This window comes from Molothrus ater, chromosome 3 (assembly GCF_012460135.2).
Source record: "Molothrus ater isolate BHLD 08-10-18 breed brown headed cowbird chromosome 3, BPBGC_Mater_1.1, whole genome shotgun sequence".
In the NCBI taxonomy this organism is placed as follows: domain Eukaryota; kingdom Metazoa; phylum Chordata; class Aves; order Passeriformes; family Icteridae; genus Molothrus; species Molothrus ater.
In genome coordinates this window covers 103,063,616-103,135,704 of record NC_050480.2, presented here as the reverse complement: position 1 = coordinate 103,135,704, position 72,089 = coordinate 103,063,616, and the positions used below count along the sequence as shown (strand labels likewise).

At 39.4% G+C, this 72,089-nt stretch overlaps 2 protein-coding genes across 4 annotated transcripts; both read left to right on the top strand.

Annotated features, from left to right (window-relative positions):
* Positions 1-11,989: 11,989 nt before the first annotated feature.
* NDUFAF4 (NADH:ubiquinone oxidoreductase complex assembly factor 4) lies at positions 11,990-18,225 on the top strand. Of its 2 annotated transcripts, none has more exons than XM_036380174.2 (3): positions 11,990-12,132; positions 12,749-12,846; positions 14,995-18,225. In XM_036380174.2, exons 1-3 carry the CDS (start codon positions 12,006-12,008, stop codon positions 15,307-15,309), a joined length of 540 nt encoding a protein of 179 aa, XP_036236067.1. In that variant the 5' UTR covers positions 11,990-12,005; the 3' UTR covers positions 15,310-18,225. The 2 variants fall into 2 exon arrangements, with proteins under 2 accessions (XP_036236067.1, XP_036236068.2); XM_036380175.2 differs by lacking the exon at positions 11,990-12,132 and adding an exon at positions 12,198-12,285 and having other exon boundaries at positions 12,753-12,846.
* A 22,857-nt stretch (positions 18,226-41,082) lies between these two features.
* GPR63 (G protein-coupled receptor 63) lies at positions 41,083-70,222 on the top strand. 2 transcript variants are annotated; one of them, XM_036380620.1, is made up of 4 exons: positions 41,083-41,370; positions 56,943-57,028; positions 61,596-61,673; positions 64,733-70,222. In XM_036380620.1, exon 4 carries the CDS (start codon positions 64,875-64,877, stop codon positions 66,132-66,134), a length of 1,260 nt encoding a protein of 419 aa, XP_036236513.1. In that variant the 5' UTR covers positions 41,083-41,370; positions 56,943-57,028; positions 61,596-61,673; positions 64,733-64,874; the 3' UTR covers positions 66,135-70,222. The 2 variants fall into 2 exon arrangements, with proteins under 2 accessions (XP_036236513.1, XP_054370320.1); XM_054514345.1 differs by lacking the exon at positions 41,083-41,370 and adding an exon at positions 41,920-41,938.
* The last annotated feature ends 1,867 nt before the right edge of the window (positions 70,223-72,089 follow it).

Genomic DNA, 72,089 nt, shown 5'->3' with positions numbered 1-72,089 from the left:
CAACATATGGCAGTCTTCCCTGCTGCCAAAACATGGCCATGTTTCAGCCTCAGGGTACAGCTGGCTTGAACTTAAAACTGAGACTGCTTTCAAACATAAATACAGAATTTTGTGTTACCCCTTCAGACATTACGAAGAAAAGTAAATATAAAATTTATGTTGCTGGAACCTCTATGAACACTAGAGTGCCTTGGGATTCCAGTCACCCTAGGAAGTATTTTTTCCATCTAGTTTTTGGATAACATCTAAAATGATTAACAGTCACTGTGTCAGCATCATGTATCACTCAGCTATCTGTACTGAAAACTTCTGCAGTTCAGATTCTAGTATAGGTTCACAAGATTCTCATCTTATGGTGATTTATGATGAGTTCCCCACATAGGCAAAAGTTACAGCAATCTCTGATCGTATGCAATCAATGTTTGTGTAAACCTTCTCTTCAGAGGTTTTTTCCAACTCATCTGTACTTAACCCATCATTTCCTCTTACAGTGCTCTTCCTGAGTTGCAAAGCTGAATGGAAACCTGCTGTACAGGTGGTGCATGTTATCTCAACGTTCTGAAAATTAGCCAGATAAACACAGGCATTTCATGGTTACATCTGAAAGTATACCCAGCACCACTATTTTGATTAAAAACACAAAACCATCAAACACTACATCATGTTCTGTGCAGTTATCTCAGCTGAGCATTTTCTAGGTTACATGTCATTACCACAAATAAATGTTTCTAAAAAAATCAAACAGAATAAAAGTCCTTTAAAAAGGAAGGAAACATAGTATCTGCAATCCCACCCTCTACCCTCATTGCAACTGGAGCTAGGTGAAAACCCTTAAGTGCCTCAGGTTTTCTGCTTGTTGATGGAGCTAACAAACACAAACTACATGAGAGCATCTGCACAAAAGAAGCCCAGTAAAAGAAAATTAAAAACAGGTAAGGGCAAAAGAAAATTAAAATAAGTAAGGGAGTAACTATTCCCCTATCAGTAGAAGCTATATAAATAGTAGTGTTAGCTGTAACATTGAAGTTGTCTAGGTTACTGCTTTGACCCGGTTCTTTCATTTGGAACAGATTTAGTCACATGAGGTGACATCCCCTACAGGAGGAAAGAAACTTCCTGACAGGTAGCAGGGTGTGTAAGGTCCTGCTTGAACCTTGCAATGCTTCCTCTGCTACATATACTTTCCTGAATACAGCCCTGGATGCAGCCCTTAACATTTACAGAAAGGGAAAAAGGAAGTGGAGGTTAGACAAGAAACTAAAAAAAACAGTTCTCTAAGCAACTTGTGTAATACTTTTGGTAGGTAAATTGCTGGCCACTGAATGTTAACAATTATTCCTCCATCTCCTTTCCCAGATCCCCCTACGCCCAAAGAACAGTTGAGCATGGCTCAGCCTGAGGCTGCTTTAAACAAAATCATTCTCAACTTCTAAACTGTTGAAATCAAAATAGTCTGGCACATTGGATGTGATACTCCACAGATTTTATTTCTGTGAAGTAGGAGGTATGTTTCTAACATCAAGGAAACATTTTTACTGCCAGTACTCTGAAAATGTAGCTGCTCCATTCAGCATTTGGCTGCTGCAAGAACATCAGGCTGGAGGCTCTGATGTGTGAATACCTCTATGATCAGAGGAAAGGGATCATGACATGGCTGCAAAAGGAAGAGTATGGGTAGAACCTGGGGTCAGGAAGAGGGAGAAGGACCATGCACTCCTGCAGTGCTTTTTACACTGTGATGAGCTTGTATATGTAGCACTTTATGGAGTCTGTTGCAAGCCTTGGCACTGCCACTCTGCTAACAAAAGCGTAGGCCTTTGTCTAGAGCACTCTGCATGTCTTTCTTTTCAAAACCAGTGAGTTTTTCCTTTCTTTTTTTAATGTTTGACTTCTGTTTGTATAACAGTGCCTTTAGATTACTCTTCCTTCAGCCTTTTCTTATATTCAGGTCCTTTCTGCAATGGAAAGTAGCATGGGAATACCAAAGATCTAAAAGAATGACTGAATGTTTACTTCACTTTTAATTTTAGGACAATTAGACAACCAGTCCTCCTCCTCATAAGAGGGAGGATGCAGGTGTTAGAAATCTGCAGGGAGAGGGAGAGCTCATAAAAGTAATTTATTGAGCTTAGTCTGTCTGCAGAACCAAAGGATTTTCTATCATCCCTTCCACAACTACAGCTGGCAGAGCTGACCTCACTATGCTAACTATGCACAGCAGCAACTCCTTCCTCATGAAGTTAAAAAAGTTAACTGTTTCAACATAAAACTCTCCCAGTTTCAAACCTCTGAGGATGAAAAGAATAAGAAGAGCCAGTAGGTACACATTAGAAACACAACATGGGACAGTGAGCATGTGTAATCTTCCTCTGCCTTGGACTATTCACTTTCCAGGCACCATCCCAAGAATAGCTGATTCCGTATCTGATCAAGGATCTGATCCAGTACTTCCCCATGCAAAAGCACCTGCAGAAATCTTAGGCTGTTACTCCCAGCACTTACAGTTTGAAGTTTATTACCTTCTGGGTTGTTTCAGCAAATGCTACCAGCTTTTTATCCTTCTCAGTATGTGTTCTAACAGTTCTCTGTGGTTTTTAGGGCATTATTGAAGGTTCTGTATGGCTTTATGTTGTCAGAGAATGAATTCTATGAATTCATAGACAGTGGCAGGAAGGCTAGGTAGATATCCAAAGTAATGAAATTCTGTAGATACCAGCAATACGAGGTCACAGCTTACTGAGCTCCTCAGTGTCTGAACTAAGACCCCTGCAGCTCTGTCAGGATTTGTGCACTGGAAGCAGAAGATATTCTAGTCAGAACATTCACAGAATAGATGAGTCCACTCACAGTGGTACTTGGGTAATATGAGCACCTTAGTTCTGAAAGCCTGTTATTTTCATGTGCATGACTGGTGCTGTTAAATCAGTGGAGGAAGAACTTCCTTAGTCATACTGGTGGCAGAATAGTGACTATACATATTCAGACCAAAGATTCACCTAACACAGTGTAACTGAACCCTCAAAGGCTGACATTCCAATCCTTAACTCCTTAGTTAAGGAACAGTAGAAATCAGGAATAGTCTCCTGAAAGAAATCTTGAGGAAGATATATGTGCTATGCTTCTTACTCACCTTCTTAAACAAGAGGTATCTGAAAAAAAAAATAGAATGAAAGAAAGTGAGAGGTTTTCTGCACAGTCAGTAGGTTGAGCTGGCTTACCATGAAGGCAGAGGAGCCCTTCTTACCAAGGGGGCTGAGGGGTGAAGATTCTCCTTTAGAGACAATGCACTGTTAGACTGCAGACTTAAATTGCTTCTGGTAAACACGCAAAAAAGATGCTCAAAAGTAATTTCAGGATGATGGATTCCACTCTGGGAAGCAGGCACTTGTCTTCTCAAATAGACAGAAAGTCATAATGGTGCAGGAGACACTAAAAGGCAGATTGCAACTAACTTTCACAAAATGCACCTCTGATTTATGAAAAGCCTAAATCCTATTTAAGGTTACTAGGAATGATAGCCTACTTCCAGCTACAGTCAAATATCTTGTCAAATATTGTTGGGGTTTTTAAAATTTATTTTATCCAAAACAACTGAAGTCACTGCCCAAATCATTCACCAGAATGAGAGGCATGGAGTGGAAGTTGAATAATCTGGTCTGAAATCAGGATGGTTGGGTGTTGTCTGGGGAGTCACTCTGTAGATCTGAGATGAAGATACAAAAAGCAGCATAGATGGAGACAGGTTATGGAGTCATTAAATGAAAAATTAGGGTTGTGACAGCAAGGGCTATAGATGACAACAGCCCCTCCTGTCCACAAAAGCAACAATAGCATACAATTGTGTGTCTGTGTACATGTGTGTGTGAATGTTGCCTGGTAGGCCTGACACTGAACATGGAAACTGTCTCCTGTTTCCTGCTGTGCCCAGACAAAAAAGGGTCTATGTATATAGTCTGGAAGGAGCAGAATTCAAATGAGCAAGATGCCTTCAGAAGAGTCATTGAAGCCATCTTCTGTTTTGCCCAGTGGGAAAAACCTGCAAAATCAGAAACACCAGAAAAAATTTTATCATTAAACCAAATATTGTTTCCATTTAAGCCCCAGTCTACAGGGGCAGTTAAGATAACATATGGATGGTCACCTCTGGCAAACACACTTAAAGCATTAATAAAATGCTAAATTGTGAAAAGTATGAAAATTTAAACCTTTCAGGTTTCCCCTATTATTAGGAAACAGGAACACATTTTAATATTTTTTTATAATTTTTAATATTAGCTCTTATACATTTGCTGACTGTACTTTAGCCTTTTACTCTCTATTTTCAATTTATACACTGCACTACAAAAAAAAAAAAACACCCCACACCTTATTTATGCCTCAGAAAGACAAAACATCTGAAAAAAATGTTTAGTTTTAGCAAAAAGTGTTACTGTTCTTTTAAAAATATTGCAGTGTTACTTTCCACTCCACAATATCCAAAGACTACTGTCTTAGGATATTGTGGAAGAGCCTGAAATACACGTGAACCACTAGAAAGGACAAAAGGCAGTGGTTGAAATAACCCATCCATTAAAAAGAGAAGAATATATCTTGCTTTGTTACTGAGAGCTGCAACAGCTTGTGGAGATCACTGGTATATGCATTTCAGCACTTGAAGAAGAGAGAGAGAACAGATTCTGAAATCAATGCTGTTCTGTCTCCCAAGTGAAGAGTCTCTAGTTCTGCTTCTTGACCCCATATCCAAAAAACAGAGTGTAGTCCATCCACAGGGGTGTCATAAAAAATTGAAATCACCTCATTGTTGTAGCAATTAACCACTACAAGATGACCCACATTTTCCAAGCAGATTAAAGTATTAAACAAGAACAAAGAACTTAGCATGTTTCCTCTGATGTCTGAACAAAAACTGAAAGACTACAGGAGCAGCTTGCAGAAATCTAAAAATCTCAATTGTTCTTGGGGTGAGAGGTGAATTTCCTCATGCTGCAAAGAGAAATGCCCTGCAAGGATCATTTCTACAGTCTGACAGGAGATTTGGCACCAGGATGGAACTGGCCCATGTCACAATCCATTGATGAGAGTCTGGCAGTACTTCTGACAAGAAAAGCTTTGCTGCCATAATTCAGACAGGCCATCAACAGACATTTCTTCTGGAGTAACCCAGTGTACTGAATTATTTAAAGTCTCTGTCATCCACAGGCTGAGACCTGCTACTTGTAGGTATAGCAAGGAACCTCATCTTCCAGCAGCTCTTATATGCTGACACCTAATCCCACAGAAAGTTACAAAAATCTCTCTGAGCACCCAACTTCTACCAATTTTGTGCACGTGAAATTTGTCATGTTATCACTCATCATATATCCTGTAGAGAATTCCTTAATTTATATTTGAAAAACATGAGACATTCTGACAAACTGTTATTAACTGAAGAGAACGTGACCATTTTCAGCATTTTCTAGCCCAAAAAAGTACAATAGTACCTACAGAGTTCCCAAATTAATGCTTGAGAACACTGGTTTTGTATTTTATTATGTATACAGGAAAGTGTGGTAGCTTCATCATGATCACAGAGACATCTTACATAAAGAAAGAACTCTGCCTTCAAGGAGTCTCAGTAAGTCTACATTAAAATGCTGGAGCTTTGAAGCTTAATCCTGTCCTTATTATACAATCTAAAAATGAACTTTTAGTATATAGAGGTAATACTTTAAATATTTGGGGACCTCTTTAATGGTCTATTTTAGTAGCCCCCAGAGCAACCTGACACTTGCATACTTCAACACTGTATCTCTCTATATAATTAGTAAATGTAACTGTTTAAAATACATCTGTGTCCCACATGCTGCCCCTAGATTATTGATGCTGTGGGAAGAAGAGGCACACAAAAGGGCTCTCTAAATTCAGTAATTATTTCCACTTGAACTCTAATACTGGTAGTCATGTGTTGGTATCATTGAAACCTTTTCTTGTCCTTTAATGCATTTTCTACCAGCACAATTTGGATAGGTAATCACTCAGGTAAATGGGGATACACACAAATGAAAATACTCAGAAGAGCTGCAGGAAGAATGTAATTAATTTTCTGTATTATTGTACATAGAGTATTAGGGAATAATGCAAAATTAACTAAAACAATGCAGCATTATTTGTCTTAACTATATCCTTCTCTGTGACATACATTTATGGGTACTGCTGCATTAGGTGTAGACCAAATCTTTGTAGTGGACATTATTCCTGTTACAAAACTGCTACAATAATCCATACTGCTATAATCCTAAATCAAATAAAATGTAATATTTTATGGTAAATAAAGTAGATAATAAAAATAGATAATAAATCTATTTTCCCCAATCATCAATATTGAATACATGTTATCTAAAACTGTGTCTGTAATAAGGGCTTCCACAAGGTATTTCACAGTAAGATGTAAAAGAAACAAAACCCATGTAGTAGACAGAACATAATTATGAAAAATCTTCCCTTGTAGATTTCTTTTCTGACTCACACTGAATTACACTCCAAATTCTAAGAATTTTTGATTCGTTTCAAATTACATTTTGTCTAGAGCTTTGGATTCTTTCCCAATATTTTAATTCTTATTTATCCTGTTCTGTATAAATGTTATTGAAGTCAATAGGAATTTATCTGTTTTATATGTTTTAAGATCAGTTCCTAAACTTAGAGTTTAGAATAAAGTTATCTCAACCAGAAATTTAAGGAAAAATTGTGCTTAAATCAGCCAGACTTTAATATTGAAACTCTACTGGAGACTGCACATCTCAGAATATTCATTTGTTTCTTGGACTAAATGTTAAATGAATTTAATGTATTTCTCCAGTCTTCTGGTAATGCAATTTTGCATGTTCATCTTTACTTCAAGGCCTTTAATTAAAGGTTGTAGGTTGTAATCCTATGGTCACATTTTCTTTGCTCTGCAGTCTGGTATCTTCCCCTGATAGAATCCTCTTCCAGAATTAGTGAAGATATATTTGCTTTTTAGAAATTAGAGCACTTGAAATGGCTTGTGGAAGCTGCCAAGAAAGATATGCAATCTCAGTATGGTATTCCTTGAATATCTGCAAAGAATCCTTTGCATGTGTCAGGCAGATTTTTAGCTACTGCATCTAAAAAAATACAGGTATAGGACATGGACTCAAATGCTACTTACCCAGCATAACACTGATTAAGCCACTGAGCTATTAAACCACACTGTAACTTCTCCAGCTTCTTAAGATCTATATATAAGCCTTCTTTAGGACTGAGATATATATAAAATGGTTTTAGTAGTGTTCACGGAGGTCATTTTGGCTTTCCTGTTCTACAGAAAATTTGGCTCCCCACAGGTAAATAAAAGACTTGACTTTTTCATGTAATTCACACCTGCCAATACCCAATTTGTAAATTGCAGATGGATGCAATTAAAGTGTAAAATGAATAAATAAAACTGGTTCTGCAACTACTTATAAAAGCATGGAAAATCAACTTGATACATCAAGTCACAGACAATACAACTAAATTATAAAGTTATATATACAAGAATGCATCACCCCTGTATAAATATGTATGTATAATCATAAATTAAAACCATATAGAGAGACTAGAAATATCCTTTGGGGATGGAAAAATATTACATTATTGTAGAAGAGAATCTTGCCAGCACACTTAGGTTATACATTTGCTATTTTTTATGTGTTATATTTCATAAAAGAAACTCCAGCAGATAGCAAATATTCTGAATCCATTCACCAACTCTCTTCTGGACTATCAGAGAGGTACTGCAGGGGCAGTGCAGTAAAATCATGGCTACTGTTACAGGCTCGACTCAGTACAAAGGATGTTGTTTGTCTTGGGTGCTGTTGGAGCACCAGCAAAGCCAGCCCAAGATGAGGCAGCCACCACTCCATTCCATCCAGTCTCTTCCTGATTCTCCTCCTCCTCCTCACTGGAGCTGGTAGAGTTGTTTCTGTCACTGCTGCAGGGAAACAATCTGGGAGCAAAGTGCAAACTCACAAACAAACCAACCAACCAGGCAGCAATACCAGTTCACAGTACTCATACTCCTCCTGCTCCTCCTGTCACAGGCTTTTTTCTTTTTTCTTTTTTTTTTTATTCCTCCTGTGTGATTGATACAGCTTAGAAAAATTATTAAATCAGACCATCTGTGTGATGCTGTTTGCTCTGGAGGTGTTCCTACACCCTCATGCTGGCAAGAGGGATGAACTGAAGCCAGGGTTACAAGAAATAATAGGGATGTCAGCTGTCTCAACTACTATTGCAGCTGAGAGGAGAACAGGGGGTACTGAACCCTGTGAGTAAAATGAAGTAAAAAGGCATGTGTAACTGATGAAATTAATTAATTCCAGTACCAGGCTGCCTCATTCTCAAATATACTGGCTCCTACTGTGCATTTCCAAGTCAAAATAACCTGCTAATTGAGAAACAACAATCAAACAGGGAAAATATGGAAGACGATGTCAGGTACATCAAGCCACAGTCCATCAGGAGAATTTAAGTGCAATGTCTTTGAAATTAGTATTATCTGACAAGGAGCTAGTGATCTGTCTGGGCTGTGTGAGTCTGTAACACTGAGCTTGCTGCACTTGCCATAAACTTCATCCACATAAGGACTTGATAAAAACTCCTTTAAATAAAGCACTGCAGCCACCTAGCCTTGAAAATATGCAAGTGTTCAGGAATACTCTGATCACAGACTGGAATTAAGCACAATCCTTCAATGTAGATCTTTCTGTAGATACTTCAGAAGCCAGTAAAAGATGGATCAGTTGAAACCGGTAACAGAGAAATAATCTGAATTAGGTAACAGAACAACCAAAAATCACTGAAAGGTGAATGTGACCCATCAGTAAATCCATCTCTCTTGAGTTCATCTTTACAAAGTGCAGGACAGTCATTTTTACTTGGCTCATAATCAATTCTTGCTAATGCTATGTTCTCTGGTTCTGCCTAACACTGATGAGATAAGGAACAAAAGGATCAATGCTTTCATTGTGTTTGCTGCTAAACCAGTAATCAGGATAGAGGACTCAATTCCCTGAATCCTAATGGTACATGAATTTGCTCAAGTATCCATTTAGACTGACATCAATTATGAACAAACAACAACAGAAAGATGAGAATAGGAAAACAGTTTCAGAGGTAGAAAATGTGGACAGAATCAAACGTAAACCTGTGCTGCTCCTGTATGAGGGCATTCCTCATTTTCCTCTGTGGCCGACTGCTGTGCCATCCCCAGACCTCAAATCACAAAGCAAACCTCACCTGCCTCCTCTCCAAAATTCTCCAGCTGGGCACCTTTTACATAAAAAGACTCTTATTTCACTGAGATTACCTGCCCATCTGGACTCACATTCTCAGAAGATTCCTGATCTTCTGAGTAGTAAAGACAGCAAAGAAACTTTAGTAGTACCACACAGTAACACAAGTTAGCGACAGACATTCCTTTTCTCCCTTCTCTAAAGGGAATTTTCAATAGGTCAATCAGATTTTTCATGCTAGTTAAATACAAAAATTAATTTTTAATTTTCCACTCAGCTACAGAACTAATGAAAAAAAATACACACAACATATAATCAAAACTGAGATGGAAATCAAAAAAGATTCAAAGAATAGTCACAAATGTACTTTTTACTTCCCAGGTATCCAGTAGCTTTAGAAATTTCTCTCTTAAGAGATATGGAAGGATTACAAGGAGATCTAGTGTGGCAGCCTATGGCAGACAAATATCATGAGGGTTTGCAGTATTTTTCTCTGAAACAGGCTGCTATGAGAACCTGTAGAGAACAGGTGTGTATGAATCCAGCTGGATAGTCTCTGTTCTTCTCATGGGCTGTTTTGTTATTTTTGAATTCCCTGGAAAAATTCAGACTCCTCGTTGAAGAAAAATGCATCCCATTTGAAACTCTATCTAAGCTGAGTACACATACATTCATTTTTTAATCATCTCACTTGCAGATGCTCTATATGGAAAAAAAATCCAACCTCTTGCTTACTGATATTTAATATCAACATGGTCAAATTGGTAAAATACCAAATTGATAAAATACCAAATTGTATTAAAAATATTGTTTTCAATTTCAGTTCTTCTGCTTGCTACAGTCTAAGAAAGATTCTTCAGAATAAAAACCTTGGACTTTTGATGCATCTTTATACATGAAAAGAACAGCCTTGTGCCATCCTCAGTCGTAGGAAATGACAGGCAGAGCATGACATCACTTTTAACTGACTCCTTTCTGGTGAATTTATTTTGCTGTCAGTACATATTACAGCAGTATTAATCACATTCAGGCTTTACAAAGACAGAAGCCCTGTGCTGAGTTTGATTCCACAAGCTGGGAGCTCTTAGCTTTTGAAGGAGAAACTTTATTTCAAATTTGCCACAATAGCTGATCTGCAGACGGATCAGTAAGAATACAAATCTAAAGTACCTATGAAGGTCTACAACCACCAAAGGCATCCATGTGGATTTCTCCATTACAGCCACACCACACAGACTCACCACTTACAAAAGTATCAAATCCTGGACTCAAGAACACAGGTATAGGCAGCAAGTAATTGACTATAGATATTGAATTAAACTTATCATCAGTCTGACTTCAGCACATTTTAACAGCTTCCTATTATCACTGTATCACTGGTCTCCTTAACTCACTCACATGCAATGTCTAAAATAAGACAGGGTCAGTAAGCTTATTACCAGAGAGCAAAAACATGTTTCTATTCTCCTACAGACTGTGAGAGTCTGTAAAATAAACAGGTGGAGAAACTGCATCTTCCTGATTCCCAAAGAGAGCAGAAATCCAGCACACACCATGTTTATGCTGCCTTGTTTCTGCTGCCTTTCAAAATCCATTTGGCTTCTCTCTAAGGAAAACACAGCCATTCACTAATCCAGCATTAAAGCACACTGTAGCCTTGACAACTATCATATCATAATTATTATTACTAAACTATGCTACTAGTAGGAGACCAAGTTCTGAAACCCTAGGTTCCCAGCTAAAAAAAAAAAAAAAAAAGCAGCACAAGAAGTCTGGTATTTTCTCTGTCCTTCATTAACACTCCCACTCCAGGTGACTTTATTACTTCATTCAGGCAACTACTACCATGAAGTAGCTAGTGGCCCAGAAGGCACTAAGACTCTGCAAACAGCACACACACAATTTAAAGCCATAAGGGAATTACTTATTGGCTAATTCACACAGCAGCTGGAATGAACGAGTCATTAATCTCTATTGGTAAGACACCTTATCAGTCGTGGCTGAAGAAAGTAGTCAACCATCAGGCTTTATTGCTTTTTTGCATCAGGCCAGTAGCTCTTACTCCTTCTGCCTTCCTTTCTCCGAGGATTCTGTATCTTTTCACACTTGAATCTATGAACTGCTGATTCTATCTCAATTTCGATTCTGTCGACAAATTAATCTTTATTATCATGCACGGCTTAAGGCCTTTTCAATATTTTCTCACAAGTAGTTTTTGCAATTTTTGCAAAGTCAGAAGAAAGGTTATTTGGCTGAGCTGAAAAAAAGAGGGTCTGCGCCCTGAAAGCATTGTGCAGGCTACAAATTCTCAGCAGCACTGGGGAATTGTCCCTCGCCGCTTATTTTTCGACTCGCCGGTAAATAAGCAGCCCCAGCCACGACATGACGTGTCCGGGGGCTCATCACGCCCGGCTGAGAAGGAAACTCTGGGGCAGCCCGTGGCTTCGGGAGCATTCCCGGCGGGACCCGCCCGATCCGGGGCTCCGCTCACGCACGCCTTTAGAAAAGCCTCGGCAGCGCCGAGGGCAAGGAGGGAGCGCCGCCGGGGCTCCGTGAAGTGCCAAGCGAACCGCGCTGTCCGTGTTCTCGTTCACTCGTTTATTTGTTCGTTTATTTGTTTGTTTGTTTGCCTGCCCGCGGTACTCGGTTCATTTCCTTCCGGTGCATCTCCGGCGCGGCACACCGCCCCTGCCCGGCCTGCCCCGTGCGCAGGCGCGGCCCGCGGCGGCGATGGGCGGGCGGGTGACCCGCGTGTTCCGGAATTTCAATGTGGAGAACCGGGCCAGCCGCGAGATCAGCAAGGAGAAGCCCACGCCGGCGCCGCGGCACCGCACCGCCCGGCTGGACGCCATGGCCGGTGAGTGAGCGCCGGCACCGCCCGCCCGCCGGCTCCCGGAGCGGCACCGGTGACATTGAGAGCGGCGCGGGGCGCGCGGGGCATGCCGGGAGCCGCGGCGGCGGTGGCGATGGGGCGGCTGTGGGGGACCGGGGCGATTACAGCGGCAGCAGCGTGAGGGAGGCTGGTGGAGGTGGCCTGGTGGGCTGGGAGATGGGGGCGGTTGCTGGGACGGCTGGGGGGGACGGTCGGTCGGTGGAGGTGGCTGGTGGGGACAGGACCTGGGGACAGTTGATGGCGCGGGTGGTTCTGGGACAGCTGGAGGAGGCGGTGGGATCGGTGGTGGCAGGGATGGTGGCACGGAGCGGTGGCTGAGCAGCACCGAGCGTGTGGGTACTGTGTCCCGCCGTGCTGTGACAGGTGACAGGCCCAGCCCCACCTTGTGAAGCCGTGTCGCTGAGGTCAGGGCTGTGAGAGGAACACCTTCCCCAGAAGGCAGGTGCATTTGCGGGAGCTATGCCTGCCGCTGGGGAAGAACTAACAAAAAGGAAACTATTTGAGTCAGATCAATCTTTATCAATCTTTCCTCCTTTTTTTTTTTTTTTCTCCCTTCCCTTCTTCTTCTCACTGCCTTTAGATAGCCCAGAGATAAAAGAAGAAGTTCTCAGAAAGGACGATAGGTTCCTCACTTTGCTTAAAGACGTTTATGTCGAGTCCAGAGATCCACCGGTGCGGGTGAGTGCATCTCTGTACCAGCCATACCAGTATCAGCTTTGTGGCCTTCAAACTCAGCACAAAGTCTAGGTCAAGAAAAATGCTCTTTGTGCATAAAAGCTACCTTTTTTCAGTAGCTAAAAGTGGTGTTTTTATTACTCTTCTATACATCAATAGCACTGAGTGTGTCTGACCCCAGGTTTTGAATGTGTGACAAATCGTAATTATTATGCAAGTTCTAAATGCTGACAGAGTCTTCCTTTTTAACATTGTGTTGTTCTTATATTGTTTTTCACCTAAATTCCTATTTCTGCTTCCTGTGAGACAGGATACTTCTTAAGCCTTTTGCAAAGATAAAATAGTTTGCCAGAGATCATTTGTGGAGTTGTTAGAAAAGACTGGGACTGTTGAGGGAGCAGGGATGTGGTTGAGGACAAAGATGTTTACTCTTTAATGAAGTCTTTAACTCCATTAAATGTTATACAGTGCAGAGACTCTTTTTATCCAGTTAATGGAAGCGCCTTAGGTTTTTTCTACATAATCTTGTGGGTTGTATGGTCATCATTTCCTTATTGCCACTGGCTGCAATCTTTTACTTGAAAGGCAAAGCACACTCCTTTGTAAAATGCAGACTGGGGTTCAGTATCTTCTTTTCCATCATATTGTGCTGTGGCTTGTGTGTTTTACCTGTTTCATTATAGGACCACTTTATTCCAGCTGCTTTATTCAGCAGTAAATTTTTTTATAGTCATTTAGCAAAATCCCTAAGTCTCTCTAATTTCCCACTTATATGGTATTCAAGTCTAAAAATATTTTAAATGCAAATAGATTTCCTCAGTCTTTACGTGAAATTTTCAAGAAATCTCTATCCTTAATGTCCATCACAGAGGTTAAGACTCTAATCTTGAAGTGCTGAAGGTCTAATTTCAGTATCTTTCAATATTCATGTATAAACCTGTCAGGAGAGATTTGAGAAAAAGCCAAAGTGGAACAGATCTTTGCTTGATTCCATGCCTACTCTGAGTTTGCTGCCACAGACTTGCCCTTGTGCTGTGTCTGCTTGCAGCTCTTAGAGCACAACTGAAGTGTAATCACAGAGACTTGTGGGCAGAGCAATACAAAAGCTTTCTCCCATGCCTGATGTTATCCTGTTGACTTTGTGCATTGTGTACATGATGTGTACACACCTCTGTGTGTGTTTGGGGTGTCTGCCTGTGGTAAGTGGAAAAGCACCAGCTTGGGAGCCCTGAAGTGGCAGAGTCCCAGAGAGAGATGATCTAATTAAGAGTTGAAAAATCATTCATTATCCAAGCACAGTTTTAGCAAAAAGTAGAAGACATGGAGTACAGGCCAGACATTCCTTGTAGCTCAGAAACAGACACAGAGGTGCTATAGTATCCACATCAGTTTTCTCAGCATCTGAGTTAATACAGAGTGCCTGTGTAATAATCAGTGGTTGTGGGCTCTGATTACTATATAAATACTTCTAAATTTAAGATAAGATTAATTGTGTCTTTTTTTTTCAGTGTGATTCACTGATTAAATGTTAATAAAAGGAAATATGAGGAAGTGAGAGCTGTTTTGGAGATTACTTGGAAATATGAAGGGACTTTAGAGAAGACACTGTGTGTCTACACGTTGCAGTAGTCATGGCAATTAAACTCCATATGATGCTGCAAAATAGCAGGAAAGCTTGTTCTCTAGACAGAGCAAAAGAAGGAATTTCTTTTAGTAGGAAAAGTAAAATTTGAAAACAAAAGGAAGGGGAGAGAGACTACATGAAAAAAGTTTTCCAGTGGTATCAGAAGGATACCGATTTGTTGTATGACATTTTTGTCCCTTCCAATGAATCAGTACCAAATATTGGCATATCTGGATTTACATTTGCCTACCAGAATCTGTAGTTTGCCTTGTATGAAGGGCTGCCAAGCCAATACAACACTTAGAGTGCAGTGAATAGGAGCTTTTCAGCATTTGGTTGGGAGCTGACACTCTATGTAGAATGGCTGTGGAAGAAGCTAGGCTGGCTAAGCTTTTTTTAAAAAATGGGGAAAGCTAACAGGAAAAGCTAAACAGAAAAAATATTTAGGAAAGCAGCTTAGCTGCTTACAGTATGCATAGTAAACAGAATTGCTGTTGAGCTCTTTTTGTTTTCCTTCCCTCAATTAGGTAAAAGATGGAGGTGGTGAACATCTTCCAAGTAAACAGGAGGAAAAGAGACTTACAAAATTAGGCCACTTGGAAGGTCTAGATGTTAAGAAAGTTCCCAAAGGCAAAATTTCCCTTGTGGAGGCTCTGACACTTCTTAATAATCATAAACTTCAACCTCAAATATGGACTGCAGAGAAAATAGCAGCAGAATACAGTCTGGAACTGAAGGAGGTCAACTCTCTTCTGGAATTCTTCATTCCTTTCGCTGTGCAGGAATTTCCAAAAGAAAGCAAAAAAGCTATAACAAGCCATAAACCAAAAAAGTTAACATAAAAATATTTGCCAAAACCTTTTGTGATCTCACTCGTGTCTTCATTTTACTGTCAAGTATATTCCATGTCTGAAAATTCAGTCGAAACATGTCATCCAGCAAGGCTACTTCCTCATGCCAGTGAGATGTATTCAAGCAATTCCATTCTGCATTGGATGGCTTCAGTGAAGTGCAGCAACTACAGTTTGTAAACCAGAATATGACTAATTCATGATATGACAGCATGTCACACAGTTCTGACTACCCCATTCAAATGTTATGAACTCAGTTAAAGCATTTTACCTTAAGAGATTGCCTTTCTCAGCAGAGACTTCCTGGCCTGCAGCTCAAGAGGTGCTCTGTGAGCGTTGGCTCTGTAATTTCATGTTGCACTGCTCTTTCAAGGAATTGCTGTCAAGGTGTGTGTATATAACAAACAGCTGTATTTCTTTTGTGTAAGAATGGAATGGTATTTATACTTTGTGAAGAAGGTTAACCACAAGGAAAATTCAGTTGTGTCAAATATAAAATAAAAAGAAAGTGAACAGCAAGAAGGCCTCTTTCTGGTGCTGGAACAGCAATGGTTCATATGTAACTCCTCTTATACTCTATTCTCATTTAGCTTAAATGCCTGCACCTCTCCAGGTGCTGTTAGTCAGGGAATTTGTAGTGATGGTCTTCTGGCATAAGTGTCTTGCAGCAGCCCATGGCATCTGCTGTATGAGGAGCAATGCTTCATATTAATAGGTAGCAAGGACATACAACTGGATGTACTAATTAGACCCACTAGGAAAACTTCTGTGAATGTTTGCCCATCCTGTTACAACAGTCCTTTATCCCTGTGGAAGCCTTGTCTGATCCAAGTGTGGGGTAGATCAGGTCATGTTTACTCACAGCATGCATCTATACAGATGACATGAGGGTAACACAAACTGTGAGGTAGTGGTGGATTTTAACCCTGATACTGTGACTAGTCATGTCTGTAGGTAAGAAGTTTTGCACTGATGGTTAATCCTGTAGCAAAATGTGGTCAGATAAGCTGGGGAGATGGGGCAGCAGATAATCAGAATTGATATTTGAAAATGCATTATGGTTGCCTTCCTTTAAAAAACAAACCCAGAATCTTTAATTTTATGCCTGTCACCAAAGAAGGTGAATTTAAAGGGTATAAGTCTGTGCCAGGCTTACAATGTAACTTTCTTTTCATGAACCTTTCTGCCAAGTCTTTGATTTGGAGTCTGGTAAATGTCTTATCAAGAAAATAATCAGCTTTGTTATTTCACAGCAAGATTCCTTCACCTTCTTTGAGTTGGAACACAGTATCTCCAGTACAGTTTGCCACAGTGTATTTGAAGGTTATGTTTGATTCATTTCTGAAGTACATAACGCTGTACAATAGTGGAAGATGTCACTACGTGCATTGTATAAAAATTCAAAATTGTTAGTTGTAGGATATGTGGCTTATTATTTATCCTCTAATACAATGGGATACAGAGCTGCACTTTGAAACTCATGCATCTGAGGTATGCACCACATTAAGATTGCTTTGCACAAAATACTGTTTTATAAAATGTTATAATGTAATATTGTAGGTAACACAATGTAATATTTAAGGTAACACTCAGAAAACAGCTGTGGAATGCATTTGGTACAGATACTGTTGATATTGAAGATGCTGCAATTTCCTGTAAAATGAATTTTATTATGGATTGAAGTTGATTAAAAACAACTACAACCAGCACCAGACAACAGTTTAACCATGCCCTTTGACCACCTTGATATGTATTTTGTCTGTGTTCATGAAAAGTCTTGTGATGTGGCTGCACCATCACAGTGCTCTGTTTCACTTCATGGTACACTACTGTGTTGCTTACACCCTCCAGGAGCAGGCTTGTACTTTGGGATGTTTGGTGTCATCACATTCAGTGCCCCAGCCATACCTTCAGGACAAAATCCTATCCACAACTGTGATGATTGCAAAGCTGTGCCCTGTTTCTGTGCAGCCAGGATCTCTTCCTCAGAATATATTATCCACAGTGGGAAAGTAGATGTCCCACAGCAGAGTTGGTGTAGGGATCCCAGCTCCCTGCAAGCAGGTGAACTTGTGGCCCAGAAGGCTTCTCTGGAGCAGGGTAGTTCTCTGGCAAAGTGTGTTCACCCCAGGAAAATTGGATGCAATGCAATTTGTCAGCAAGGGTTCTTCTGCTGGTCACCTGCCCCACCTGCTGGGCAGTGTCAAACCACTATTACAAGGGTATTGCCAATGGTACAGGATCATGTAAAAATCTGTACCATTATCTATTCAAATCATCTGAGGTGTGAATGTTTAGCTTTCACTGTGTCTTCCAACATGGGGCATGTCAGTTCCCCAAAGCTCACAAGAGCCAGGAGCATGGATCTTTATTCTGGTGGGAAAGCCTGATGAAGCTCTGCAACACTACAATCTTGTCCCATGTAGGATACTGACCACAGCATGTGTGTGTGCCTACAGTGATCCAGTATGTGTTTGAAGGTAATGCTGTCTTTTAGGGTTGATGTATGGAACAAGACTATTTCCACTGTTGCATCTTTTCTACAACTACTTCTATCCTTTCTTCCAGTTTCAAGGGACATTTTACACATCAGTTATCTTGCCTGGTTACTAGTTTCTAGTTGGAAGAATAATGGTATTTTCTCTACACTTGAAACATGGTTTTGTCTGTGTCCCTTTATGTCTATATCCCTTTCCTGTTTGGCTGTCAGCTTAAGAAATAGGTGTTCTTCAAGCAACTGTTTTTTGAAGAGGTAATTATGGGGATTTTTTGGGAACATGCAGTTCAGTTTTCAGGTACTTCTGTGTGAAGAATTTTTCATGTCTCATTGCCATGCATATTGTGAAACAAATTTAGTTAAGGTGGTTATGGCCACCATGCAGAAACATTACATTTGGTAGAGAACAACCTGTCTCACTCAGACTGCTTTGTTATTATGGAATTAATGCAATGTGTTGCAAGTACTTTGTGATCCTGTAACGGATTTGTTTCATTTCTAGTGTGGCACATGGCTGACAAACTTCTTACATGTGACATTATTCTACCAGTCCTTCAAACATCACTGAATAAACCCCAGACCACTTTGAGCACCAATGCAGAGTGAATACACAGGAGCAGGCTGAGCCTCATTTGATAATGAGGGTTACATTCCTGGTGAGTCATAAAATTGACTGTCTTCAAGGGAGTTCCAGCAGGTATACTGGAATTCCTGGCTTGAATTTTTTTAAAGAAAATTTCTTTAGGGGTAGTCAAATACCTATTTTACCTGGGTTTTCTTGGACATACTCCTCTTTCTGTGCTCTTGTTCTATCTATAAGTCTATTCCCAGCCTTCTGCAGCCAGTCTTTGCTGCTACAAAAACTTCATGCAGTTGCATTCTTTCTCTGTTCTAGATCACATGCAAATGTTGATTGTATTCTGCCCTTTCAGTAACAACTGTTTTATTTCTGCAGAGCTCTCTTGCTTTCTGAGAGTAGCACATCTGCTGAGATAAAGATGAAAAGACTGAGCATATTTTGCACTGCAGAACTTATGAATAGGACAGGTTTTCAAAAGGAATTTAGCTTTGACATCTTCAAAAGCTACTCTGTAGGGATATGTGAACCTAGTAAGTAATCTGTCTCACCATATATGTATTAATTGTAGCTTGGTTCCTGCAGACTGATGGCAAGATAGCAAGGTTGGAGCTGTGAGGCAGGAGTGAGTTTTAACTCTGCTCCCCATGCAGTTTAGTAAGAGGGACCTTCTGTACAAAATGTGAATTTTCTGTAGCCTCCCAGCACAGGGAACTTGTCTTTTAAGCTGCCTTTTTTGCTCAAGGAGAAAAGAAGAGCGTATGTGTGATATGTGTATTAAACTTACAAAATGGAACATCTTATTTCTGTATTGGATAATCAAATCAAAGCTCAAGTAGTCGTACAACAGGATCAAAATGCAAAACTTAAAAAAGGGTGACTGTCTCGCTTTGTTACATGTGAGCATCATGCTTGCATGTTTGAGATTGCATGAAGCTTCACATTTCACAGCTCTTTCTGAAGCCCCTTTATACAGGAGTTTCCTGGCTCTTAATCAGGTGGTGCCACTGTTGAACTGACAGGGCAGGCATGACCAGAGCAGGGGAGCTTCAGGTGCAAACAGATTTTGGTACTTGAGACTGTAGCAAATTGTACACCAACTGATGTGGTACTTGCAAGCAAATCACCCTTTTGGTGCTTGTTATTAAATCTCTTTCCAGCAATCTACAAGTCTGATGAATTCTGTTAACCTTTCACAATTTAGGTACTGCTGTGTTGTTACCAGAGCTAAATTTTTTCTCCTGAAAAAAGCCACAAATCCCATGGATTAAATTCTCTTAGAAACTTAACATTGGTTTTCTTGGTCTGAAACAGAGACTTAGATGTACACAGCAGCAGTGGTAACAGCAGCACATCTCCTGTATCATGCTGGAGGGAGAGCACTGTGGTGCTCTTGTGCCTCTGCAAGGTGGGGTGGGATTTGATGTGTCTGCCACCAGGAAAAGAATTTTTTAAAAAAGTCTGCCAAGATGGTTCTTTTGTGACTGTTGTGCAAAATCTCCTTTCAGTGTGGGTTACTTCAACTGCAGAAGCTGGTTTTAGGTGAGATGTTTTGGCTTCCTGAGAGGAGTAGTACTGCACTGCCCTGGAGGGAAGCATGTGTGGCCAGACAGACCACACAGATATCTCCTATAAGGATTCTTCACACGGGAATTGAAAATGCATGAGTGGCATGAAGCCACTGTTTTTAGTAAGCTGAGGGAAATGATGGTGTGGTTGCATCAATCTCTACTTTTTCAAAAGTCATTCAGTGGCACCCACACCTGGAAGCTGGGATCACAGAGGGACTGAGGAATCCCACTGCTGAGTGGGATGAGCTGCATGTGGTGCTGGTGAAAGCTAGAGTCTGTCCTGCCAGGGCTGCTGGAACTGGAAGCCTGAGTGTAAAGTCACAACTGGAAGCTCTACTTACACAGAGCTAGGGGTCTGAGAAAGGACAACAGATAGCACTGGTAACTTAGGTGCACTGGGAGTGCAGAGCTGGTTTTAATTGCCTGTGTTGGCAGAGGGAAAAGAGATAAAAAGGGAGTCTCTTTGAGACATTTTCTCTGACCTAAAGTATGTCCTTTTGTTAACTGCACAGGGCTTTGCTCCAAAAAAATATCAACACAGTTCATGACTGAACTTCAGCAACGTGTGGAGTGTGAAATAGAGGCAGAGCAACGAAGCAGGGGCAGAGCACAGTAAGCCTGGACAGTTAGATCCTTGTTCAGCTGCCATATGTACAGCAGTTGTGCATTGCATGTCACCCTTCACTGCCCTCTCTCCCAGCCTCTGGGGTTCACAGTACAACACTGTGGCCTAAAGGATGCCACAGGCTTGATAGCTAGGTGTCCCCTTGTAAAGTGGGGTTGTGGATTTCCATCCCTCTTAAGGCCAAGCAGAAATGGAATGTTAATAGAGCCTATCTTAGCAGTTTCCATGCCCCCTAAAAGCTGGAACCTGTGCCTCTCAATTGCATAATTCCTCCACTCCATGAATTTTCTTCATGAGAACCAAACATAGCAGGGCTCAAGTCCCTGTTGGTGGGCTCAGGTGGGGCAGTGGTAGGGGCTACAGCCTGGTGGGAGGGGGAAGGGGCTCACTGCTGCTCAGGGAGGGAAGCCTTCTTCCTTACCACCCCACCCCCTTCCCAGTGCTACAGCCCACCACAGCACACCTCCTCTCTTTTTGCTAGCTCAGGCAATTGTCAGACCACTTGATGGACCACTTTAATTCACTAACATGGCAGAAAACAAAGCAAAAGAGATATTTTTGTAACTGAGAAGAAGAAAGTCTTTACCATTCTCAGCATCAGTGGCTATCCTTTGGCTGGAGCCACCATATATTCAGCTGGTATTATTGGACTTATCTACAGGGAGAAACAAGTTATTAAAATTGGGTATGTTTTTCTTGCACAAAATTTAGGGGCAAAAAGCTGAACATGCAGATGTACCAAAATGCTGCTAAAAATTTTTTGAAATGCATTATCCTACGTTATTTATTTGAAAAGCATACTGTTGAAACCTTTTTTTCTTTTTAAATTTTAAAAGCATATTTAAGTGTGGTGGTATAAGATAACATTTATTTCTAAGAACAGTTCAAACTGAAGACAAAATATTTTGTTCAGACACCTGTTTGGTTTTTTTTACAAAGTAATGAGGCTTTTTTTTTCCTTTGGTCAATCTCCAAAATAAATGCTAAGACTTGTGTTAAACAAAGTTTGTCACATTCTAGTTACTACCATTCCTACCCTTACCTAAATCCAGTCCTCCTCATACCCCTCTACTTTGCTGACTAGCATCATCTGTAGGTTTCTAGTCCTGTTTCATAGATAGGCAATAATTGTGTACATTGAGTGAGGCTGATTTACTGTCTACCTAAAGCTATAGTGAAACTGGAATAAATAGAAAGCAAGTGCATTGAATAGCAATGAATCAGTGTAAAACAGGCTACTGAAGATGTCTTCAGGAAGAAATAATGCCAGACTCTTGGCTTTGCTTCTCTGCAGAGGAGGAAAGTGGAAATAAATTTCATACTGTGTTCTGCCTTTCTCAATTAGGTGTCACCAGTTAAAGATTTCCTTTGTGGGAACAAATTCACAGCTGTCATCACTTAACAAAGATAAATTCTATCAGCTCATTTCAGCACATGCAATTCTTCAATATTAAACCCTTTTTATATTGCAAAGTTGTCATTAATGTAGCAATTTGAGAAATGGAGCCATTTTTCTTGTAACTCTCTTAATAGGTTGACATTTAATCATGGCTTCTTAACCCTTTGAAATAAATGTACTGCTGAGTACATTTTGAATAAAATTATTTGAATTCTACCATGGACACATAGCTATGATTAAAAGCAGAGAAGATGGTACTAAAAGCAAGTCTGTTCCTTCAACAGGTGGCATAAATACCTGCTTGTGATGCATACAGTCCACGACCCTATACATACATACATAATTCTCTGGCCTTCAGAAAGCAGTGAAACTGCAATGTTTGGGAGGCTAAGGAAATAGGCAGTTTTACTGACAGAGAAGTATGAGAGAGAAATCCTTGTTAGACTTCTAGGCTCAAGAATTTGTGCTACCATTGTGCTGCTGCGGAACTTGTTACAGAATTCAGCCCTTGCTACAACATTGCACTCTAGCATAACATGTTTAATGTTGCCAAAACGTGTAATTAGTTCTCAATCAAAAACAAAAGCTGAACTGAGTGTAAGCCACGCTTACTCAAATCCTCTTGAGATTGCTGCAACTTAAAACACACTGTGAAAAATGAACTGTTTCTTCTGTCTTAGCTGCTCAATACTTCTGAAAATGAAAGATGAAAACCTAAATGTAGTTAAAGTCAAAATGCAGGATATACTGATATAAATTACATAGAGCTCTTGATGTGTGCTACTACTCCTTTCTGTCTTGAATTTAACACAGGCTCTGTGACATTTTCTCTTGTTTTTAATTTTTAACAACATGAAATGCCTTTTCTAAAATCATCTTTTGTCTTTGGTGAAATGATAGCATCTCCTTCGCCTTCTCCTGCACAGATTATCTTGGCTTCCTCAAGAGAAGAGAGAGGGAAATGGTAGATAAATATTCAAATGTCAGGTTGAAGAATGTGTCATGAAGGATTTTCAAATGTTATGTCCTTTCTACACCCGGCGCTAGACATGGATACACTGTATTTTTCCAGTCTTCATCAAAGGTTTGTTTCAAATGGAAGACAGCTTGAATCTGAACTACCTTCACATTCTATTGGTGTTCAAGCTATTTTCATGATAAGAAAAAATGGTTACTTAAGAGATAAAAATCCAGTGTGCATTCCAATTGGTCAAACTGTCTCTGGAGTTTCAGGGTGGTTATCTAAAGATGCAGCTGAAAAAATGTGGCTTGAAGATGAGAAAAGAGCTTATCTGTTGTGTCCCTTCAGTAGATACATTAGACAAAAATAGAGTTTCAGGCTGTGGAGGAGATGCAGGCAGATGGTTTTGTTGCTGAATCCTTGCAAATAACCCCTCTCTGCAAATCAAACTTTTCCCCAAAGCCCTGGCAAATCTATATGTGCTGCAGGTGGCCAGAGATTTTTATAAGAACATCATTAAATTTATGCAGGGACATCTCAATGGACCTGTCTGGATCATTTGGGAAGGTAACTTACCAGGATCAGCTACTAAATGTAAACTATGATAACAAGAATAATATTTGTTTTCTCTGTTTTCTGCAAGGACGCTTCACTCCATAGCTCTGGGATAAGTTATCACACAAAACATTACTTGATTTACTGCTATGTTTTTCTCTGGTTTGCTGTTAGGAATAATATTACCTATTTTTTCTGAGGTCTGCTAGCAGCAGAGTAGGAATAAAAAATTACAGGTATGAGAAATCAATATAGACTTTTCCTAGGCATGTTTTTTTACATATGCATCTCTTGCCATGCTACCAAAATATTTCTATTTCACTTTTTAATTTTACTCAGAAAGTTGCAGATCACTAGCAGCATCTATAAGGTCTGTAATACTTTCAAAGCTTGTCCTTGTTCCATCAAGGTTACACAAAGGCAACAGGAATAAGGAGCACTGGGGTCTTACTGACCTGCAGGACCCAGGTGACAATTTTAACCATGGCTGGGCAGCTTCCAAGTCAATTGCAGGACACCATCTAGAGAGGTGGGATCTAATGGCAGGAGAAATGATCTTGGAAGAAGAACTGAGCATTTCATTTGGGAATGAGGCAGACCACTTGCTACCCCAAAACACTAGGCACTGTGTTGTAAACATTTTTTAATTCATAGAATCACAGAGTAATTTAGATTTTAATAACTGGAATAATTTATCTTGTGCAGTCATGTTTTGAATACTTCCAAACCTGTAGATTCTACAACACAGGCAACCCATTCCAGTGCTTAACTGTCTTTGTGGGAAAAGAAATTTCTGTGCAGCGGGGCAAAATTTCCTGCTGCAACTTGTGACTGTTGCCCATTGTTGTTCTGCTAGAAGACTGGAAGATGGAAGAGTTTCTCCATATTGCTTATGCCTGGCCAAATATCTTTCAGCATCACCAGAATATTAACAATTATCAGAAAGAAAGGTGGTTCCATCCGTCTGTGCTTTACTCCTTTGGTGGGAATGTCATCTTTCCAATTCCTGTTTCTACTGGGAGCTAACTCTACCACCTCATCTATAAAACATGAATAGATGGAAAAGGCACTATAATGTAGCTTAAAAGACCAAGAAATCATTCAACAGAATATAAACATACAATTTAAGGATTATTTCTGCAATAGTAACACCATCACTCTTCCTGTCAGTTTGCATGTTTTCTCTACATCTACTTAGTACCAGGCAATGCATTTGTCTCTGGAAAGCAGCAGCCAGGGCTGTGGGTGGGTGAACAAGGAAACGAGCAAAAATCCAGGCAAAACTTATCCCTGTTTTTTCTCTGTGGTTTACCAATGGAAATAATATTGCTTTATTTTATTTAATGAACAGTAATGTAGAAAAATTATACATAAGCTCACAACTGCTCCTCTTCTCTTAGCAACTCCTCTGTAGTAACATTTTCTGGTAATAAGGTTACAGGATCCACATTACAGTCTCAACACTTTCTGGAAATTGTTTCCATTTATTACATGCTTAAAAGATCCATAGTTGTTATTCATTTTCTAAGGCATCAAACTTAATGAGATATTTGGAAACAAATCTGTTACAGACTTAAGATGCCTTGATTCTATGTTTTAATGGTACTGAAAGGCATAAGTGAGGTGACGTTTTACTTTCAAGTTCTCCCACATTTTCTTAATGACACAACACAAAAATTCCACAATTTCTTAATGCCTCAGGTCTACGTCAGGCACATGAAGAAATGTGGCTGCTATTTTTTTGATCAATGCCTTAGGAGCATACACTAAATTGTTGTCATGTCACTTAAATCACTCCAGGAAGACTCTCTGATAGTCCTGTGACATATACACATTTGTCTTTCTGGCAGGTGTTTGAGTGCAAACTAAAGGTAAAAGAAAGCCAAAAAATTCTGACCTGCCACAGAAAGGCTGTAGGAGAAAAGGTGAAGTGCAGGGGTGCACCATTATCCTTGTTAAATGAATGGAATGACCTAGACTCTCAAGTCCTGATTGTGCAGCTTAGATATGAGTCTTTATTTACATAAATGGTCAGGTTTCTACCAAAAGAAATGAAGCATGTGATCAAATGTGTGTACAATTAGGTCTTCAGATTAACACTAAGGTGTCTATAAATTTCTCAGAGATAAGACTAGTTCAGATTTTGTTGTTCAGGGATTTTTCTGGCTGACAGATAAAAACATTGAAATATGCTCTTCTGTGAAGTGCGAAGTGGTACCCTGTGAAGATTTCTGAGCAGTAAAAGGCAAAATAATGTTTAAATCATGTGCTATTGATCTGACCATGTGAAAACACTCTTAAATTACAAATGATGTTAATAAAGTCAGTCTAACACCCTAGAGCCTTCCTTTTAACACATGGTGATATAGCATTATGGTTATGAAATACTGTACATCCTGAGTCAGTAAATGTCAGTGAACTTTAAAAAGAGAAAAAAAGATATGTTGCTTACAGACAAGTATGATTCATTTCTGCACAACAGAGAAAGACATACACAAAAAACCACATGGTTTTATCATTGTTGTATTAGACTTTGAGAGCAGTCAAGCTTACTCAAGTATGCTAAGCCACATTTGGAAAGACATAATAGTCCTGTTTTTTTTACAATCTCCCAAGAGAGAGATTGTAAAATCTCTGGATCATCAATTTGTGCTGTGTCATATGCTGGCACTGGTGTGTGGGTTGGTTAGATCCCAGCTAAGTATAAAGACATTTCACCTGCCTGTACTGAGGAAAATATGTGTATGTGAAATGAAAAAGAAGTGAGGCCAGCAAGTCAAGGGAGGACTCCTCTACTCCAATCTAGTGAGACCCCACATGGAGTACTGCATCCAGCCTGGGGTCCTCAGCAGAGGAAGAACATGGACCTGTTATAATGGGTCCAGAGAAGGACCATGAAGATGATCAGAGGGCTGGAGCTCCTCTCCTAATGAGTAAATACTGAGACAGTTTGGGTTGGAGAAGCCTGGAGGGGGCTCTGGGCAAACCTTATTGGTGCCTTTTGGTACTTAAGGAGGGCCTGTAAAAAAGAAAGGGACAGACTTTTTACACAGGCAGACAGTGATAAAACAAGAGGGAATGGTGTTAAACTAAAAGAGGGTCAGTGTAGACTAAATATAAGGACATGGGCTGTGAAACCCTGGAACTAGGTACTCAGAGAGGTGGTGGCTGCCACACCCCTGGAAACATTGAAGGTCAGGTTGGATGGGGCTCTGAGCAACCAGATCTAATTGAGGATGTTCCTGCTTATTGGAGAGGGTTGGACTAAATGACCTTTAAATGTCCCTTCCAAACCAAACTACTCTGTGATTCTATAAAGGTTAGCCTATTTCACATGTACCATCACCAACAAGAAAGTAGCAATACTTTATCTCTTCACTCATTAGTATAAATAAACTGGATCTCCATCCAGATTTACCACATAGGTAGATATCTAAGATTTGTGTAACAATATTTAGTGTTTATAAAATATTTAAGCATCATTGTAGAATAAAATTTGCATTATTCCAATTTTTCATGCCAACATGACTTGTAAGGCAGCCAGTATATGCTAATTAGAGAATTTTCCTAATTAATTCTGAAAGTATGCTGCCCTAACATGACTTAAAATGTACAGCCTAATGTATTAAATGCATTAGGATTGCTTATACTTCCCATTGTAAATCAGGGAGTAATATGCTATTAACAGCAAGTGTTTACAACAATCTTTAGATGCACATATCTAATTAAAGTGAACATCCAACATGTTGGGCAAGGATGAGTCATACTTCACAACAGCTCTACAGGGAAGAGATCTGAGTTTTGTATTCTTCTAAAGCAATAGCCAAAAAAATTAAATTACTTTCTTTTGTGTGAAATGTATTTTCTGCTGCTTATTGAATGCCTAAAGGCTTAATGAAGATCAAAGTATGAAGCTTGGGATACATACTGCGTAGGACAAGCGTGGCAGCTGTAATGGAAGGCTAGAGGTAGCTATTTGAAAACCCAACCTTTTTGTTGCTAAGCCCAAAACCTACTCTACCTGCATTTTTATCACTCAGGAGCAAGGTACCAGCACTATGCCACCCTAGTTACCATGGTTTCCACTCAGCCACAGCGCCCTCTTGGAAAAGAAACAACTTTAGTTTTATATTCATTACATATAACTCCTAGGTATTTTAAAACCAAAATTACAACTCAAATTATCTTAAAACCAGAATAACAACTTGACCTATCTATGGACAGATCAACATGATTTTGTGTTTGAACACAAGATACTTTCCCAGACCCAAAGCATCTCCTCTCACTACAGCAAGGTTTGAAAATAACCACACTCACAGACACATTTTTTCAAAGAGTGCCAAACCTTCTGAACATCACAGGTTTTGATGAACCCTGACAGCCAATGTGTTTCCCAATCCACCAACACCATGGTACCATCATGTCACTAGTGGGCAGTGACAGACCTAAGAGCTGGAGGAGGCTGCTGGGAACCTCTGGCAGCACCAGCGCTGCTGCTGCTCCTGGCGCCCTGGCAGGAGGGAATGCTCTGCTGCTCTGATGATCTGCAGTGTGAGAGCACAGCCCTCTCAAAGGGAGTAGTTGCTGTTGTCTCATAAAAGAATGAAAGTGCTTTGAACACAGTATTTGTTGTAAAGGTGTCAGGCTAGATCAACAGCTTCTGATCTCTGCACTTTTCAACATCTACAGAAAGTGCAATGTGCACTGACCTGCTCTCTAGCAAGGTGCCTTGCTGTCTCTAGGTATATTTAAATCACACAACTTTAATTGTGATACTTCCCTAGGAGGATCTACAGTAATTTAGTTTGGGTGATACAGCATACATGCAAAAAGCAAATTATAAAAGGGATTAATGCTATCAGAACAATAGTTTATGTTGTCATTTTGTTCTGTTTTCACCTTTTCTATGCAGCTGTGGTATTCTGAGATATGATGAACAAAGATAGCAGAAGCTGGTCTTTAAGTAGCAAACTGCATGCCAGTGACATCTGAAGTATGCTAAGACAGATGGGATAATCTCATTTTTAAATGTGGCTGTAGAAATAACCAAGAATGAAATAATTATTCATACAAAAACTAATTTCAGTAAGCTTCAGAGTCAGATCAAAATCCCTGAAGAAACCTCTTTGTGATTTTCTGACCCATCACCATTTTGACTCCTACAGATCCTAAAATATTTGCATCATGAGGATCCACTTGTTACTAGAAAACTGCAAGGAAAGACACTCCCTACCCCAATTGTCCTTCATTCTCCTGCCTCTGTGGCTGATTAGAGCTGTGGTAAAGCTGTAGTAAATAACCATTGGAAAATGTTGACAAGTTAATTGGGCTCATAACTGTGAAGGCAATGAGACATTTCTGCAACTGTTTAGATCAGCTTTGTCAGATGTAAGTCAGTTACAAAGGCGACACATTTAATTGTAAAAAGAACACATGGAGAATAAATCAACTTTCAGGCTTGAATTACAGTGCAGGAGGGATAATTACCAGAGCAGAACATGTACTTAGAAACAAAAACCTTTTGTAGAACACAAACACCTGGAAGAGAATTACACCGAAAATTAATGTTGAGTATCGGAGAAAAAAAAAAAAAAGGAATAGGAATATTGGATAAAACCATTTTACTATTTTTAACTATGTGAATTCTCAGTGGGGGTGTAGAAGGGCAGCTTTGACCAGACTTCCAGAACTTATTGTGGTGATGCTAATGGTTCACTAGGCATCCATTTTTTCCTCCAAATCAATGCACAGTTGTGGAGCTGCTTGTATCTTATTTGCTCCACAGTCCCCATATGCCTGGTAGGTGGATTTCATGCGGGTGCAGTCTGGAAGGCTTGCTTCAGTTAGAAATGTATATAAATCAGAGCCACTTATAACGGTTAAAAGTGTATAAAAAGCCTATGATGAGCTTCAAGATCTGGGTCAATAGAATTGAGTTCTTTTAAGTAACTTCCCTGTACCAAATTTTGCCAATTTTGTGTTCAGCTAACTACAAACTGGCAATTTATTCTTCCTGCTACATATATTATCAGATATTAAAAACCTGAACCTGGTTTAAAATGTAGCAATAGTATATACTGTGCTAATTAAAATGTGTATGACATTTCTGTCTAGGTAAAATAAACTCAAGCAGGTGATGTGATGAATTACTGAGTTTTTCAAAATTTTATCTGTTACATAAGTTTTTTGTCTTTGTTCAGCATACCACTGAATGTTCCCATTAATTGAGAGCATTTTGGAACAAAGGATATACATTTGAAAATCAGTAACATCTTCACTTTGAAGTCAATCTGTATGAGTTTGTTGGAATGCAAAGGAAGGCTATAAAACCATCTAAGTAATTTCTCATTACAACAAATGGCTACAAAGAGGTAGGAATTACAATATTGTTCAGTTCCAAGCATGGAAAAGGCTTTTGTCCCAGTTGTCAAGAATTGTATTACTGCCCTCAAGCATCAAAGAATTTTAAAAGAAGTATGGGGATCCTAGGGTTTATTTGGTTTACAATTACTGAACCTTTGCAGGTTTATATTTTCTCTACAATCGTAAGGCTTAGAAGCTTCCATGTAAAAAAGAATGGAAATAAAACTTTTCATCCAATAACAGGACTGAAGGATTTAAAACTTCCTGAGTAAAAAAACCCATAATATAGTTTTCATCTTTGAGAAAAAAAAAATCTGTGTTAATGTAAAATCTAGGATATCATAATCAAATATTGAGGATTGATTTGGAGGAATGTTTTTAGCATATAGTGAGGCATTTTCTTCAACATGTGTTTCCTATTATTTTCTGAGGAGGAGAATAGACAGCAGCTCATATATTTTGCCTACAGATGGAATTATCCAGATACCCAGAAATCACACTGCTGATCCAGAATACAGTGTATTACTGTTGATAATTACAATTTTTCTACTCAAGAAGAGATTGCTTTTTAGAGATGTATGAAATAGTCCCATATATCATCTGTATACAACTTTGTACTGCACTAAATTAACATATTATATAAATCTGCAGTGTTGATGTTGTTGTTTGTAAGGAAAAGCTCTCAGTAGGTTACTGAAGGAGTTTTTGTTTAAACTAGCTGATCTTTATTTATTCTGAATTATTCCAGAGGAAATTGTGGTTTTCAATCATTCATGGTAATTCTGAGTTCTTATTTTGTTTTTATTTCATAATTTATATAATCTTAGACATGACCACTGTGATACTCTAATGTGATCTAAAATAAAGTGATGTAATGCTTCCTTAATTTCCCATTTCTTTTGAAATACAGAAGAAGCCTGGGGGAAAAGAAACCCACTATTGATCAAGTAATTTCCAGTGAGAAACAATCCTGCATAATTCTTAGAAAATTGCCATAGTGAGTTACTACCTTCATTGTTTCAAGACTGAGATCTACTTCTAGACTGACTGTGGTAAAATGTCACCAATTTGTTGCCTCTTCTTTAACCAATGTTTATGGTATGGAAAAGTAACTGTATTCTCCATGAAGATACTTACAATCTGTGGTTCATTAATACATTAATGTAATTTCTGTACTACCTATACAAGGAAATGCACACAGTGTTAGTCTAGCAACTGTTGAAGAAGGACAGGAAATATCTTTAGAACTACAGTGGTGAGGAAAATGACAAACCTACTCAAAATATCAATTATTCCAATAGAGATGTTCACAGCAGCTCTAGCCTTGTTGAATGAATCCTGCCCTATTCATTCTGTTGAGGAAAAACACCCTGGAGGCTGTAGAAGTCTTTGTTTTCACACCCTGCAGACTGTTCTGAGACCTGCTGTATCTTTTAAGTACACTGATGTTATCATGTCAAGCTGTGACTGAAACATTTTCTATTAAAGCTGGAGCTAACACTGTGATACAACAGACCTTTTCCATTTCTAGTTTCTCTGTGTGTCCCTGTAGGCTGGAATTTTGCAACAAGGGCACTAAAATGGCAAACAGGCTTTGAGAAATGTGTAGCTACAGTGCATTGCGAGTCCTGCAAACAAGTCCTTCTTTTAATGTGTAATTAAATTGTGGAACTCATTGCCATGAGATGTTACAGAGGTCAAAAGCGTAAGTAGATTTAAAACAAAGTAGAAAAACATCCCAAAAAATTAACACTGAAGTAGAAGTTCATGTGTAGTTAATAAACACAGCAGTTGGGATGTAACTCCTAGGAAGAACAAGTGGTTTAGGAAGTTCATAAGTCACTCACTGCTGGAAAGTAGATGTTATCATTTGGTACATGTTTCTTACTTCTTGCTCCTGTAAAGATCTACTGACTTTCATTGGTCAAGGTGTCAAGCACCCCTTCAGCAGTGTTTCAGCACTTGCAAGGACCAGCAGTGTGGTACAGCACCATCCCAACAGGCCAAGAAGAAATGGGCATCAGGGCAGCAAGGAAGCAAGCAAAAGTCTGTATTGCCCTTTGATTTTTCCTTCCATCTATCAGGCATTTCTCAGTGCACCACAGGAAAGCATCTCAGAATGCATATATCTGGAAGCACAGCGTTTTCAACCTGTCCAGAAATGTTACAAGCCTAATATTTCAATGGCCTCCCTGCAAGGAGACTGTAATTCAGATTGAAGCAGAAATAACTGGTTGCATGGATACAGCTACTGAGCTGTGTCAGTCACCACAGAAATGGCAGAAGCTGTCCTTTCCTTCTGAGTTCACTTGCCTCTGGAGCTCAGCTGTGGAATGGCCTTTGTGGGCACTCCTAATCTACTTCTGCACAAAGTCAGCTGGCATAGTTTAACCTACTGTTTAATGTATTTTGATCTAATCTTGGCTGACCTTTTGCTGAAGAAAAGAAGAAACTCATACTTGTATGAGCCTTTCTGCCAGCTCTACTCTGATGGCAGTGCCCTCCAGCAGAAAAACAATCGTGTCTAAAACTTCCACCAATGCTTTCACAAAAGTTACGTTAAATAATCCACAGCTCAGGAAGAGCTCACAGGCAAGGTGCAGTGGACAAGAATGTGGATTTTTTTTTTCCTTTCAATCCCTAAATTAGAAATGCAGCTATGTCCCACACAGACAGCAGGATGCTTAGGCTGTGGAATTCAGGATTGGGGGTTTTATTTTTTGGTTCTGCACAAGAAAAAAGACTGCAGGCTGTGTTACAGTCTTGCGATTAAGTTGGCAGAGCTAGAAATCACATATGTCATCTCTGTACTGAAAGATCATCCCACCAAGACTTCTGCTGAAAAACTATTCCAGAACCTGATTCTTCTGATTATTAGAAACGTTCTAAATTTATTCATAGCTCTTCTCCCTCTTTGGTGATTGCCATCTCACTGCCTGTGTACTTACAGGCATCAATCATAATACTATAAAGGACTTTATGTAGAGCAATCCAGAGAAATATGCTTCAGTAGACATGATCTGAAATTGAAAAAAGGATGGCTTTATCAAGTTTTTTAGTTAAAACACAACTTTGCTGTAATCATTGCCTCCCTGCATTAAAAAAAAAAAGATCTGGTGTCAGCTGGTCTATTTAAATACAAAAACGGAGAGGGTATGCTGATCATTAGTAAAAGGTTCATTCTTCAAACTTGTTTACTTTTAATAACACAGAGTTGCTTTAAAAGGACACAGGGCTTTCACATTACCAATCCAGTAATCAGCATTCATAAGAATAGAACAGTGTGAAAATATTAATTTTTAAATAGGTATTTTATGTATTCTTTGGATATTTTACAATATGCCCTAAAAACCCCCAAAAGACAGTACTTTCTTTTATTTGTTAAAAAATGGGATTTTAAATGTCTGGATTTTTAAAATACAAAACTAAAACAGCAAAGAACCTTATAAAAGAATAGTCTGCTGTCTGTGCAATTGCCTTTACAGGTGCCCTACATTGCTATTTTATATGAATAGTGAATTGACAAGAGCTAATGTGCCAAGAAAAATGTAATATGCAAAATGTCTCATTTCTAGAAAGCAATTACTTTAAGGAAATTGATTTTTTAAAAAAATTCTTTTACCTCTTTGTTTGAGCTCTACTGCAGGGCCTTCAAGTCAAAGAGTGCATCATATGAGAGATATCTCCACACATACACATACAAACAGCTCAATATCATGAAGTCTCTGATAAAGACCTCTCCCAGTTGTTTACTTTTGGCACTTCTGCATCTAAAAATTGGAAATGAAATTAAGAAAAAACCCCAGAATCTATGAAGACTTCAATGATGCTTAAGGAACACCCGTTCCTCTCCTCTTTCCATACTCAGCATGGAGATAACCAGCCCCAAAATAAGCAGCTGACTTTTCAATCTTAGGTCTCAGGTACTAATCCAAATTTGCTCTCTCTACTGTCTTCCTAGCTGGAACCTACTGTTTTTTCACCTCATCTACCTTATAACAAAGATACGTTTGAGCTTATTTAAATAAGAATTCCTCTTCACTCCAGGTAAAGCTGTTCCTTTGGAAGACTTACAGCACTGGGATCAATAGACATGTTCATGCATTATACAGAAGATGGTAAAAGTTCACAGGACCTAAAAAGAAATTGGTCTCAATATCTGGAATAGGACATGAAAAAGGTAGGGAAGATACACAGAAGAAAACTGAAATTATTAAAGGGATTAAAGGGAGAGGCTGTCTTAGGAGATCAGACTCAAAAATTTTCAGCTGGGAGAAGGCAGTGGTGAAACTTGTTCAAGCTTTATGAAATCATGAAGGTGGCTATAAGGATGAATATTTTTCATCAAATTTCAGAGTTAGGCTCATTCAGTGGAATTAAATTAAAACAGCTAAAAAGAACACATTACTTTACAGTGGCTAGCGTATTTCTGGACTTGCTGCCAAAAGATGTTGTGGAAGCAGATCCCAGCAATAAGTTTGGATAGGAATTAGGTAAGTTCATGTACAACAAGTCCAAGAAAAGGACAGTGAAAGGACTAGGCAAGGATTTACCTTTGTAAGAGCCACAGAAGCTCGGGGAGTACAAAGAAAAGAGTTTGAGGATGGTGTCCAAACTTGTGTGCACTCTGTAAATAGTTTCTCCTACTGCTGCTGTTTCTATTTACTTTTCTGTTTAGAAAAACAGAATTTTGTATAAGCAAAACTTTGAAGACCCCCAAGGGAAGGAGAGGGCTATAGGTAATGAAAACAAGGACAAAAATAGACAACAACAAATGATAGAAAGGGAAGAGTTACAGCACTGAAAATACAGAGCTAGGAACTGGAGGAGGGCATGAAGCAGAGAAACCCAGACATCACTCATCACTTCTTGAAGGTTAACCAAGGAGCAGGTGGATGCTGCCCAGTGCTGCTCTGCCTGGAGATGTGGGAGAATGATGACATGAACATACACAGGTTCCACTGTCACCAGGATCCCTCCATCCAGCTTCCCTCTTCTGGTGACACAAACAACCAACAGGACCTGGAAGCTGTTAATGAAGAGATTCTGCAACTTGAAAGGGTCTTGGTAAGGGAGTGTATAAATAAAAAGTGCAGAGGGAAAAGCACAGCAGGAACTTCAATGAGTAAATCTGGAAGAGAGATGGCATTTGATGTACGCCCAAAATACCTGATGTGTGCTAAGGTCTCTTGCCACTCTTTGAGAAAAAAAGAACCACAGTCAAACTCAATAGGGCATTTTCTCCACTCATGGATGTTTCTTAGGACATTTTTTTCCTCTCTGAGGGGTGTGAATTGTAAAGGCCTCCAAAGGTGAAAATCACTCTTGAGTTACTAGTGCTGCTCAAAAATTGGTATGGCATATTTAAGACAAAGAGAACTTACAGAGAATTTGAAAACTTAAATAATCCCAGGTGCAATTAAAATAGGGTAGCAACTATTTCGAAGAGAGAAGTAAAACTTATGTGCAACATCTCAGTAAAATTCTCATATTTTCATTAAACTGACTGAACAGAAAATTTTGTTTTAAAGTACTATTTCATGTTCATTCTTGGCTGAAGTTACTTACCAGTTCAAAGGGGATTCCAACACAGGTATTTTCCAGTGGTAAATGGGAATAATATATTATTTCATGTATTGATCTCTTTCAATGATAAATTAGTTTTTCACCATTATTTTTATTTAACTGCAGGATCTGTGAAGGATTTGTCATTGACCTTCAGTTCAGAAACCTCTTTTATTATAAAGGTAACTTCATAAGATTAAGTTCATGGGGCATTGATTTTGGTTCTGAATAAAAAGAAAAGAAAATGGTTATTAGAAACATCATCTATGCTGTCCATCTTCACTTCTAGCCTCTTCTAAAAGTCAAATTTGCTGATGAATGTATGGCAACAATTCTAACACACACAGAATTAGATTAACAAATCTGTGCCATCACAAGAGAAAGGTGCTTGTGGCAGAAGTCCTATTTTGTTACTCTTTTCTTAGAGTGTAGTTGAATAAAAAACTGGACACGCTCAGTCACTACACTGTAAATACTCTCCTTCACAAAGACATTGGAAAATCATTCCAGCCAGTTTCACTAGACTGTCTGTAGTGTAAGGATCCCAAAGGATTTGCTGAAAACTAACATTGCTAATTTTAATTCCTATGTTATCAGTAAAAAAAAAAAAACTGTTTTGAAACAGAGATACCAATATGTATGATAGAGATTCTACAGAAAATTATATCAAGTAACTGAAGTAGATATAAATTTAGGCTGAAAGTGACACAATAGCAAATTTCCAAACCCAGGCACAGATGCAATTGGAATGGGAAAAAGACTACACTTCTTTTATTACACCCTAATCATGGAAGCATGGGAAACACTGAACTGGGAGGAGGGGAGGGCAGAGAGAGGGGAAAGAAGTTTATAGTTTCTCTCTAGGAAATCCAGGAAATATTATTTGCCCCTAGTTCCTGTATGACAGAACAAAAGGAAACAAATTAAAAAGAGTTTATCAGTTTCAGCAATACTGGATGTAGCCTCCTTGTCCAGCATATTAACTGCAAGAAGAAGTTTGCTGGTTCTACTATGGGAGAGTTCAAATGAAGAGAAGTGTTGTGAGTCTCTTTCTTAAACCAGGATATGGGATGAATTCCTTTCTTAAAACTAGGATGTGGGATGAATATACATGGTTCTCAGAACTGAGCAAAAAAAATAAGAGCAAAATATCACATTGGAGTCTATTCTGTGCTGTGTCCTCTACTTCCCCAAGCTCCTTAAATTATTATAATTACTGAAGGATTTAAGTTACTTAAGTTACAGCCCAAACATTACAGGGTCTTGTAGACTGAAAATTGAACGCTGAATTTTCTCAAAACATTCCTTTTGTGCTGATGTGGATGGTGCACAGATGCAATAGAGCTTTGGTTTATCTTGCTTCAAAGGCAAACAGTAGCAGCTGAAGCAGCAAATGGGCTTTGAGAGGCAGGTGAATTTGGGAGGTTTGTTGACCATCTTTTCATCTTTGTTATAAGAAATAAAAGAGGAATTACTTCAATAGCAGTCAGACGGCCAAAAGAGGACAAGAGACTCTGAATGTATGGCAATACTTGAAATTGTATACTAAACTATCTCATATTTGCTTGGCAATGAGAAAAAAATTTGTTGGCATCCTTTCTCTTTCTCTCTTCCTCTAGACTGAAAACAGGATAGAAAACAAGTAATGAAGCTGTGAGGAAATGATTAGTTGACATGTGCTCCATTGCAAACACAGCTCTAGAGGATTTAATTTTTCTAGACAAAAGGTGTGAAAGCATTTTCGTGCTACATTTCAAACTGAGCTCCAATTCGCCAGCCTTCTGCACCAATGCTCAGGTCAATGCCATAAATTTCCATTTCAAAATAGCAGCCTGTTTTTCCACTATAATCCTTACTCACCCAGTCTTTCTTCCCTTGCTCCAGTTACTGTGGTAAGCAGAACAAAATACCTGTGTAACTTCAAGCACATGAATAATTCACAAAGGTCAGACCTCAGTACTGTCTCTCCCTTGTTACACTATACCGTGTTTTTTCATGTCTTCAAATTCATTCCATTACAAAGAAAAAAGCAGGCAAAAAGGATGATAAGGTTTTTTTTTTTTATGTTGCACATAGCAGAAACTACATTTTGAAATCTCTACTCTCCTGGGCACAGAGTTCAGAGGCAGTTTTGAAACTCAAGACTCTATTGGGATTGTGTACAACTCTCTGCTTAATCAAATAAATGCAAATATAAATTCGCTTAACATCTGACTTTTGTTCTGTTCATTTGCATGTTTTCTTGCTACTGTTGGAAATAACCCCAAACAACTTCATTGTTTTATCATCCATGTTGAATACTTTGAAAAAGTAGACTTCATTTTGGGGAAATCTTCCCTGTTACCCCTGCCCCAACATTACTCTTGGCTTGTTCTGTAAGAAAACAAAATGAATCTGTGAGGCTGAAGTGGAGTAGATGCTCAAGAGCAGTAATGTCCTGATTTCCCTTCACACAATACTAGTGGTTTCACCAATAGGTCTGGTTATTTGCTCCAAGTTTTTACCTACAATATTGAAAAATATAATCTGAAAGAGTCTAAATAATGCCAAAATGCTTGTGTAGGTTTCTTTTAACTGAGGACTGTTACAAGAATTCTGGCAGTTGCGCACAAAGTGAATTAACATAAACGTTATGTTACTTTCATTGTAATAATAATAAGGATTTAATGTAATCAGTGCAGTGATGGAGTAGTGAGTCATTGCTTTAGGAAAATGACCAAGGAGTCTGGAAAAGGCTAACAAACATTTAGGCAATGAAGATTGCCTGCCTTTAGTATACATCAGGAATTAATGAGACCTGTCTCCACTATTAGAATAGTAAGACATAGACACTCCACCTTCAAGGCCTTGTTTGCACTGAGGCATTAGTTAGATCAGTTCAACCTTACTAGGCAGCTCAGTCTGGAGCAGTAAAGCACACCAGCCTTCAGCAAGTTGTTGTCCAACCCCCTCCCTGGTAAATGATACAGGAAAGGCCAGTGCTTCATTGCTGCTACTGCAAGAAATTGGAGAGTTATGGGGAAGAAAAAAAAGAAAAAGAAAACGAAAAGCATAGTTCATGGCTGCTAATTAAGTTCAGTCTCCTTGTGGAACCTACTTCTGGGGTGAGGTAATTCAGAGGATTCTCATTTGTACAACAGAATTTTCTCCTAAATCCTTCCCATGCAAGACCTGTTTTCCCCTGCTTCTTTGGGTCTGAATGACTAAGCTTTTCTACAGGCTTTTTTCAATAAAACCTTTTTGCTTCCGCCCCAGGAACAGTTAGAATAACTAGCCCTTTGTATTTTAAGTTATTCATTAAAGTTAAATGGCTTTATCTTCAAGCTTGTCCTAGGGCAACTATTATAAGGTTAACCTTCTTCTAGCAGTGAATTCAGATAAGTTTTTCAATTTTCTCTGAATCTGGTCAGACACAGGTATGTATGACTATGCCCCTGCTATGGTTCACAGTTGTTGCCTCAATACCTATTTTGATTTCCCAAAGCAGCACTAGACATCAAGGGGAAGAAGGTCATAAGCCATGAAAGGCAGTTTCAGAAATACATGAGTGAATCTCATCACTTCTTTTTTTTTTTTCTTGGGTAAGACAGTGTTCCTCAAAACAGTGTCCAGATACAACTGGATTATTGTACTTAATACAGGGGTAACAAAAACCCACCAAAACCACACAGACCAAACCCCAAACCCAGTAAGTTCCCTACAGAGTAATCTTGCTTAGCAGAGTCTTCACCCCAGCCACATATTGCAAATGGATCACCACCCTCAAATCTCTCCCAAATCTGGAGTGCTCCTTGGCAGCCTCACCTAGGAAGCAGAGTCTTTTCTTCTTCAGTTCCACTTTTCAAATTAGGCTCTTCGAATGCTTTCCTAAAGCTCCTTTCCAAAACAGAGAATATGTGAAGCTCATATCTAAAATCAAGGGACATTTACAGAAATCCACTGGGTACAATTAGGCAAATTAAGACTTAAGCAACTTCTCATATCCATTGCTATATGTAGCTCTTTGCTTTGGCAGTACGAACCAAACACTGTCAGGTTTAATTACTCAAACCACTACAGAATCATTTAAAAACATGTTGTTTTCTCTTCCACAAGATGGAGTGCAGTGATAATATCTGAGGATTTTCAAATTGAATCAATATATCATGTCTCCCCTATGCCAGAAAAACCCTTTGAAAACTTTATTCAACCACAGCAAGACAAATCAGAAGCCCCTGCGGGGCAGGTTAGTTGTGGCTATTTCAGATGACAGGAGTTCAGAGTGCATCCCAAAAAACAAAGCCCACAGGTTCCTTTAGGTCTTTAGCATTCAAAATGAGCAGCAGAACTTAACAGTGATGAGAACTGAACTTGACTCTGATGGGAAATTGCAACCAAAAAAATAGTGCTCACACCCATTTGTAAAAGAAAATTTAAGAATAAAGAAATAATTTTACTCAGTCAAGAATTTTGTAAAGAAGACAGAAAGAATTGCTTTTTCTCTGCCTTGCAGTTCCCAGCCATAGCCTTGTGGGTGCAGGGCTGTGGAACTCAATCAAGAGTTGAACTCCTCAAAAATCAAAGCAGTATCAGTGCTTTGATTAGATGTAGCTGCTAGCATTCTGCTGACGTCCCATCAGCTGTGTGCTTAACAGATCCATTTTGGAGAACGAGAAGCTTCCTTATTCTCTTCTTTAATGGTCTGAGTCTGCTTTATGCAGTTGCAATCTGATGTAGAGAGAAAGGTGTTTGCTGGCAATCAGGTAAATGCACTTTGAATAGGAATAGGGATAGTGAAAGATTCTTCCTTCAGACACCAGGCTTTGTAAGAAAAGATAGCTTTCGTATGAGTTTGCATCCTTTTATAGCCATTTAGTATGATATAGTGAGTCTTGGCACTACTACAAACTAATATATTAAAACGATTACTTAAAACTACATTAGCTACCCTGAGCCATGTAGACTTTGGCCTGAAATGACCATCTATGACCTTGCCCTTCTCAGAATCAGGAGTCACCCTATCCCAGTTTGGAAGTGATATGGCTACCAATGCCACATACTATACAACCTTAGCATTGCAACTACATCTTATTTGGAAGACCCTCCTTACCAAGTCAGCTGTGTGGACAACGAGGAGACACAACGCCTTGTGTTGGTCCTTAAAAATCAGCTGGAACAACTCTGTGTAGTAAAGCCATGCTCAGAAATTAATTAATTTTCCCTTTATGTACACCAGGACTGCAGTACCACTAAGCGCATACCATATTTATGTACCTGCCCGGCAGGAGGCTCGGCGCTCCTCTACGTTTGCCAATCCTGCTCCTCAGCATCTTTTACCTGGATTTTTAAGGAGACGCCTTCAACTTTACAGGAACAGCCTGCTCGGCGCTGGGCGATGAGAAATGGCACGGGGCGGTTGCGGATCTGCTGAGCCCAGCCCGCGGGGCACGGGGGTGGCGCGGCCGCTCCGCCGGGAAGCGCCCACGGCCCCCGGGGGCGGCGGGAGCCGCTCGGCCGGAGCGTGCGCGCGCCCCCGGGAGGCGGAGCCGCGGCGCGGGCGGGGCTCTGCGGCGGCGGCGGGCGGGACGGGGCGTGCTGCCGGCGGGCGGGCAGGGACGGACGGAGGGAAGCGGGGGAGGCGCTGGCTCGCCCGCCTGCTCCGCGGTCCGCCGGTTCCGCGGCGCTGCCCGGGCAGCAGAGCCGCCGCCGAAGCAAATGGGGAGGCGGCGCTGAGCGGGCTGCCCTCCGCGGGAATCGGTAGCCGAGGGCAGCGACGCGGCGGGCGAGCAATGCCCCTCACTTCTCTGCTTGCGCTGCCTTTCCTCCTTCTCCTCCCTGCTCCCGGCTCTGAAGCTTTTGTTTTCCCCGGCCGCTGTGATGGCAGGAAACTTCCCGGAGGGATGGGCTCAGGCCGGGCTTGTGCTGCGCCGGGCTCCGCAGGGCTCCGGCCACACCGTGAGGTGAGGCGAGGCGAGCGGCGGCGTCGCGCCGCGGCCGTTCCGCGGGACCGGCTGCTGCTCCGCCCGGCCGAGGGCGGCGGGACGGGCGGCGGGAGCGCGGAGAGAGTTGCGCTGGGGAGCGCCCGCGGCTGTGCCGCTTCCCCCGGCCGCGGTCCCACCACCGGGACCGCGTCCTAGCCCCGGGGATCCGTGCCCGTGGGCCAGGACTGCTCGGGGGTCGGCGCCCCGAGGAGGCTGCGTGGGCACCGGGCGTCTCTTCTCCCGGCGGAGCCGCCGGAGCCGTCGGCGGGCAGCGGGGGCAGGAGCGCTGCCGGAGCCGGGTGGGCGCGCTCGGCCGCGTCCGGGGCCCGTGGGGCCGCCTGTGGGGGGCTGCCTCCTCCCCCGGCGGCGGGCGGGGGCCGCGCTTCCGGCCGGGGCTCCGTCCCGGGAGGCGGCCGGGCTCCCACCACCCTGGCTCCCGCGACCTGCTCTCCGGGACACTGCCCAGAGGCACGGGGGAGCTGAATGCTTGCTGTCACCTGCTCATCTGGCTGCTGCTTCTGCTCAACTCTTGAGCCCGCCGGTGTCGGTACGGTGTGTGTGCGTGTCGCTCCTGCAAATAAGAAATAGAAACGCCTCGCTGGGTTTTGATTGTTTTTCATCTACTGAAAAGCGTATGTAGTTTTTGTTTGGGTGTGCCACATGATGTTCCAAACTTGTTTTGTGAAAGTCAAATGATACAGTACTGGTATAGATATATATAGATATGTATATATACATATATATGTATATAACAAAGCGTACAATAAACTTTTTCTTGTAAATTAACAAAAACACTTCTTCTTGTAAATTAACAAAAACACTTTTCGAAGGGAACAGTTGATTTACAGAAAAATACAGATAACGTAGGAATTTTCAATGGTCAGAGCCAGGCACGGCTGGAAAGTTTGATCTGTGCCCAAGAAGCTTGTTAAATAAAATTGTTTATCCTTACTGAAATGGATAATGAATGCTTAAGCAGTGGCAAATGGGTTTTACGTAACGCATTTTCTGTGGGATATATTGCACATTAGAGCAAAGGCGTCAGAGGCATCAGATTATGAAAAGGGCAGTTTTAAATAGACCATTTCAAGTTAACTGAAAATGTAAAGAAATGTCAAAGAAATTGTTTCAAGATTGGTAACATAGAATACCTGCATATTGTCAGGTGTCAAAAATGGGGTTTTTTGTTATCTGTTATAAAAGTGTATTCACCAATGTTGCTGTGGCTCCAGCGTAACAGTATAGACCCACTAGACATTCTTAGTCTACAGAAGCAAATTTGGTAATGACTAATAATTAGAAGTAGAGTAATTTCTAAATAACTTCCCTTTGAAATATCTACTGACAAATGATCAGCACTCTAAAGTACATTCTCTTAGCTGTTCTACCTTACTCCTTTGTTAGAAGAAGCCTTACTCTAAGAACATATTCTAAATGTATAAAACTTTTTTTTTGTTAAGTGAGAAAATAAATGAGACTCTGGAAATTACTAGTTCACATGCAGTGTCTGCCTACTCAGAGGAAACCGGAAGAAGGCAAGATGAGCTCTCCAAGTTTCTAATTTTCTTCTTGTGCGCTACAATGCGTAGGTGACTTTTGTCAGGTGCTGCTGATCAGGCATTGCTTGTGTGCTTCATCATTGCATCTGCCACTTCTAAAATATTCCTCTAGGAATAGTAGCACATAAAGCTTGGAGAGGCTGTGATTGCTTCTCTGCAGTTAATGGAATGCACCCAAGACCATTTTCTGGTTCTGAAGCTAAGTGCTGTAGGTTAGCCCTTGTCAATGCTGTTTAACTCTCTTGCCTTCCAGAACAGGAAATTTGCATGAGAGACCCGTAGCTGCCCTGTGTTAGAAGAATGCTGTGCTGGTGTGTGGCAGCTCAGCAGTCTGTGTGAATTTCATCTCCAGGGAGCGATTCCTGGCATTGCTGGGTTTACTGGTGTGGCCATAGTCTATCTGTAGCATTGTCTATCTGCAGGTAGCCTCCTTTAACTCTGTACTCAATGGTAGAGATTTAATTTCCCTGCATTGAGGATCTCTGGCACTATAAAATGCTGCTTTTCAGAGTCAGCTGCTTAGAAGTGCCAGGACTGCTTTCTTCCTTTTTTCTCTGCTTGTGCATGTGGTTGAAGATGGAGTAGGTGAAGGCTTGGTGGTTTTCCCACTTGTCCATAAGAGGCTTACATGACTTGTTCTGGTTGTCTGGGAATGTACTCCTAGGGCAATGCGTGTCCATAAGCAGTCCTGATGGCTAGATGTGAAGGTCCTTGGCCTGCAGTCACATGGAACTTCCATAATTATTTTGCTACAAGTAGCAAGTTGGGCAGAGCAAGTTGGGTTTGTTCTTTTTTTGGGTTTTTTTTTTAATGCTTCAAAGGATGTCAGACTTAGTTGTTAAAAATGAGGTGAGGCAAGAGGAAGTGTATCTAAGAAATACTGCTTGTAGTATCCAGAATTCAGGTCAAAAATTGTCAGATCATGCTGCCTCTCATAGACATATAAAATACTTTAATAGAATGGTGTACTTTTTATCTCTGTAATGTGTTGTCAACCTTTATCTTGCTAACCTAGATAGTAGCACAGTTTGGACTTGAATAGTGAAATTGCTTAACCATCTCATTTCCAGCTGAGGTTAATACTTAGATACTTATGTAAGCCTGAAGTATGTGATGGGACTGGGTTAATGCTCTAAAGTACTTTCCCAAACAGACAGCTTGGCACAGTCAAATTCCTGTTGATTTCATTATAATTAAACCTCATAAAATACAATTCTTAATATTGAGCTATTTCTGTGTGTAGTTTAGGAGAAAGGTGAACTATCTTTTTTTTCTCCTTGCCTGTATAAAAGCACTGTTTCAGTAAGGTGTAGTACACTTAAATAATGTTGGAGGTATCTGAGGAGTCCCACTGGCTTGAATGGCACTTTGAGAAATCTCTTGCATAACTGTAACCTAATTTACCTCAATCTAGATGTTTATTATACACAAGCTGTGTTTAAAAGAATATTATCAAGACCACATAAGCACAGAAGAGTTTAGAAATTTAAAGCTTTGAAGTAATGCTGATGTGGCCTGTGGGAACTGTGCCTTATACTATCTAGGACCCAGTTTTTTTCAGAATGCTTTGCACCTCGAATAAGGCAACCAAAATTAGTGACTGGTTATGACTTTTGCATCTCTCCTGGATTTTCTCCTCCTTGTAGTTACTAAAGCAAGGCTTGAATCATGTTGATGAAATGTAACATGGTGACATACAATAATTGTGAAGAAAGCAAGGTTTTGAACTCTTGTTTGTCTTGGTGACCTTCCAAAAGAAGATGGATTCTGTGTGGATAAGCAGAATTAAGTCACCTTGTTAAAGCCTATGTCACAGGGTTTAATTGAAGTCACAGGGTTTAACTGCTACTTCTCAAGTCTTCAGAGGTTGACTAATTTTTTAACATAATTTTTGGATGTAGTTTTGGGTGTAATTTTCTCAGTGCTTTTTTTTCCTTATCCCTAAAAGAAATAGAAGCAAAAGATGTATTTTTTTCCTGGGGTATCTTTGATAATTTCTGATATCATTAGCAAAGTGAGAACCTCTAAATGCCAGCTCAGCTGTAACTGTCTAAAATGTAGCGGTAGGTCACGATCCATAGGTGGATTGACAATTAAGAGAGATAGCAGCCTTTAGACATTTGTTATGAAATAACCCTCCTACTTTTTATGTAATGTAATATAACTGACTTGAAGCTTTGATGCCCAGTTCCAATTCTGTTGGCTGCCCATTCTGTGGGTGAGTCTGTCTGGTGACTTTACTGTTGTTTTCCCTGCAATATTCTACTTACCTTTTTCTTCCTGGGCAATCTTATTGCCCTGCTGCTTTCTACATTTTTCTGATACATCCTTTTCTTTGTTGGTTTAATAAATTGTAGTTGCTAGTCACTTCATGTGTCCAGTGTGACTATTTTGTCCTAATCTAGAGTGCAGCCCTGTAGTTGCATGGGTCAGGTGAGCTGGCCAAGCAGATCAGGTCTAGAAAACAAAGTGGAAACTGGCTTTCAGACCCAGTGCTTGGCTTTTGCAGGCTGTAGTGAGGAAATAATCACTCTATAACCTAGGTGAACTGAGGCTGTGGCACAGAACTACAGAATAACTGAGATTGGAAGAGACCTCTGGAGGTCATGTAGGCCACCTCTGCTCAGAGATGAGTCTGGTTGAAAGTTAAATGAGGTTGCTCAGGGTCTTGTCCACTTGAGTGTTGAAAATCACAAAGGATGGAAATTGTACAGTTTGTGTGAGTAACCTGTTCCAGTGTTTGACCACTGTCACTGAAGTTTTTTCCCTAAGGCCTAATTGAAGTTACCATACTGTAGCTTGTGTCAGTTGTCCTGGTCCTTTGCTATGAACCTCCAAAAGAATGAGGTTCTTGTGCTCTTAAAAGCAACAGATGTTTTTCTAATGCTTAATAGCTCACTTTCTGTTAGGAATATGGATAACTTTGGCCAAGTACATAAAAACCAATTCTGTTCCAGCCATGGTTGCACACCTTATTCAGAAACAGGCTGATCAAATCAGTTGGATTACTTTTTTGTTTATGGGGGCAAAATAAGTCTTTTGCTAGCCTTGCTTTTTGAATCAGATGAGATGTTTGGAATTTCTCCTTTCTCTCACATGACCGTGCATTGTATATTCCATCAGGTGACTACCTTATTGTGTGTAGTGAATAGATGCCAGTGGTTTAGGAGGTAAATTTAAATCTTCAAGCTGGACTTCTGAAACACAGCTTTGTCATCCTGTGATTTTTTTTTTCCACCTTATTAGCTGTATGGACCCCCTGCACAGCAAATTTAAACCCACTGACTACTTTTGAGGGCTCTGTTAGAAATGATCTACAGAGTACTACATTGACACTGAAGTAGTCTCAACTAGCCTTTCAGGCACAATCAGTGGGGAGAAAATGAGCCTGTTCAGAAAGTAGTTTATTCTACCTATGGCTCTATTATTTGCTCAGTGTCTCTCTGCTTTGTATCATTAGTCTCAATGGCTCTTAGCCTTTCTATCCAGCTATGTTAAGGCAAGGTTAATCCTTAGTGAGCGCCTTTCCAGTCCTTTATTTTCTTGTCATTGCTCAATATATGATCACATGTCTTACTTGCAGTCAATTCTGAATGCTTAATAATTAACCTCAATGTGTATTTCTTTTGTGGTGATGTTCATCTCTGTATCCTAGTTCTTCAGGAAAAGTTAAATTATCTTCATTACCCTACTGTCTTGTGCCCGTTATCCTGCCTTTCAAAAAGGCAAAAAGTGATGGGACGAGGGCAGAAAATTTCACAAACAAGCGGTTTTGATTGCTTTGAGCACAAGGGGAAAACTGTGCAACAAAGCAGAAGAAAAAACGTGTTTTTCATGCAAATTGTGAAATAATAATCCTATCTTTCTAATGCTATCTTAGAACTTCAAAACCTGCTACTACTTAGAAGTGGTTATTGCTACTCGTTTTCCACATCAGTAGTGTAGTTCATAAAATTATCCCTTTCAAAGGATTGTACAAGTTTCATTTTGTATAATGATAGAAAGAGACTGATATCTTGTGAAAAATAGAGATTACTTTCTTTTTGTCAAAGACTTGAAATGTAATTTGGAAACACATTATATATCTTGATTAAGTTCTTATTTTCAGTAGATGTTCCAACAAGCCTTTTATTACGTGATCATTTTGATTTTGACTCTTTTGTCAGTTGTCACTTCTGAATTTTCTCTAGACCATTTTCTTGAGTCTTACGTGAGACTTGTGTTTAAAAGCACTGTACATCATATACACATATTTTGATATTACTAACTATATGTGCATATGCTTTTGCATATATAGACTTCAAATAATGATTTAAAATTCATACCCAAATTTCCTGCGCTTCATCCTATTACCAAAATGACTTGAAGAACCAAAGAAAATCTCCAAACAAAAATCCAAACTTCCCACATCTAGCCAATGACACGTTATGAAATGTAGAAGAAATGAGTGTGGTGTATTTGTGCTTCCATTCACTCAACAGTGCACACATGCCCACTAGTACCCCAGACCTTCATATGCTTGAGTACTCTGGGAAAATCATGTGGCCTGCAGAGGAACTTCCTCTTTATTTTTGAAGCAAAATCAACTGAATTGCAGTAGGGCCTCCCACCACATGCCTCATTTCTGGTTTGAAGGGTTTGTGAGTTGGTAGAGCTGAGAAAAGCTAATTCTGTCCTTTACACAACTGAATTCATTCAGCATGTCTGCTCAAGCTCCAAGTGTGTCAGTTATGATAAGGAGGTGACATTTAAAAGAAATTTGGCAATATTTAATAATGACTCATAAGGCATGTTGAGAGTATTTATAACAGGGAGAAGTTGTACTATGCATTACTGATATTGGGACATCTGCATCTGCTGTCAGAAATTTCCATTGCATTTATTATGGCAATAGGGATGGGGTTGAGTGCATTTGCTGACTGAAGTTAGGAGTGTTTTCCCATCTCCATTCCATTCATTTTGATAAGAAGGCAATTTCCGACTGCATTCATCTTTTCTGGAGATATCAAATCAAAGCATGAAATCTCAGGTAATAGCACTTATGCTGTTAAACTGTTAGATCCAAATGAACTGGATTAAATGTGTTTTCAAGGCTGCCACAAATGATAGACTTGAAAAAGCATCTTCATGGTACAGTGCCAATATGGTGATATACTTCAAGCTATTTTCAGCAAGGCTGAAAATAAAATAGCCCTGGAATATTCTCTCTGGTTTTTCTGCACTGTTTGCAAAGTCTGTCTCTGTTCTTGGATATGTAGCTATTTGAATAAACAATCAGATTCTTTGTTTCTTGATGCCAGCATAAATGAGTGTGAATTAGGCATTGGTTCAGAGACTCACCTGTCGCTTTGGTGGTCTTCCAAGACTTCACGCTTCTGAAATGTTGGGAAAGATGGGTTATCTTGATTCAGTTACAGTGTTTGTGGGATCCTGGCAAGCTCCAGAGCACACTGAGGATCTCAGCATCTGAACTCCAGGGAGCGGGGCCTGGTGAATCACTCCTTGGGGAGGCTGGTGTCAGCTGTTGACAGGGCAATTTCTGCAGTTTGCTGAAACTACAGAATTGCAGAATGCACCTATTAAGTATTATGCTACTCTTATATGGAATCCTGAGTCAGATTTGCAGGCAGATGTGTGCAGACCATTATAGGTACCCAGAGGTGTTCATATACAGTACTGTTACAAAAGAAGAGTAATAAAATAGGTACATGAAATTATTTAGGTGAATTCACTTTCCAGAAATGCATGTTCTGTCTGACTGCTGAGTAAGCTTATGTGGTTACCTCAAAACTGTGTTGAATTAGGTGGGATCAGTCTCAGGCCTAGTAGGAAGAAAAGGAGGAGGGGGATGGTGTGTGTAAAACCAGCTGCTGGAAGGAAATGATTTAAAGGAAATGGAATTCCCTAAGGTCTGAGGTAGGGGCTTCATATTGATAAGCACTTACCAATTTTGTCACACATTCCCAAAAGGGCTACCCAGTTCAATGCTCAGCCTGCTCAAATCTCTCTTCATTGCTGTCAGCAGGTCAGCAATGAGGACTTGTGTGCCACCACTGTACAGCTGAGTCATGCAAAGTTATGAAGAACTGAAATGGTTCACTGCATGCCAGAGGTATTCTGTGGATTAAAGACTGGCTTGCTGTTGATGAGCCTTTGAGACAGAGGCAGTGGTGGTTCTATTCTACATAACTTTGCAAGGTTGAAGTTGCCAAATTCATGCAAAATGGTGTATGTTTAAGATGCATTCTGTGATTTTAAGTTGTATCCATTCATCTGTGATAGAAAGTCTGATGTTATCCAGTTTCATTGCGAAATTGCTAGTTACCATCCAGTTCTTCACCTGGATATCTTGAATATTTTCACCCTGTAATTTATACACCGTTACTGTTGTGGACTGGATTTTTAGTTTAGTTTGTATAGATGATGTTCATAGTTTTAGATGCAAAAAGTTGAAGAGTAAGTACTTCTAAGACAAGTGGCTTCTACTTTATAATGTGATCAACTTTCATCAGGAGTTTTTTGGCCATCACTAATGGCATTGCATCCTAAGTCTTGCAAATTACTTCTCTTTGAAAAATCTTAAGAGAACTGATTGACCAGGTGCAAGTCTAAAGGCCTCTTCAGCTGGACATGGTGAAACAAAGATGAAGTCTTTTCATTTCTGAAACTCTTGGTGGAAGATATTCTCAGTATGGGAACCAGCTTTTCAAACTAGAGCAGTGAGAACTTGTGTGTGTGTTTTAAGGACATTATTGCCTTTTCAGATTCATTTATATGCTCAGTAATCACGATGACTGTTTAAAATATAAATGGTTTTGAGCCTATTTCCGGTGTACGGGAGGATATGGTTTGAGAATTTAGCTTTCTGCAGCCAGATGGATTATAGTGTTGCTAAGGAAACAGACTATAAATGAAGTGGCAACTGGGTGTCCCTAGAATATCAGACTGCTTGAAGCTGGTATTTTAAATTCTTTTAGGTGGGTTGCTAGATGATGTGATGAGAAGTTAATTTCCTGTATTTTATGGTTCATTAATTTTCATTGCTTTATTAGTATTTACAAAAGGTACCTTAACTTCCCACTCACGCTACCTAGCATGTGGGTCACTGAACAAAAAATTGCTATGGGAATTAGAAAATGGACAGAAGCTGTACAGAGACACAGGTTCTAAAATAATAATTCAAACTACTGACTAGTGGATAGGTAACAGTGTATAAAGACCTGGCAGCAGTATGGTCTGACTGAAAAACTGATATAAGGAAGTGAGCTGAGTTGCTTCAGAGTACTTGGGAAAGAACAGAGCTTCTACAGACCTGGTGAAGTTACAGGTTTTGAACTTCATGTATAAACATATATATTATAGCTATTTGATACACATACATGAGGTTGCTCAGAGCAAGGGAATTGAGTTGTGGTTTTGATACTTGCTGTGCCCAAGAAAATACCTGGCTCTTTTTTTCCTAGTGCTTTTAATGAAAATGTATCAGATTTCCAGACCAGGGTTAATGACTGATACATCAGAGGTGGTGTTTTTGGTTTTTCTTTCCTTATCAGTGAAAAGGGCAAGCATACCTGAGCCATTCTAGCTAAGCATGCAGCTAATAGATAAAGACTTAAGTAAGCTGAGCCTGCAGGACAGACAGCAACCTCTCCTGTTGATAAGGTGGACTGGGAGGAGGACAGGCAATGGTTCAGTCTGTGGAGCTTCAGAAATTTGCCTTAGCTACTTCTGTAATAAAAAGGTCTTGAGAGCTCTTGATAAGACTGAAAATGGTGAGCCTGCAGGACAGACAGCAACCTCTCCTGTTGATAAGGTGGACTGGGAGGAGGACAGGCAATGGTTCAGTCTGTGGAGCTTCAGAAATTTGCCTTAGCTACTTCTGTAATAAAAAGGTCTTGAGAGCTCTTGATAAGACTGAAAATGGTAAGAACTTGCCAAGCAAAGATAGTTTGTAAGCTAAATATGAAGTGGAAGGCTAAGGAAGGTTTTCAAGTATGTACAGGTGGTTGGTAGAATTTCCATTCTATGTGTTGTGAATTGAAATTAAACTGTTTCCAATAAAACACATTCTTGAAAATGTGTCTTTGTTCCAGCACTGTAAAACCTTCTCAACATGCAGCATATGAACTGTTATTTAGAGTACATTTGAGAGAACTGTTTCTGGTCTTTTCTGCCAGGTAGGCAACAGAGGTCTTTGTGGAGATGGCATTAAAGCACTATAACTTTTCCCTCCGTGATTGTCAAATGACTGGATTTATTGGGTTTGTACTGACAACTGAGTGCTGTCAGTTTGCATACAGATCAGGATCTGCCACTGTCTTTTCACTGGAACAGTTGCTAGGCACAGACTAGAATTTCATGGCATGTAAATCATGACCTTTCCTCTAAAATCACGCCTTTGCTGAGGGGCTTTGGAACTGAGCAGGTTTAATTGTCCTGGTGGCTGGTTGCTCCTGATACCTTGAATCTTCCTGTGTCACTCTCTCTGTGCTCATTGTGTGGTGGAAGGAGCAGTAGGACCCATGAGAAAGGTGTCAATAAAGAGGTTTTTTTCTTTTTTTCTCCTGAGCTGGAAATACAGGAGAAGCATCACTTCTGATTTTATGTGAGTTGGTTTTGGATGTCTTAGGCTGAATAATGTTAATTTCAGCAGTATCATTATGGTCTGTAAAGAGGTTTACAGAGAGCATAGAGACAAGGGTTTCGTTTTCTGGTCTCATGGCAGATGTCATTGCACTTGTTTTCCTATAAGTCATGCCTATAACTTTGAGTTATTTCTAACTTTTGTGTGTTTTAAAAGGTTGGTACAACTCCCTTGGTCTGAATTCTTCAGCTGTTACTGAGTAGCTGTAATTAAATTAGAAATTATATGTTACAATTATATGTTACATTTATGCTATTCAGAGCCATTCTGGTTGCAGGATGATAAATTCCATACGGTACTTTCTCAGGTTCAATTTCATGTCTAAAGAGAGACTGAATAAACTTCTCTGTAACAGAAGAAACATTGTTATTATTTGCAAAATTCATTAGTTGAGCATATTTAAACAGCCTTTGGTTGAGTATGGAAATATGATATTTAGCTACCAAAGTGGAAGACAACAGGAATTAATGGATTACACCTTTCTGGTAAGGTAATACTTTGTAGGTTGGAGGGATTTGGGAGGTTTTAATTTTTCAGTGGTTTGTTTTTGTTTTTTGTTGTTGTTGTTTTGTTTGTTTGTTTTGTTTGTTTGGGTTTTTTGGTTTTTTTTGTTGTTGTTGTTGGGGGTTTTTTGTTTTGTTTTGTTTTTTGGTTTTTTTTTTTGTTGGTTTTGTTCTTTTTGGAGGTATGTGTTTTTTCAGATTTTTGGTTTTTTATTTCTCTACTTTTAGTAGAGAAATAAAATAGTGTGAAAATCCCTAACTTACTACTGAAGGAGCTTTTCCATGGAAAAATAGCTTTCTTAAATATGAAGTTTGTGAACTCAGAACTGCTGTAACTATCTATAGAAGGCATTTGATTTGGTCTTCTGTTTGCTTAAAAGGTCCCAAGTAGCACAGAACTAATTAGTAGTACAGAGTCCATTTGATTAACTGTTAATTTATTTGTAACAAGGGATTATAAGGTACTTTAAAAATCATTCCTAGAAAGGATTTGAATTCTTCAGTTGATATTTGTTTATGTTGCATTTTTATGATTAAAAAGCCTGGAAAAAATTGAAGTACTGATCTCTTGTATTGCATGAAAAAAAAAGTGTGCTTTAAAAATCATTAGACTAGCTCATTTAAATGTTTTTGGCTTGCAAATGTAATCAATTTTTTTATCTCTTTGGGATATATATTACAAGCCCTGCTTGTTGGGTCTGAACAGAAATTATTAGTGCCTGCATTGCATAGGGTCTGAATGTCTGCAATAGGTCATCTCACCCTGAGAGGTGTCCAGATGGGAACTCTTAATTTAACTCTCTTTTAATTCCTAGCATGAATAGATTTCTGACTAGGATTGTATCTCCAAAATAGCTGCTGTCTTAAAAGTTTTATTCCAGTTGGCTGACATGACCCAAAAATAATTCTGAAGCTATCAAATGAGATGACACAGATAACTATCAATAATTTGATTGTTTACTTATTCTCCGTTTCTGTATTAGGAAAAATAAGTTACTATTGTAACATGCAGCTGATTTTTAATAGACTAATTTAGTCTAAAAGCAAAGTATAGGGTAAATCTGGGGAAAGAATCAGAGGAACCTTATGACTTACATGATTTTTTGTATTAAACATTTTATGTTTGTCTTTGGTTGAATAGAGGCGATAATAACTATTGGAAATATATGCACATGTGTGTATATGTATGAGAAGAAAGGTTATAATATAAATAGGCATATAAAGTAAATCTTTGCTTAGTTCTCAGCTGAATCTTGCCATTGCAGCCTTTGAGCACTCCCAGAGCAGAATGCTGTGAGTGGGAGTCGCCTCATTTAACTTGCTACCAGCATCTCTTCCATGGGAGCCAAGAAGTGAGATCCATAACACCTGTATTGCAGCAGCAGGATCCTGGGCAGGCACAGAACTTGGCTCTAGCATGGCCTGCATCCCTGAGGGAAAAGCAGAAGCAGGGCTGATGGCTTTGCTCTGGGAGCTAAATCAAATCCCAGGAATTTGTGAGCAGCACACTGTGTGAAGATTGCACACATCTGGCCATTCTAATCACTTTTTCATTAGCATCCCTGCATCTTTTCATAAAGAGATGAATTTTTGTTAAAATAAATTTTGTTTCACAAGCAGGTATGTTTCTGTGGGAGATACAGCTTAAATTCCACCAGTGTATAGTTCTGCTGCTGGCATTACCATTTTTATAGGCTGAGTTTTGTAAGCCCTTGCTTACAAAAGAAGAGAGTGTGCTAACAGCTGTTGTCCAAACTACTGACAGAAAAATTCATCTTCCCCTGATTTTAGCAGAAGGCAATGCAATAGTGTATGCTGGGTATACTGGGGCACTACAGAGGAAGTAAGAATGATGTAATGCAAAGAGCCTTTAGATCTTTACCTTAAGGTATATGAAGGTGAAACATTTTCACAGAGCTCAGAGAATATAGTGGAGAAGTTTCTGTAGTTGAAAAGCCAAAATAGCCTTAGGACAACTCTCTTAAAGCTTTTTGACTTGAAGCAGACTTTTTTACTTGCTTATTATCTTCTCATGGACTGACTCTTTTGTGAAGGAAGTAAGCTTTCAGAATTTCATTTCATTGTTGCCTGTGGTTTGACTTAGTATCCCAAGAAAATGTTAGAAAAATTTGATAAAATATGGCTATAGACTAGGCATGAAGAGACATAGAGAATTGTCAGTAAAGTATGTAACAAAATTACAACTCACTTGAAAAGCAATTTCATAATATTTCTGATCTTCTCTAGGCTCTTGCTAAGTCTTTATTGTAATCTGGGTATTTGTGGGGAACACCTTAAAGTTTAATTATGTGTAAGATCTTTGTGATTTTAGTTCCACTATTTCAGTTTTTTGTAAATGACAGCTCCTGATTTGGGGAATCAAAGGTGCAGATTTTTCTATGATCATCTGTAAGTACAGGTTTTGCACCATTCTTGCTTGTGGCACGGGACTGACTGTTAAATTAAAATATCTCTTAGTATGTAGAATCTAAATCTACATCTTAAGCTTTGGTCTGTGTTCCCCAGCATCTCAGAGCTTCAGGCCAGAAATGTGAAGCTTTTAAATTTGCTTGCCAGGGTCAGTTTTAGTTCAGTTTATTCCTTCTGCTTTGGGACTGGGGAGCTGGGTTCAGGAATGAGTGAATGAAGAAGGAAAAGGTCAGGACTACCCTTTCAGCAGCTCTGCCAGGTCTAAATGCTGATATCATCAAGGTTGTAATTCCACAGGTGGAGCTCTTGGCAGGGTCAGGTATCCTTGCACTCAAATTTCATGAAGGGTTACAAAGCTTTTCCCCTCTGTTCTTAGAAAAAAGCCTGATTAGTAATTTGTAATGGAGTGGAAAAAAGAGAATTTCATTACGAAACAGTTTTAACCCCTAACTGTCAACAGAAAACTACCCAAAGCAGTCTTGCCCAGCAAGTTCTGCAATGTACTCTAATTTAATAAAATTTTCCAGATTTACTTTGGAAAAGTACTTCTGTTTTTTTCTTCTTGGAGGTTAGAAGTGAAAGAATTTCATCACAGTGTTTCAGATACTAGTCTAAATTGATTTTAAAGATACTTTTATTTTAGTGAGAGTTAGGAATATTTTCTGTGATCATATAAGTAGAGATTGGAAATGACTCTTGTGTCAGAGGATATGCTTGTCTGGTGGGAAGATCTTACAGGTTATTGAGGTATTTAATCTTGTCCAGGCTCCCAGTAGTTTTCTGCCTCCTTGTAGACCTATTCACTTCTTTGACACTTCAAAAAGCAGAAGAGGGAAAATTACCAGTTTATATTACTTACCTCACTAAAGAGGGAACAAACCAAATGGAGAAAGTCTATAATAATCCAATGGCTGCATTTTATCTCTTTTATACAGAGGTATATCTGGGAATTGTTTTCCTTCCCTCTTTGTTCTGTGGAATAAATGCAAAGACCAAATTTTTGTGCTCATGGAAAACAACTTGTATTTGTAGATTATCAGAAAAATCTTTTTGACACCAGCTTCCCTTGTGGCTAGATAATGTGTTCTGCAGAAGGCAGATGTCTCAGCAGACTCCAGTCTGGCAAATCAAGCCTTATGTTTTGGGTGTTGGAAGTCCATGTTGAGTTGGCTGCAGATACAGAAACTCAGCACTGAGTAATTGCAGGGGTCAATACATTATGGAAGGTCTTGGAGTGCAGCTTGTTACTGCTTCCCTTGCTGAAGGCCATTGTAAACTCATTGGCTGGTTTGTCCTTCAGCCCCTGTGTGCATCATTTATTTAGAAATCTGTTCCTGAAGGATCCTGGTATCTTTTGTTCCAGTGTGGAGGTGACTTGGAGATGTTCCTAGCTTATTCTTGCAGAAATTAAAAGTTGTGTAGCCTTTTAAAAGCAAGCATATAAAGTGTCTCATATATTTTTTATTTATACATATATATATCTATATATATATAAAGATGTAGATAGATACAGATTTCAATATCTAGATATAGATATATAGATATTTATAAATTAATTAGGTCACTTAAAACTATTAGTGTGACATAAACTCAGTTTTCAAGGCTCACTGAAAATTTATGGCTTTCGTCTAAGAGTTTAAGGAAAAGCTACCTCGAAAATTGACATTCTCAGATAAGAACTGATGATATCTGATGATAACTGATTCTGTCATGAACTCGTGATAAAATATGCAGCTTTTTAGCTATGTTAGGTCCAGTTTGCAGAAATAATTTAGCTATCTGAGGTATATTAGCAGTGTGATGATGATTGATTGGTAAAATCATGCATAAAGGAAGTGCTGAGATCCTGCATTGAAACTTTAATGATTTATTCTTCTCTTTAGACCTGTTTTCTTGTCTTTTGTCCAATGCTGTTATCTTTGCTGTTTGGGGAAAATTTATTTGTCTTCTTTATGATGCTCAGTAGTAGATTTAAATGTTATTGTTTTGAGCTCCTTTAGGGATTTAAAGATCAGGATCCTGATGGTTAAGGGTAAGAATTTATTTTGATAGATGCAGTAAGACTTACAGCAGCTGGCTGCTGTGTGCTTGTCTACAAGTGAAATAAACATAGCTGAATGAGTCCTGAAACAACATGTTACTCCAGCCCTGACAGATCCTAGTATGAAATGGTGAGATTGTTACCATCCATAGATGACATAGCTGAGGATTTCTTTGGTTTGATGAAACTTTGATGCCTTAGTACCTTCTGCCAGAAAGGGGGCATGCAGTCTGCCTTCTGTCAAGAGACACAAAATATTCTACTTCTCCCAATAAAAATAAAGTTTTGTTAAAGGAAAAATTTTGCTATTTTGCTCTTGTCCTGCCTTGAATGTGAATGTCACTTTTGTATTCTTTTTTTTTTTTTTTTTTTAGGTTATTCGGGAAGAGAATAATTAGCTGAACAAAACAGCACAAGATGACTTATGATTCCTGTTCTTCATGGGAGCCTGTCTGGATTGGTATGCTTTGAGTTTTTTGTGTGGAGTTGTTTTGGGGTTGTTTTTTTTTTTTTGCTACGCTGACACACAGTGATTACATGTATAATTCAAAGATTCACTTGGAATTTAGGAAGCTTTCAACCAACTTGTTAGTTGCATGTTAATAACTGGGTGGAGACTATGAATGTTTTTAGTATGTTTTCAAAAATGTTCAGTGTTTACTCAAGGTACTACAGTACTCGCTCAGCTCTTCATCATGATGATGGTTAATGTGACCATTGAACTGGTGGAAAAGTTAGAAATCAGGGGAAATATGACAGAACTAGAAATGAACCTAGAACTGCCCAAGTCCTTTCACATGATCTGCAAACTGAGAACATGATTTTTCCTGAGAGCTAAGAAAACAGAATTATTTTTTACGTTTTGAATATTTGTGGTTTACAGTAGTGATAATGATTACCATGACTAACGTTTCTTGACAGTTAATGGCTCTCTGAATGAAGGTCATAAGGAAATATCATCGAGAGACCAATTAGTTGTACTAAATGACCCAAGGCAGAGGTGACTGTTTCCCACAGTACTTTCCCATGAAAATTGCCACAGCAGTGTTTATAGAGTGGAAAAAAGAACAATTTCCTAAATTAAAGTAATGCCTCTTGTGAATAGTTTTATGGGTCATCTGCTCATGCAGTGTAGTTGATTAGTTTCAATTTAGGTTATATGTAAATAGGTATTAAAACTGAAAACTGCTGGTTTCTTTTAGGTGAGTAAGAACATCGTCCCTGCTGCTTTGTGCTCTGACTCATTCTTTTCACTGGTGTTAGCAGAAAGGATTCCATTGTGACATGTTCCTGCCTCTGCTTAATTGCAAGGGAAGCAATGCTTGATTCGTATTTAGAGGGCTGTGTCCTGGGCTTATTTGTACAATAATGTGGTGTCAGAGAGCACATACTTGAGTATTTTTCTCATGGCACATAAATTCTCTTGAAAATAAAATAAGCCCATGTCCTTCATGCTTATTTTTACTGTTTTTCCCCTAAGAATATTTTGTTTTTTAAATGTTTTTTATGTTGTAAAAAATATTTCTTTGCCGAAGTTTGCCTGTAAAATAAAACCATTAATAGTAGCTATAAAGCATGCAGAAGCTTCTGGGACCACTTAAAATATCCCAAAGAAATAGGATCACTGTACCAGGCTGTGCTGATTTCAGGTTTCTGAATTATTTTTGTGTGCTGGATGAAATCGTGGTGGTGGTCAGTATTGCCAAAATATGCTTGATTTTAGCAGACAAATTTATGAAGTCACTGAACATTTTGGCAGCTGTTCATAGTGTGTTCTGATCTGCGTTAAACTTCACCTGTTATTACAACACTGTTATGTTCCCTCTTTTATCTTTCTTGGAGTTCCTGGCTTTGACTGATGTCAGTTTTGCATATAACATATAATCTTTTATTTCCAGTTGAGCATGCTATCCAGATTTTGAACAGGAACCTTTTAGCTTCTAAAGCTGTTATAAACAGACCCAGTTCTAGCAATAATTATATTTGATGAATGGAATTTGTGTGTTATTTAGCTTTAAGTATGTACTTCATTGAAATAATTGTGTCTATTATGTTCCATAAAAAGAAAGTTGTATATGAGTGAGAACCTTGCTTGAGAGAAAATGTGCATACACAGTGAATTTCAGCACTGAAATTGAAAAAAGTGATTGTATGAAGCATTTTTGCATCTGAAAAGAATCTGTGAGAGTACATGTTCCAAAAGTGAGAATGCTGGGACAAAAAGGTGCCTATCTGCCTCTTGCTTGAGTACCTGGCCATCAGTAGACTTACCCATTTAAACTATCAAAGCATGGTTGTCTTTTACAAGCTGTGTGATTACCATTCAGCAAGGACTGGGGCTTTGAAATTACAAGATCTGCCTTTCTCAAAGAGTGAGTGAGGACTGAAGTGCTGTCGCTTGAAATTGTCTTATTGGTTTCTTTCATCTTATATTTCTATCTTTACATAATTTTGGAAAAGTTGGAAGGGTAGGAAGAAGGGTAGTTATTATATAGTATATATTATATAGTTATTATATATTATAGGGTGTTTAATAATCATGTACATGCTCATGGAAGAAGGCCTTTAAGTAGGGAGAAAAAAAAAAGGGAGAAAAATTTTTATGTGCTGGCAACAGAAGGGAACCTCTTGAGTTTACTGGCTGAATTGGTCAGTCACTTTGATGAAGGATGATAGCCGAGAAAGAGCATTGCCTGCAGGTTAAATAAATGTAAATCCAAACCAGTATCTGAACATGCTGATTCTGTGTGCACTGCACACAGATATTTCTTCCTCAGAGTGATAAACAGAGCCTGGAGAATGGTGGCTGCTGGAAGCCATCAGGAAGGAAGGAGCACAGGAGCAACACAGGATCCAAAGCCTGCAGTTCTCTTCCTAGGTTAGGTGTCTTCTTTGCAAGAGCTGATCAGTGCTCACTCTCTCATCCTTCTTGAAAAGATAGGGCTGATGACTTATACAACAGCCCAATGGCTGGTGCTCTTTCCACTTTAGGCATTAGGCTGGGTCCAGGCAGCAGCTTGGATGAGGTCATTGTCCTCCTCTTCTCTTAATGCTGCATGGAGAAACGTGCAAACATCACACAGAGGGGACAAAGCACAAAAGGGAATGTAGCTATTTGCACAGAGAGCTGGGATGATGAGAGAGCATATATGAGATTATTTTTCATTCTTTTTCTGTGTTTGTTAGGAATAAACTATAGACACTTGTGGGTCCTTTGTCCTTTGCTTTATACTGTGTGCTACTGACTTGAGAAATGCAGGGTCGCACAAATCTTTTCAGCTGAGTTAAGGATGCAGAACACTTTTACTCCTTCTCCACTTGTCTGGTTCCTTCTGTTAAGAAGGAAAATTTAGGATATAGCAGTATTTTCTGAAGCTTCGATTGTTTACTATAAAACATTAGCAGTTGTTTCTCTAGTTTTTGTTTGATTTGCTTTCCTCTTTAAAGCTTTTATGATACATGTTATCATCTAAGCCTCTGCTGAACTTCATACTTCAGAGTGTGAGGTTGTGTGGCGTAACGGATGTAAACTTAACCTGATAAGCAAATTCTGTTATGTGAATTTAAAGCTAGTCAGGTAACTCCATGTATGTGATCAGATGTCTGTATTCAAATCAGAAGGCCATGTATCCTTTGCAGTCAGCAGAGAGATGGGTGATTCACCTCTTTCTACATGGACATCTGTATAATGATATGAACTATGTCCCAAATGCTGTCTGAATTCACAGAAGCTCAATGACATCCACAACATCCTGTAACAAGTGTTTTCATAATTACTTGTGAAATAATAATTTCCAAATGTGGGCTCCTCAGTTTGAGAGAGACATGGATATACTGAAGAGAGTAAAGGGTTACAAAGATGATGAATAGGCTGGAGCATCCCTTCTGTGAGGAAAGACTGAGAGAAGTGGGGCTATTCATCCTGAAGTAGAGAAGGCTCAGGGGGATCTTATCAATGTTTATAAATACTTGAAGAGAGGGTACAAAGAGGACAGAGCCAGGATCTTTTCAGTGGTGCCAGGTGATAGAGGCAGTGGGCAGAAACTGAAACAGGAAATTCCCCTGAACATCTGGAGACAGTTTTTCTCTACTGTGGCCCTTTAGTAGGTGGCCCTGCTTGAGCAGAGAGGTTGGTGATGATCTCCAGAGGTGTTTTGTGATTTCTTTGACTTTTCCTGTTCTTTTCTTTTGAGAGACAGCAATCATTCACTTTCCCTAAAGTGTCACTAAAAACTTGGTAGACCTCTATGATAGCTTTTTTCAGTTGCTTTTTAATAGAGATCAAGTGGTGCAGAACTGAGCATAGTACTGGATAGATGCCATAGATGTGTATTGTAGCAGGTGGTGTATCTAAATATACAGTGTATATAGCTAGCTCCTGGTTTTCTTCTTAGTTCCTTTGCTAACAATTCTGAGCACAGGGCTGATGTTTTCATAGAGCAGACTATGAAAATTTGAAGATCTGTTTTTCTTCCGGATGGTAATTATTGGTTTAGCATCTGTTACTGTGTAGATAACTGTTTTCAGTATAGGCATAGCTTTATCTCTAGCACTGAATTTTATGGGGTAGACTGCTGGCTTGCCACTAGCTCTTGAGAGATCCCTCTGTACCTTTTTTTTATTAAATTGACCTAAAAACCAGTTCATGGTCATCATCAGCAAATATCATGGTTTTGCATTTCCCTCTTCTCCTCTATAGATTAAAGAGCTTGAGCCCTGGTAAAGATTTTATTTTTTAGGATCATTCTGGTGACCTCTTTTCTCTACAAAACTAAACACTCCCTTTTTTTGTTTCCTATTTGAAAATTATTATTGTCTGTAGAAGGGTTTTACATTTATCTAAGGGCAGATTAGTTTCTTTTAGAGCCTTGGTAGAAAGACCTGTACAAGGCCAATCAGAAATACAGAAGTTACTTTTGCTGACTTATTGCTTACACAGCTCTAAAAGATACTACCCTGGGGATCTAATTTTCTTGCTCCAAGATTTTAAATCCAGAATTATTTGTTGAATTTATGTTCTTTTCCAGTTCCTGCAGAATGCTACAGCTTCCTTTCCTTCATAGTGTTCTCAGCTTGTGGAGTCATAAACCTCAGTGGAACTTTGGGTGAGATTTTCTTGTTCATTGCTAAACTATTTCTTGTTTATTCTAGAAAGTTCTGTTAACCTTTTTCCTGTTGGTTACATACTTTATTCTAAAAAAATGTTAAAGAAGACTAGTAGAGGAAAAGTTTATATAAATCAAAGAAAGAAGAGCTTTGGCTAGTATATATGCTTTAGCCTGTAATCTGTAATTAACATTGAGGTTTTCTCTAAAGGAGTTAGTGTAAAAATAAAATATAAAGAGAGAGAATGGAGGGAAAGAAAAATCTATGATTAAGTTGATGGAATTGGTCATTTTTGCAAAATGTCATTGTACATAGCTTTATATACTTCTGATGGGTTATACAATCTTTGAAATATAATAGGACAGAATAAAAAATTATAACTTTCATTCAAGCAGTAAGACCTCTAGAAAGTGGAATTTGTGTGAATCTCTGTTGGGTTTGTGTAACGAAGTTTTGGTAGCAGGAGTGGCTTCTGTGAGAATCTGCCAGAAGCTTCCTCTGTGACCCATCGAGCCAATGTCAGTGGAAGGGACCCACACATGAGTGTTCAAGAAAAACTGCAGCCTTCCCACCCCTACAGTGGTTAGGACTGTATTGGAGAAGTTCACAGAGGACTGTCTTCCATGGGAGGAATCCACACTGGAGGAGGGGAAGAGTTTGAGTCTTCCCCCTGCTGAGCAAGGGGCAGCAGAAACAACGTGTGATGAACTGGCTGCAACTCCTGTTCCCTGTCCTGCTGCGTTGCTGGTGGGGAGGAGAAAATTAGGCAGAAGCTTAAACTCAGGAAGAAGGGAGGGATGAGGTGAAGGTGTTTTTAAGATTGAGCTCTATTTTCTCATTACCCTACTGTGATTTAATTGGTAATAATTTAATCTAATTTCCCCAAGTTGAGGTTTTGCCTGTCATAGTAACAGGTGAGTGATCTCTCCCTGTTCTTACTTCAACGTACAAGCCTTTTGTACAATACTTCTTCTCCCCTGGCCAGTTGAGGAGGGAGTGAAAGAGCAGCTCTTGTAGGCATGTGGTGTCCAGCCAGGATTAGCCCACTACAAGAGTAAATTAAATTAGGATGTTTATAACAATATCTTTTGTGATACCGTTGAAAATTTAAGGACACAGAGAGCTTAATCATTTATCTGAAATAAAAATGCTGATGGTAGTCTGGCCTGGAAATCATCTAGTGACAGAGCTTGCAGATAGTCAGGGAATGAAAGGAGCAGGTCATAGTGCTGATTTTACTTGATGAATTCCTGACAGCAGCCTCAGCAGGTTTCCTTTCAGACTGCTAGAAGTCCAAACTGGGGGCATAAATCAGATTTTGTTGTCTTACAGTTAATTTCTTTGTTGGTGAAGTATTATCCAGCAAAAAGTCAACTTTTTATCCTACACAAAACATGTAGTTCTTGTGTAAATTCATAAAAAATATTACTTTCTCCCTTTATTTTTGACTGACATTGATACTAAACAGAACCTGCATAAATACTGTGGGCAGGGTTTGTGCTGCCATAAGCTGCTTCTGTTAGTAGCCCAAGCTTGTCATCGTGTGCAGAAATGGAGGAGGGAGATTGCCCTCTGAAGATGCCTTTATCCCTTTTCTAATGATAAACATGAAAACAGCCAGAAGGGACTATTGCAGTCATCCAGAATGGATGAGGTGAAGTCCACTTTATGTTTCTGACTGTAGTGATTGTTTTTGAAAAGGGTATTGAATCCTTCTAGTTTCCAGCTTGATCAGATGCCAGTGTGCTCTGAGAGTGTTTAATTTAGTAGTCCAAGACAAAGGGGAGAAGCTAGCACTGAAGAGGTGAGGGAGCTCTCAGCTCCTTCGCATTTTACTTGTTAAGAATATGTACATACAAATATATGTAACAATACAATACTTGTAGTATAAGTGCAACAAGACAGTGCTTGGAACTAAGGAAATGTTGGATTGTGTCAGTACCTATAGGGGCCCTGCAGGAGGGGTGGAGAAGGACTTTATGTGAGGTCACGGCAATGGTCTTAAGCTGAAGGATGAGAGATTCACACTAGATATTAGGAAGGAATTCTTCACTGTGAGACTGGTGAGGCACTGGTACAGGTTGCCTATGGATGTTGGTGATGTCCAATCCTTGGAAGTGTTCAAGGCTGGATTGGATGGGGCTCTGAGCAACATGGTCTGGCAGAAAGTGTCACTGCTAGAGCAGGGAGGTCAGAACTAAAAGATCTTTACAGGCCTTTCCAGCCCAAACCATTCTATGGCTATTATGACAAGGGAGGGAGTTCAGCAGGATGTGTGAGGATTAGATTTACAAGAAGAAGAGAGTGCACATGGTTAAATTATATGGGATACCAAGATGAATTAACAAAAACATCCCCAGACCAGTGGAAGCAGAAAAGGGGGAAGAGTTGTAGTAACCAAAGTGATGATTTCCTGCACCTGAATGTGAGTCAGCCCCTAAATGAAACAAATAGAAAAATTCTTGTATCCTGTGGACAAGTTATTTCATAATAACAGGTTAGGATATTTTGCATGTTTTTCCTGAGGTGTCTGATGTGGATGACTGACATGGAACTAAGAATTCTGTATTATGTGCAATAACTTGGATAAATAGGCTTTCAGTGCTTACCAAGCAGGTAAATAGGCAATATAATGATACCATTTAAGCTATTTAGAAATGTTATTAAAGTTTCTATCTGTAGGCAATTTCAAAACGAAATAAAGTTAGTTCAAAAATTGCGAGATTCAAATAAAAATACTTTTTTGGTTTAATTATTCTTAATCGGTAGAGTTTGTTTTCAAACACAAAAGTTCTCCAGCCTTGGATATGGTAGAAAAAAGCGTGGTGACTTGAGAGTGTTGTACAGTATCAGCAGGACTGCAGGAGTAGGACCTATGAGAGAAAGGCCAACTATTAAAAGACTCCTATATTTGGTGCTTAAGTAAATTTTGTCAGCCTGAAGTGTAAACATATATTAAGGATACTATTCTCATTAAGGAAAGCTGAGCAATCATTAGGTTACCACTGGTTTCAGAGAGTTTTATATTGTGTATTTACGTTTATTTCTTCTTTTTCAGGTGGAAATACTGACATGAACTTAAGAACTTTGATGCTTTCAAACCTTGAATTTTGATTGTTAAATGACCAGTTCAAAATACTGCCTGAACAAGATGAAATGCCTTGAAGACCTTTGGTTCTGCTTTCATTTTTCTTGAAGCAATGGTTTTCTCAGCAATGTTGACGCTGGCCCACTCTGGGACCTCAAATGCTACTTTCATTGTTTATGAAAATGCCTATACGAATTTTACCACTCCCCAGTTCTTGCTTCGTAGTGGCACAACACAGCCATTGAGATATGGTTCAGGTGCTGTGCTCACCACTGAGAAAAGTACTTTGCTAGTAAACACCACAGCTACCCTGCCGTCACAAGAAGTTTTCAGGAGCTTGAGTTTGCCACTCCAGATCATTCTTTCTGCTGCTATGATATTTATCCTATTGGTTTCTTTCCTTGGAAACTTTGTTGTCTGCCTGATGGTCTACCAGAAGGCAGCCATGAGATCTGCAATTAATATCCTCTTAGCAAGCCTGGCTTTTGCAGACCTGCTGCTGGCAGTGCTGAACATGCCATTTGCTCTGATAACAATCATTACCACTCAGTGGATTTTTGGGGATATATTTTGCAGAGTTTCTGCCATGTTCTTCTGGCTTTTTGTTGTAGAGGGGGTAGCCATTCTTCTTATTATTAGTATTGACCGATTTCTTATCATAGTACAGAGGCAAGATAAACTGAACCCCTACCGTGCAAAGATTCTTATTGTGATTTCCTGGGCAGCATCCTTTGTTGTTGCTTTTCCATTATCAGTAGGGAATCCTAATCTGCAGATACCCTCGAGAGCTCCTCAGTGTGTTTTTGGCTACTCTACAAGCCCAGGTTACCGAGCCTACGTGATAGTTATCTTGCTAATTGCTTTTTTTATTCCATTCCTGGTAATGTTGTATTCTTTTATGGGCATACTCAACACTGTCCGCCACAACGCAGTTCGTATCCATAGCCACCCTGATAGCATATGTCTCAGCCAGGCCAGCAAACTTGGTCTCATGAGCTTACAGAGACCTTTTCAGATGAATATTGATATGAGCTTTAAAACTCGTGCCTTCACAACCATCCTGATTTTGTTCCTTGTCTTCATAGTCTGTTGGGCACCATTCACCACTTACAGCCTTATTGCCACGTTCAACAGCCACTTCTACTACAAGCACAACTTTTTTGAGATAAGCACTTGGCTCCTTTGGCTCTGCTACCTCAAGTCTGCACTGAACCCACTGATTTACTACTGGAGGATTAAGAAGTTTCATGATGCATGCTTAGACTTGATGCCCAGATTCTTCAAGTTCTTGCCACAGCTCCCTGGCCATACGAGGCGGCGCATCCGGCCCAGCGCCATCTACGTGTGTGGGGAGCATCGGTCGGTGGTTTGAAACTGCAGTTGTTTGACAATGATTGTTGTTTGCTGGGGTAGTTTGTTTTTTAGGCTTTAGGTTGAATTTTGTTTTGTTTCATATGGCTTTTTCAGTGTGGCCATATCTTATAACTTGATTAAATTTTCAGTACTTTGTGCAATTTTGGGAAGATAGAGGGAGGGAATGTGATTGGCTATAGTTGGGTTTACTACCAGAATACAATGTAAGCAGAATAACAAATGTTACCTCTAGGATTCCATGGAAATCCATTATTTTAATGAAAACTATATTTGGAACATCTTGTCAGGTTTATGCTTACTAGGCCTACAATGTTACCTAATTGTAGGAACTTTTTTTATGCTGCTAAGATACGGTGTATTTAGTTGGTGTAATTTTCTGGAAAACTATTGCTGCTGTCTGCCAGTATATTAGAGCCAAAAAGTCTCATTAGATTATTTCTATCTAATTTAATGATATTTCGGAAGTTTTCATGGTAACATTAAAAACCTGGTTTTTAATATTTCCATTAATATTTTGTGCACTTTACAAAATTTACTACATAGTTTGTTCATTTGAATATTTTGTTCTGTATTGAAGATGTATTATTATTGCTTATTATTATTTGTTTAGTCAGTGAATTTCAATGAAAGACCCATGTAAGCTCTAGGATGGTGATTTATGTTGGTATAGCTACATGTACAGTCATAGATTTTCTTGTTTTCTAGCAATTGATCAAAATTACCTGCTCTGTTATTGGGAGACATAGAAGGAGAAAACAGAGGAATGAAAGAGAAAGAAAGAAAAATACTATAACCTGAGATTTAGGCTCACACATGGTTTAGAAGAATAGTGTTCGTGTTAAAATTGTTGCAGGGTAAAGGGTGACTGCAGTTGTTACTTGAGGCTATTACAAGTTATCCAAACCTCATGATGTGCCTGAAAACCTATCTGAAATAGTGATTTTTGGGCCTACAATTTATACTGTGTTGCTGTAATGTTGTTTCTGCTTGGAGCTCCTTTAAAGCTAGGTGTGCACTACACAGCTGAAATCATGCTGTCAGGCATTTGTTGGAATAGGAGTAGAAATAGTAGGGTAAACCAGCACACAGATACCAAATGAACCATAGTTGAGGTTAGCATTTAGTCTACATAGTAATTGTAGGGAGAAAAAGAGTTCTTGATGTGTTTTGCAATTTAAGTTTTGGCTCAAAACCATAAACAGTCACAGAATCATAAAATGGCTTGGTTTGGAAGGAACCATAAATATCATCCTGCTCCAATACCCCTGCCATGGGCAGGGACACCTTTCACTAGACCAGGCTACTCAGAGCCCCATTCAATTTGCCCTTGAACTCTTCCAGGGATGGAACATCCACAGCTTCTTTGGGAAACCTGTTCCAGTGCTTCACCACCCTCACATGGAAGAATTTCTTCCTATATCTTTTCTAAATCTACTCTCTTTCAGCCATTACCCCTTATAACAGTCAGCCAGCAGAGTTTGCTGGGGATGTAAGTTAAATTCCCCTTTTTCCTCTGATACTACTTCACACTGAATTTTTCATTACCTCTTTGTCTCTCTAGTGGCTGCTGCCTCAAGGGTTTACTCACTGTTCTCATCTATTAGGTATCAGCTTCTCTCCCTAAAATACCAAACTATCTTTCTGATTAATGTCAGACTGTGTTGGTATCCTCCTGGAAAGCAGAAAAACAAGGATTTTCCTTGATGATAGCAAACCAAACTCAGATACTTTTTTTTTTTCCAATCAGCTAAATAAATACTTATTGTGAGACAAGTAGAATTAAGACTTAGGTTTGGGCTTTGGAGCCAGATCCCCAGTTGCTCTGGGGCTGGGAAGAATACCTGCAGAATCAGCTTTTTGGGGCTGTGACCAGAGGGATTGATGTACAACAAAGAACAACCAGAGCTAGGGTTTGGGCTTCTCTTGCTTCCATCTGTCTTTCAGTGCCCCAAAGCATGGGGAGCTCTCTGTTGTTCTTGTACCAGAGGAGCAAAAATAATAGCAATTTTATCTGCTTCTGTGTATCTGCACAGTACATGTGTGTATGAAGGAAATGTCCTATGTGGATGTCCAGGAACTGCTTGCTTCCTGACAGCAGCAAAGCATTCAATCCCAGATTTTTTTTAAAGGTCTTCAATAAAGAACTAATTTAAGCTAAGTTAGCTCTGTTCTTCTCATTGACATCTATTGGTAAAGCTGTTGTTGTTAAATTTTAGGACTATAAAAGGAACAATTTTGAATTCTGTAATTTCATTTTAAAAAACCCAACAAACTGCCAGCTGAAACTGTGGATTATGTGTAAAGGCGTCTGGCAGTGGTAGTGTTATTGATGGCCATGCTTTCTCTTTCTTGTCAGTTTTACTGATGATGGTATAGATTTTTCTGATCTAAAGGAGTTCCACTATAATGCAGAATGTTTTAGTATGTCTTTGCAGTAAAGCTTTTGTTTTTCAATTACATTTACATTGATAGCACAAGTTTATGACCTGGTTAGTATGACTTTTCTGTTTCAAAGCTGTCATACATGTTTATGTCTGAAAGCAGCAAAATTGTGCTTAGAGTTAATGTAACAGAGTGAGTGTACATTGTCTAAATGGCAGGAACAGGTATTTTTGTTGTCTTCCAGCTCTATGATGCAAGAGATTTGAATGTTGTAAAACACAGTAATTCAAGAAGGAAAGAAGATGAGCAATACAGGAAAATTAATGAAATTGCATTCCTGAAGGAGGAGGGAAAAACATTTTGTGGGATTTTTGTGATCTCTGATATGTACTGTCTGTGAAGTATAAATTGCAAACATCAGACAGTTAATTTGTCTTGGTAATTAAGCACTTGTTTACACTGACTGTAACAAGGTTTCTGGTCAAAGCTGCATCTACTGATCCTTGGAGAAAAGAAACCCAAATTGTGTGGCTCAAATTCAGAGGTGATTTCCAGAATGATACAGTATTCACACTTGCCAGGTTTTTTGAGATGATCAAAGCATATAGTGAACAAAAGTGTGTTCAAAAAAAGAAACAAGGTGTGGTGTAGAAGTATCCCCAGGGTAATTATGTGTTTACAGAATCATTTGAGCTATTGTGTCTATGTACTGTCTTGAGAGCAGTGCCTTGATAATTACAGCTGAAGTCCTAGGACCAAGTTGAAGACCTCTGAACTGCTCAGTCTTGCTGTCTGTGATCCTGCCAAGAATCCTGCATAACCTCACTGAGATTTGTAATGTTAAAACACATACATACTGGCAGAAGTGGGTCTCCTGAGGCAATTGAATGGTCTTGACCAAGACCAAGGAATTTAAAAACTCAGACTGATCCTTCTTGACTTTAAAGGGAAATTATCATTTTCTTCCTCTCCAGAGATGATAGTCATTACTAATCTGTATTCCCCCATGTTCTATTTTCAGACATCTTAGTATGGAGGATTTAAATGAATGTATTTTGAAGTATGTTGCAGTTTAATTCATTTAGTCAAAGCATGGTACTTACACAGGTCTCAATTGTACAAATCTATTGCTGAAATGATTCTTTTGTACTCAAAATTGTGTATTTTTGACATTTCTTGTTACTTATGTAAAGATATTTCTGTATATAGAGAAGAAAACTGTTTTGCCTCTTACGGCTTTTTGTCACTATTTTTTTCACTTGTATGCTTAATGCTTTTATATTTTATTTTGGGCATATGCAGAAATAACTGTGAGATTTCAGTGATCTTTCTGAACCCATTTGAGATTTTTAATTCCTAAATCATTCAACAATGCCCTCCTTGAAAGAGATTTTAATTTATTTTAGTGTGAAAACAAAAAATTCAGAGCACAAGTTTGTTGTGGTAGGAATGGTGAGAAATATCTTAAGTCCAGTTTTCCAGGAGCCACTACTTTGCCACTAATTTGGTTTAATTTTTTTTTTGGCTAGTCATTTTCTGATGTGGAGAAACCTTGAATTATTGTTTTAAAAAAAGTTGTTAAGTAGAATTGCATTGTCTTTTCTGTATATAATACACCTATGAAAATACCTGAGAAACAACAACAAAAAAAGAGAAAATAAAAATAAACATTCTCAAAAATGTAGCAAAAGTCTTTAGAATTGACTGTCTTGTTAGTACTTGAACTTGTTTCTTGTATTTAATGCCTACCTGCATAATTTCAAACACTTCTTTTATCTGTCTGTGAAATAACCAGGATTGCCTGATAATAGGGGGTTTTGTTTAAGCCAAAATGTTTCTTGGATAAAGCATTTGCAAAATGCTCTTTTCTGAGAAACTGCAGTAGAGACGTGTCAAGATAGCTAGAACAAATGGAATAGTATCCAGCAAGCAGAGAGAGAGCCTAATAAGGAAGTAACTTTCCTAAAATACCACCTGAACTGGGTGTCCCACCTTTTAGCTTGCACTAAGTAATTAAGATCATCTTGCTGTGCAATAAATAAAGCAGGCAGTAGTACTGCAGGGCATGATTCATATCAACACAAGACAGTGACCTTTATGATTCAAGTGCTGCATGTCTGTATGTGATGGATTATTCCTCATATTAATAGAGTGAAAAAAGCATCTCAGCTGTTTGGGGGAAAACTTTCAGTTTGACGATGTCTTAGCAGAAATGCTGCTGGAGTAATTTCTCTAAATGAAAAAAGACATGTCCCCAAAGAGTGCCTGAGAGGGGATAGATATTTCTGGTTGCTTGAAAATGGCTGTGCTCAGCTACTGGAGTGCCTCATTCTGAGACTCCATACCTCTGCAACAGCCACTTTTTCCTCCCTCATCCTCTCCTGGTGCCCCCAATCTCCCCAAGGTGGCTACTTCTGCACCACTCTGTTGCAGGAGGTTGGTAGAGTGGTGGCAGGAGGAAGTGGAGGTCCCTGGGCAAGCTGTGGAGGCAGAAAACCTCTCACCCCGTGCCACCCTTTCCTGTCTTGGAGTTCAGGTTGGACCATCAATGGCAGGCTGAGGATGAGTTTTACCCCCTCTGGTTTTAACATCGTGCCAGGATAGGAGAGGTGTTACAGGAGCACATAGGCTTGCCTCTAGTGCTAGTGCAGGATCCTTGTTCTATCCCCAGTAGTGTTAGAAATTTTATTCTACCTCATCTTTCAGCAACTGAGCTCCATCCATCTTCAGCCAGTTCACGACTGAATAAGAATCCCTGAGCTGACCTGTGTCTCTGTGAGTGTTCTGGGCACAGGATCCACAGTGAGCTTCCAGCATAACAAAAGTTCCTGCAGCTTGCTCTCAAAACAAAATGGCATACATGGAGACAACCACAACTCTGCTCAGATGTAAGTGGTGGAACAGTCATAAGTCAGTGGCTGCACTGTATGGTGGGGGAAAATGTGAGTTGTGATGGGACTTCTTAAGTGCCCCTTACAGAGATGGTGTTTGTTTTTAAAATTGATGTATGGATATTTATGCACAGACTCTTGGGTTGTGTTGTTCTGCCTCATTGTGTGACAGTGAATGCAACTTAATACCAAATCATTACAGTACTGCTGGTAAGTAACATAGTGTTCATAAATACCAAAGTAGAACTTGTTCTGGCTTATATTATTTTCCTGACTGCATAACCAGCTTTGGCAATGTGCGGGCACAGAACATAGCAATAATGAGATATACTCCTCATTTAATCGGTGCTCTGCCTTCAATAGGTTACTGCACTCCAAACCTCTGTGGTTGACCTGAAATAAAATTAAGCCTTTTTGCCATCATGAGTAGAAATTTCACTAACATTTCCCTGTCTTTTGAAAGAGAAGGTCGTGTGAAATAAATGACAGCTCCTCCAAGAGTCAGTTAATCTGAACTCCAGAGGGGATGTAATCACAGCTGTAATAAATTTAACAATATCTTCCTTTGATTTATTTGGCTTAGGCTCTGTGTCAAAGACAGAGGGAAGTTTTTGGTGGCTGAGGGTATTGCCTGAACACCCAGGATGGCAAGAGGGAGCCACTGAAGCCCATGTTAAAAT

Bases quoted from the DNA above. Each gene is read 5' to 3' on its own strand.
- GPR63 (XM_036380620.1), top strand. From the start codon at position 64,875: ATGGTTTTCTCAGCAATGTTGACGCTGGCCCACTCTGGGACCTCAAAT.
- NDUFAF4 (XM_036380174.2), top strand. From the start codon at position 12,006: ATGGGCGGGCGGGTGACCCGCGTGTTCCGGAATTTCAATGTGGAGAAC. The intron at 12,133-12,748 runs GTGAGTGAGCGC...CACTGCCTTTAG, and splicing joins CCGGCTGGACGCCATGGCCG to ATAGCCCAGAGATAAAAGAA. The intron at 12,847-14,994 runs GTGAGTGCATCT...TCCCTCAATTAG, and splicing joins CCAGAGATCCACCGGTGCGG to GTAAAAGATGGAGGTGGTGA.